The sequence below is a fragment of the Hibiscus syriacus genome, unplaced genomic scaffold, assembly GCF_006381635.1.
Source record: "Hibiscus syriacus cultivar Baekdansim isolate YM2019G1 unplaced genomic scaffold, ASM638163v2 tig00004072_pilon, whole genome shotgun sequence".
NCBI classification, from domain to species: domain Eukaryota; kingdom Viridiplantae; phylum Streptophyta; class Magnoliopsida; order Malvales; family Malvaceae; genus Hibiscus; species Hibiscus syriacus.
The window spans coordinates 921,106-993,194 of record NW_024061998.1 but is presented as its reverse complement, the minus strand read 5'-3'; the positions used below and the strand labels follow the sequence as shown (position 1 = coordinate 993,194).

At 32.8% G+C, this 72,089-nt stretch overlaps 3 protein-coding genes and 1 pseudogene across 3 annotated transcripts in view; 1 reads left to right on the top strand and 3 right to left on the bottom strand.

Moving 5' to 3' along the window:
* Nucleotides 1–267, bottom strand: part of LOC120188635 (auxin-repressed 12.5 kDa protein-like) — a 1,033-nt gene extending 766 nt beyond the window's left edge. The window contains exons 1-2 of the mRNA XM_039192045.1: nucleotides 111–267; nucleotides 1–18 (exon numbers count right to left, since the gene is read on the bottom strand). The exon at nucleotides 1–18 is cut by the window's left edge and continues 163 nt beyond it. Of these exons, the coding sequence (XP_039047976.1) occupies nucleotides 1–18; nucleotides 111–219 (127 nt within the window). The 5' untranslated portion in view covers nucleotides 220–267. The remainder of the gene's footprint in view (nucleotides 19–110) is intronic.
* Nucleotides 268–11,455: 11,188 nt separating this feature from the next.
* LOC120189237 (ethylene-responsive transcription factor 12-like) lies at nucleotides 11,456–12,252 on the top strand. Its single transcript, XM_039192555.1, has 2 exons — nucleotides 11,456–11,509; nucleotides 11,599–12,252. The coding sequence occupies exon 2, from the start codon at nucleotides 11,632–11,634 to the stop codon at nucleotides 12,118–12,120; it is 489 nt and encodes a 162-aa protein (XP_039048486.1). The 5' UTR covers nucleotides 11,456–11,509; nucleotides 11,599–11,631; the 3' UTR covers nucleotides 12,121–12,252.
* Nucleotides 12,253–30,192: 17,940 nt separating this feature from the next.
* On the bottom strand, nucleotides 30,193–31,200 carry LOC120189227 (ethylene-responsive transcription factor 4-like). The gene has a single exon (XM_039192548.1). It carries the CDS (start codon nucleotides 31,138–31,140, stop codon nucleotides 30,433–30,435), a length of 708 nt encoding a protein of 235 aa, XP_039048479.1. The 5' UTR covers nucleotides 31,141–31,200; the 3' UTR covers nucleotides 30,193–30,432.
* Nucleotides 31,201–50,087: 18,887 nt separating this feature from the next.
* Nucleotides 50,088–52,847, bottom strand: LOC120189919 (annotated as a pseudogene).
* Between the last annotated feature and the right edge of the window lie 19,242 nt (nucleotides 52,848–72,089).

The window sequence follows — 72,089 nt, the reverse complement described above, 5'->3', positions numbered from 1 at the left end:
CCATAGATGAACCTTCGTCTGACGAAGAAAGATACAGTTCCAAGAGCGTGACAAACTATGACTTCAAAATATCATCAAACGATCAAATGAAAAAGCTAATTTTTGTTAACCTTTGATTGACAAGGGCTGAGTGGTGGTGATCTTCCGGAGCCTGCCAAGGCCACGCTCCGGCTGAGGGCCGGCGACTACGTCATCCCACAGCTTCTCAAGCAGTACCATTTTTGTTTCTCCTTGAATAATATCTCTCCTCGTGATGCTTTTGGGTCTTCTTTGTTTGTCATTATATAGATGTAGCTGCAAAATATTCCTTTCCTATTCCTAGTACGATGAATCTGGCTTTTGCTACTTCCAATCTTTTGATATTTTAACAAAATTGAAAGAAATTTTTTTTTTGATTTATTGTGGAGCTTAAATTTAAATGCATTTATTTTTAAACGTGTTTAGTTTTTTTAGATTAAAATAAGGGTAAATTACCTATTTGGTCACTCACCTATTAGTTTATGTTTTCATCATTTTTTTTATTACCTAAGGATTACAAAGTAGTATCTGTTCTAAAAACTCTCAACCAGTTGATAATAAAAACTCAATCACTCCCTACTGCAATTATTGATGTTTGAACCCATGACTTCTAGGAACAACAATAATTTTTTTAACCACTAAGGTAAGTTGATTCATGCAATGAAAATTAGAGTTTTGAAAATATTAGTAGAAAATAAATAAAATTGAGTTATAGTAGTCATTTAATTTTTTTAAAGTATTTGTAACCCAATTATGAACCATTGTAACTCTAATTTTCCCTTTAAAATTTAATTTTAACTAATGAATATTGGCAATAGAAGAATGAAGAAGAGTGGAGATATCCAAATAGATGGATAAGGACGAGGAGAGGACTAAGTAAAGGAGGTGGGCCCGGCAAATCAATATAAATGGTGTTGGGGGTTTGAGTAACATGTGTGACACTTAGACACAATTGTTTGTCCGAGTCTTCATCAGATCATTCATCGTGGGGGGTACAACATAAATGTTAATCGTGTGTTTGGAATATGACACGTGGATTCCATACCCTTTGACCAAGTGATTTCCATTAATTTCCTATTAAATTATTTGCTTACATAACACATTAGACTGACGATAGTATAATAAATGGAGTGGAAAAGAAGAAATGTTGAAAAGATACTTTGGATTATTGGATAATATATAAGTGGAAAAGAATCACGGAAATCTTGAAAATGAAATTTAAGTAATATATTAGATTTTTATATACAATATTTCTTATCAAAATTTATTTGGTTTAGAAACTATATTTTTATATATAATATTTATTTCTTTACCAAAATTTTGAAAAAGGAACTTTTAAAAAATATATTAGATTTTTTTAAAAATCTTTAGATTTTTATATAGAATTTTTATTTATTAAAATTAATCATTAGTTCATTCTAATAAATATATATTTATCAAAAATTATTTCAATACTTTATGTTTTGATATATATTAATCAGGTTTTCAGTTTTTAGATAGTGACTTTTAATTTGATTTATTTAAAAGAATTAAAAAATTAAAAAAATTATTATTTTAATTTATAATCTTAAACTTTGAATAGAACATATCACACTAATACGATCTTATTTGCGAAATATTTTTTATCACCAATATATAAGATAATAATTCTTGTAATAAAATTTATTAAATGACCTAAATGATCATTATCTTTCTTAGAGATATTGAGTTTAAACGATTATATTTGTAATATATAAGTGCATTATCATCAATTAAAAAATATTTTAAATAGATGTTAATATAAAAATTCTTATAATAGTATATCTATCAATATTTAAAGAATAGCCTTTTAATCTTTGTTCAATTGGATCAGTACTCAATCAACAGAGACAGTAAATCAATAATATATATGTATGAATCAGAATTAAAATCCCTATTTTTCAGAACTAAAATTACACAAAAACCAAAACAAGACAATTGCAATAATAGCAACATGATAGAGAGATTTAAATGACCAAGACATTAGCTTTTACCTTGTAATTTTAGTGACCTATCATCATGCTCCCTGATAATCATAAAAAGGAAAACACATAGTGTATGTTGTCACAGACTTAGGGGTGTTTGTTTGCCTCTTAATGAAACCATTCAGCGTTGAATGTTGAACCGTTCAACATTTAGTGTGTCTGTTTCGCACCTCTGAATGATTTAGTGCTGACTGATTTAGCAAAACAGTGTTGAATGATTCAGTACAGAAGTACATTCTGAATGATTCAGAGTCATTATCAAACAACATGTCACATTCAGAGCTAATTCATTCAGAGCCTCTGAATCATTCAACATTTGAATCATTCAGCGTTTAATCATTCTGAAGTAAACAAACAGCCCCTTAGTATTAGTTTACTCGGTTATTAATTTGTGTGATATTTAAAAAAAGACACTTTCCAATCAAGTTAACTTTTTTTCTGGAAACACCAATCAAGTTAATTTTTAATGTTAATTATCTGTTCAGAAGATTAAGTCACAATTTTATATTTAACCACAGCATGATTGTAGGACATAACGGATACATATGATGGACCCTACAATTTTCAAAAGTAAAAATAAAATATTATTATTGAAAATATAACATTATGTTACAAAAGGAATTCATCCACACCATCCATTGGGTCGTAGGAATTGTCTTCAATGGTGTTTCTCAGACATATATTTACTTGTGAATCAATCCACCACCATGTCAACTAAGTAACAAAACCGATACAATTTATATAAAAAAAAATCTATTCAAATTGAATCATGTGATTCTGTTCTATTCGAATTTATATTATGTAGTTCAACTTTTAGATCAATTTAGACATCTCAACTTCATAACTATTAACTACGTTCAATTATGAAGTTGAACAGCCCTACCTGATCGTGAAATTAATTCAGTTTTAATTCAATTAACTATTAAAAAATGAATTAATCCAGTTTTAAGGAATTTGATCGGTTCGATAACTAACCACCGAATCAATCATTTGAACAGCTCTACCTGCTCCTGAAATTAAGCTCAACCAATTTAATCATATATTACACTTGAATTCCGTTCTCTGTGGATCCAGCTAGTCATATAAATTGATTGGGGCTTGACTTGTGTTTTGGTTTGATTATTAGCCACTTTACATAGGATTAGTATGAGATAATTATATGATAATATATATTTGAAAAAATTTTAATTGTTTGATAATGAATTTGTAAACACTTTTATATACGCCATATTCGAACTCAAAATCTCTACAGATAATAATCATTCCTTTAATAATTAAAGTCGCTTGATTTGTACGGCTAAAATTAAATTTTATTAAATTAGCTATAAAGTAAAATATCTTTATTAATAATTTAGAATAAGTTATTGACTGAAATTTTGCATTTGAGCTTATATCCTTTATATGTTGTCTTGTTATTTTTAGGAATTTGATTCTTTTTATTAATAAAATTTTATTTCAGCTAAAAGAAAATTTAGGATCGCAAGCAAGCGAAAATACTAGTGTAATAAGCAGCAACGAATAAATGGAGAATCTTTGTATACATAGACTTACCCTTAAAATTATGTAACACCCCAAAATTTCATTAAGATTGGTAAATAAAATTATTTTGAGGGCTAGTTAATAATTTTCATGTGTTGTGGGATTAAATTTGAAGTATGAGATGAAGAATTAATTCTTAGAATTTAGTTTGTATGAGATTAGTAACTAAATTAAAATAAAAGAATTACGCATCTCTAAGATGAAAATAAGGAAAGAGTGGAATATTTAATGAATTAATTATTCCCAAAAGTTATAAGATATTTTCACTTGGGTTGTTATAGACCATTAGATTGGATGAGATTTTCCATCTTCAATTTAAACCATTTAATCTAAATAAAATGTGTAGTTATTTTATTAAAAATATATATTTATATGTGTAAATAAAATATATGAAGAAGAGATGAAAAGAGTTATCATCATCTTCTTTCATAAGCCCAGATAAAGGTTTAAAAGCTCGGATAAAGTCGAAAAGCCAAATTTAGGATATTAAGGTGAGTACCCCTCAAATTTCAAATTGTTTCATGATTTTCATAATCTTGATGCCTTACTTGTCATACGTGGACACTCGATTTAAGGTTTGAGTAGTAATACCTAAGAGCCTTATTTTATTGATACATAGATTAAGTAGAACCATTATGAGCATACCTAGTTTACCTTATGATGTGTTTCATGAACATATAAGTGTTAATTTAACTGGTGTAAGTTTATGTTAAGTACCACTGCTAGATTTAAAAGTTAATTTCACTAGTGTAAGTCTATGTTAATTACCACCACTGAAATTATGTGACAAATTTGACTGGTGTAAGTCTATGATAAGATTAATATTGGAACTATATGTTAAATTTGAGTAGTGTAAGTTTGTGATGAGATTAACGTTGGAATTATGTTTAAATTTTACTGGTGTAATTTTTTGTGAGTTCAATATTGTAATTATATGTTAAATTTGACTAGTGTAGTATGTGATGAAATTAATGTTGGATATATGTTAAATTTGATTGGTGCAAGTTTGTTGTAAGTTAAATATTAGAATTATATGTTAAATTTGGTCGGTGTAAATTTGTGATGAGATTAATGTTGGAATTATGTGTTAAATTTGACTAGTGTAAGTTTGTTGTGAGTTCAATATAGGAATTATATGTTAAATTGACTGGTGTAAGTTTGTGATGAAATTAATACTAGAATTATGTGTTGAATTTGACTGGTGTACATTTGTGATGAGATTAATACTAAAATTATGTGTTAAATTTGACTGGTGTAAGTTTGTTGTGAGTTCAATATTGGAATCATATGTTAAATCGATTGGTGTAAGTATGTGTGAGATTAATGCTGGTATTATGTGTTAAATTTAACTGGTGTAAGTCTGTTGTGAGTTCAATATTGGAATTATATGTTAAATTTGATCGGTGTAAGTCTGTAATGAGATTGATGCCGAAATTATATGTTAAATTTGACTGGTGTAAGTTTGATGTGAGTTCAATATCATAATTATATGTTAAATTGACTAGTGTAAGCATGTAATGAGATTAATGCTGGAATTAAGTGTTAAATTTAACTGGTGTAAGTCTGTTGTGAGTTCAATATTAGAACTATATGTTAAATTGACTAGTGTAAGTATGTGATGTGATTAATGCTGTAATTATGTGTTAAATTTCACCAGTGTAAGTTTGTTGTGAGTTCAATATTAGAATTCTTTTTTTAAATTTAATTGCCGTAAGTTTGTGATGAGATTAATGTTAGAATTATGTATTACTCTCTCTGTTGTAAATATGTGTTATGACATTTGCTACGTAAATATGTGACATCTCTTAATTGGTTATTTGTCTAGAATAACACATGATAAATGAGTAAGAACACTCGTTTAAGAATAAAAGTGATTGGAGAGTCCTCTATGTTGAAAGACTGAAATTTCGTTAAGTTTTAAAGGGATTAATTAGCGAAAGTCCTAAGATACCTTAAAAGTGAGATAATTACAATATTAATGATATGATCAAAAAAATAAAAGGTTTTAAGTCGGAAATTACATGAAATAATCTTATAAAATAAAAAGAAACATAGAGGTAAAATAACCAAAATACCCTATGAATAGTAAATGTCTTTTGGACTTCATAAAGGATTAAAATACATATTCAATAATACATAAATGACTGTCATGTTGTATGACTTGGTCCATAATGATGGGAAGGCTTAAAGCAAGTCGACCTGATATTTATTACGATAATGTATGATGATAATGAGGCTTAAAGTAAGCTATCTTGATTATTTCTATTGATGGTTGATTATATTGAGATAAGTGAAATAACATCAATATATATATATATATATACTAGTGCACTCATCGGTACACCGTAATATATCAAAATCGGAACATATAAGCACACACATTGCTATTATATCATAATTGTAATGTGCACTCAAAGTGCAATCACATCAGAATATATACTAGTGCACCTTCAGGTAACACCCCTAGTATATTAATATCACTCCACCTCATGTACCCACGACTCTCAATGCAACATACAATGGGCTTTCAGATCATATTTCATTCATTTATAATTCAGCATTTTCAATCAATAGCATTTTCCAATATCATTCTCATAAAAAATCATAATTTAGGATAGTTCATACCCTAATCATTCATAAATTATTCATACGAACATTATATAAATAATTCGTATTTAAAACAGAAAACGTACTTTAAAATAATACGAGGTTAAATTATTCAATCAATTTAATCGAATAAATTAATGTAATCATTTTAACACTTTACTTATAAATCAAAATATAAGTCTCACTAAGCTTAGGTTTAATCCTTTGTTTTCTATTGTTTCAACTACATTATTTATCAAAATTTCATATTTTGGCAGTTTACACTACCTTAAAAAAAATATTATTTTGTATTAATATACAGAATGAAAAATTATTCTATTTGTACCACTAAAAAAATACTTGAATACAAATATAACCATATAAGGCACTCCTTCTATTTCCACTGTACAGTTTATAGCGAATTTTCAAAGTTAACTGACAGAAGTTATTTTGGGCAAAATCTGTTGCCTGTTTTCTGACCTATTACCGATTAAAAATTCATATCTTTTTTTATACATCTCGAAATCAGTTTTCGTTTGTTCTAAACAAAACTAGACTGATATACAAATCCAATGGTATAATATTTATCCTTTATTATTTTTGTATCCTTTGTTTTCTATTGTTTCAACTACATTATTTATCAAAATTTCATATTTTGGCAGTTTGCACTACCTTAAAAAAATATTATTTTGTATTAATATACAGACTGAAAAATTATTCTGTTTGCACCACTGAAAAAAGACTTGAATACAAATCTAACCATATAAGGCACTCCTTCTATTTCCAATGTACAGTTTATAGCGAATTTTCAAAGTTGACTGACATAAGCTGTTTTAGGCAAAATCTGTTGCCCTGTTTTCTGACTTATCACCGATTAAAAATTCATATCTTTTTTATATTTCTCGAAATCAGTTTTCGTTTGTTCTAAACAAAACTAGACTGATATACGAATCCAATGGTATAATATTTATCCTTCAATTATTTTTGTATAATTTTTGGTAATTTTCTAAACTTACTATATATAACATAATTTCTAGGTAGATTTCATCAACTTGCATCTTTATTTTATTCACTAATTCTATTAGCTTACCAATTGAACATATAGGCTTGAATCATACTTCACATACACTAGGAGTCACATTTTAACGTAACTCTGACACTGCCTCTTCAGAAACCAATGTTTGATAACATAAATACAAATTAAATGTACTCACCTTTGCCTCACCACCGAACTTTCTCTACAATATTCTTCTCAATCCCATACTTTTTCTTCCCTTTCAAACTACTTGGATCACTAGATTTACGGCGACATTATATAATAATATAAATTATTCAAAATATATGTTAGTATCAAACTAACATATTCTAAACGAAATTATAAAATTCAATAGAAATAAAATCAATGCTTGAATCGATATAAAACAAAATCATGCTTCCTTCATAATTTCAAACTTCTCAAAATGCTTATTCAATCCCATGAATAACTATTTCCACTATCAACCCTTCAATTTTTGCCAATTACACCATCAAGCCATAAATTATGAATTCTTTTTAGAATTCATATTAACTTTCTCATTTAATTCATAATGACCCTTCACCATTATGATCATTTTAAATTAATCGCATAAAATTTTCAGCACTTTACTAAAATATTCAAATCAATACTTAAACATTCAGAAGCTTACAATTTCATCCTAAACTTTCTTTGACTTTTCAATTTCAACCATACAACTTGATAAACTTGCAATTAAATCTCAACTTAATAATTAAACCCAAAAATCAGCATACTAGATATAATTTACAGCATTGCAATAATTACCCAAATGATATTTCCACATTTAATAACTTGAAATCAAGTCCCTATAATATTGAGACTTTTCGAATTCCACCCTCAAGCTTTACCAAACTTGAAATTTAATTCCAATCAACTTTCTAACTTAAAATTCCATCATTTCTAATATTAAAATTCAGCATTAACACTCCATCTATCACATTTATGCAATAATGTCCCACAATTCTCAAAACTTGTATATTAGCCCTTTTACTAACTCAAGCTTCTAAATGGATCCAAATTGATTTCCAAAATACATAGAACACTTCTAATATCTTTTCTAGACCATAGGAAATTTTTCAATATTTTTTCCCTTATGGACGAATATAACAAGTCTTTTAGGACTTGATTTTCATTTCATTTCAATCATGGATTCAACTTCTTTAGATTAAATTCATGTTATTCTAACCATAACAACATCAAATTACATCAAAATTCCAATATTTCCAAAAACTCTAATTAGGCCAAATAGTATACAAACATGTACACATCAAATTAATCATCATACATGTCTTAAAATTAATCTCCAACCTTAAAAACATAAAAATTCTTCTTCAATTATTCAAACTCCAAAAATCCTACATAACCCTAATCTCAATCTCAAAACACAAGCATCTTCACCATGAAATATTGGTACCAAATGATAGAGAATTTCATGTAGATTAATTCTATATCTAATATCTTAATAAAAAAAAAGTCAATTGTATAACTTCAAAAATAAAAATAAAAAAATTTCTTACCTTGAGCAAGGTGGTTCAGCCAAGAGAAGAACAACAAGCTGAAAATGGCTAATTTATTGATTATTCTAACATTAAATTAGCCTTTACACTTGTATTTAAATTATTATAATTGAATTTTTTATTCAATTATTAGAAATTCTAAAAATACCATTAATGAATCTTAAAAATTACCAATTGTCATTTTCGTTTCCTCCATTAAAATATTCTTTGGTCAAAGAAGAATCAATTTGGCTTTGCCTTTCTATTTTGACCATGCAATTTTCAAAAACTGCATTTTAATAACTAAAATTCCATTGTTCAGTCAAATCTGAAAATTTATACTGTTCCCAAATTTCTTTGATCTAAAATATGGATATAATATTTCCAATCATTTTCTAACATCCTGCAATTTTTTATAAAATTTCGGTTCGATCTAATTATCCGATTTCAATACCGAACTTTATCGCTTTATAGCTTTTAACACAAATCTCGTACCGAAAATATGATTCCCACGAAAATCCTTGTTTTAGGCCAAACTATTCGTTTACAGGCTAAATATATAATTTTTCAAGATTACATTTTTGTTCTCTAAACTTTTCAAAGTTTACACTTTAGTCTTATTGATGAACGTGTTATTGATGATGTAGATTACAGTGTTTCAAGTGATGCTGATGAGAATGAGTCAGAAAAGTTATCTCTTCTCCGATCCTCTCTTCCTTGATTAATTAGGGGTTGATGGTACTATGTCTATTGATGTTTTCCCTTGGTTGGTGAATTGATCGTCCTTAATGTGTCGGACAATAGATAGCCTTTATCATAACCCATAAATCATGACATATTTTTTCCAAATATGATCATATCACGTCTCAAAATAAGTTATCGATATAAATTTCTCGTAAGTCCCACACTGCTAACAAATTTGTGTGCTGCTGCACATAATCGAAGTTTGACTTTCTCCGTATTTTGTCAAGGTCCATAGTTAATACATGAAATACTACACAAACCTAAATTATCTCATCAAACGATCAATTGAATGTCACTAAACAATCACGTAAAATATAAGAAACGCGATCACATACCATAACTACAATATGAAATTCACTCAAACCACACACAAAAAATTACTATTCACAAACTAATAAATGAATTCGTAATTATTATTATATTAATATGAAATTTGTAAAACATGAACCTCTACTCTTGATCTTTACCCGCTTATTAATAAGATATCTTCAAGCTCATTTAAATAGCATTCAAGTCGATGAATCATTTGTTGATTGGAAAAAAGGTTACGTCAACACTAGAAAAAAAAATATAATTTAAATAATGACTTGTTTATATGTAAAAAAAATAAATTACTCACTGATAAGAGGGAATGAGATTGAGACTTGAATAAGTGAATGAAGAAAAGGATATAGATGGTCAAAATACCCAAATATGATGGGTTTCAATTTGATCCGAACAGTCTCAACATAAATTATTAATTTATCCTTTTATATATAATATATATTTAAAATTTTAGTTATTTTATAGAATTAAAATATATTTTTTTAATTATTAAAATATAAAAATTATAATAAAATATATTATTTTAATCATTTAAAATATAATAAATATATTATTTTATTTTAAAAAAATATTAATATATTTAAATAAAGTTGGGTCGTGGTTAGAGTTTTAATCTAAAAATCAGAGTAAATCAGGGTGATAGAAAAGCTAAAATTCTCCTTGACGAGACAGGATCCAATATAAACAATATATTTTTAGATAGAGGTCGAGTCAGCCAAAAAAATCAACCCACCCCACCTATGCCCATCCCTGAAAACAATATCATGCCAAGACTATCGATCTAAACTATATGTGTGTGACATGGTGCGAGATTCATCGGACATTAGAACCTTTCGGATGATATCCAAACTCTGTGCACGAATGAATACCTTTGTCTTTTTTTTTTTTTTTTTTTGAGTGATCATCCTCTAGAATATATAAACTGTTATCTAACCAGCTGAAATATACTCAACCACAATTATTCTATTAAGAGACTTTCCCAAATATGTTTTAACATACATCATATCATTTATCGTCTCCTATCAATGAGCCAATTTTTAAAATTTTATCATATGATGTTAAACTATTTACTAGAAGCCGATATAGCATTATTTTATGAAAATGTTATTTTTTTAATTAAATATGAAGATATTATATTTTTAAGGTAAATGTTAGGACTTAAATTCACATAAACTAAAATAATATGAACATATCTTTTTATTGAAGAATTAATGTAGGCCTCGGCCTTGGCCTTTCCCTTTGAACAAAAAAAACCCAATCCAATGTTCTTCTCATTTATTTTTGATTTTTTTATCATAAATCTTGGCTAATTAATGGAAAACTATAAATTGGTAAAATAAATGAATGAACATAAACTGAGTCCGCCCCTACCGACCCAACTCAACTCGGCGCTGTCTCCTGCAGTCAGACACCCCCTCGTTACCTTCCACGTGGGTAACTCTGCCTCTCCCTGCAAAAAGCCCAATAAGAATACGACAAGTAATCCTTACTACAATACTCCAGCCTTATAATAATCATCACCCACATGTTATTTGTTTTTAAATATCAAAAGCAGGCGCGGCTGAGCAGCGCCGTACAGAATCAGTAGGGCATACGTAAGCATCGCCCAGGAGTGTAGTCACATGACAGCGCACTCTACTCTCATGTCTAATCAGGCGGCGGCTCTCATTTTTTGCTCTGTGTCGCAAGTGTAAGATAACTAGTGGAATGAACGCCGTTGGATCAACTTAGGAAACAATCAGACGGTACAGAAAAGCTTGTCAACTTCTTTAAATATCCCAAGCTTCTTCTTTCAAACGCCGACGATTACGGGAGACTATCTTTTGTGGGGTCACTTCATTGAAAGCTTCTGTTTTTTTTTTCTCTGATGGCGTCGTCAAGAGAAGTACACTACAGGGGCGTTCGGAAGCGTCCATGGGGGAGATACGCGGCGGAGATACGTGATCCGTGGAAGAAGACGAGGGTTTGGCTGGGTACATTCGACACACCGGAGGAAGCCGCCGTTGCTTACGACAAAGCGGCTAGGTCTCTCCGTGGTTCCAAAGCTAAAACTAACTTTCCCTCGCCGCCGTCCTCCGCCGATCTTTCTCTCGATCTCAATCTTCCGACCAATCTCCATCGGCGTTGGGCTTCATCTTCGGCACACCACCATCACCGTTTATTTCTACAGTCTGGGGTTCATAGGGAAACAAACTTCCACGCTGACTCTTTATCATCGTCATCGGTTAATCCCAATGTCGTCTCCGTATCAACCGGTCCACCGGTGCCGGTAAATGTCTCCACGGCGTCGTTTCTAGGGATTTATCGACGTGGATTACCTATAGATTTGAATGAACCTCCTCCCTTGTGGCTTTGAAAAAAAACCTGGAAGACAGAACAAAGCCACAAGTTTCTTTTTCCATTTTGAATAGGTTTTTTTTAGGATTTAACTTTACGTATCTTTGCTAATGTTTTTCCGTTCATTTTCAGAGATTTTCTCATTAGAACATTTGTGTATATATGTGTTTTTAGTTCTGTATGAAACGCCCTTAATTCTCAGCTGTTTCTCTTTTTTCAGTTTTCATGCAATAAAGTTCAACGACAATGGATAAAATATACGTCGCCGATTTACTTACAGGGAACTTGATCGGACGGTGAAAAATTATTTCTAAACTGTTGCCTCCCCAGAACTATACAGATAAACATATCGACTGTTCTTGGAAATATTTTATAGGAAAGGAAAAAGAAATTCGGAATGTTGAGCACGCGCGGGTTGAGAGTGCGGGATAAGTCGTTAGAGGGAGATGAGTTTTTGTAAAAGAAAACAAAATTTACTCTTTTTTTAGTATTTTCTTATCATTTAATCTTTTAAATTTATATTTTAGTTAATCATCTTATCCATTTTATCTAATAATGATTTATATGGTCTTTCAAATATTACTTATTGACATTAAAAAATTGTAGTTCTTGTTAGTCATTTTATAGAAGAATTCAATTTTTTAACTGATTTTTAAGTTTTAGTTAGAATATAAACTTAATATTTTATTCTTAAAAATTATATTATAATATTTATTTGGTAAATTTTTAAATAATGTAGAAGGAAAAAAGGATATGCTCATATAAGGAGTCAAAAATTATTTTTTAATTACAGTGTTTGTTATAATAGTTATTGAAAAACGTCTAGACCACATGATAATCTCTAAAAATGACTGAACTATTCTAAAGAAGACGTCGTATATTTTAAACTTCTTTGTAAAAGATGTCAACTACATCTTTTATGTGTCTTTTCATATACACCAAATAATCCTAACAAATTTCTACCAACCTTGTAGCATTTACACTATTTTAACAAATACTTTTCCTATCATTAGTTATGAACCATTTTTCACAAACTATTATATCAACATATTTACTTTATTTTTTTTTTGTAAAAAAATAAAAGTAGATTAAAAAAATGTATTCTTCTACGGATATAAATTTCTCTAAAAGTGTTTCAAATCTTAGAAAATTAAAATCAATTTTCAAAACAAAAATCATAAAAATTGTGTATCATCCATCATATCAAGCTATCATTAAAAGAAATTTTATGCGACGAGCTTCTTTCTCATCGTTCAAATTAATAAATTTATGAATTGAAAAAAAAATATTAAAGAAGATTCTTTTTATAGTCAACAAAAGTAGAACGGCGATAATAATGATATAAAGGGAGTGACGATTATGATTATTAATAGGAAAAAAATTAATTATTTTATGATATATCGTATCATCAATTTAATGATAATTAATGTTTAAATGATTATTTTATAATAAATAAGTAATATAAATGATTAAGATATACTTCTTTTAAAAGAAATGGTACTTTGAAAATGACAAGTGTAATTTCTTGCATGAAAAAAAAAGCGAAAATCCATTTCTTAAGTAATGGTAGTTCAGAGATCTGTTTCAGGAAAAAGTAACAGTCTATTGCGTAGACCAACACGCCTATTCAACGCGTGTGCCTCTGTTTTTGTTTTTTTAACCCTCTCCTATGTCGGAAGATAAATAAAAGAATTTGTCACCGAATAATTATATGTATTAAAAATTATATAATAATATTTTATAAATTTTAAATAAAATAATTAACAACTATTGATTTAATAGATCAAAATAATGTCTGATTAAATTCTTTGTTTTTGGGGATTTAGATTATAAAGTTGTGGTATATTATTATTATTTTCATATTTTTTTACAATTTTATACTTATTTTATTTCTCGCTAGAAGTGATTTTAATTTTTATTTGAAAACACATTTTTATTGTTAAAAATATATATGATGTATGAAATGTTAAATAATATCAATTCAATGCTTTCGATGAATGGGAAGACACCCATATTATAGTATCGCAGGGGATACATTTTAATGTACTATGCTCTCTCTCATCTGGAAGGATAGGATAGAATTAAAGGTTAAATGTGATTGAGATAGTTTCTAAACTTATTTCTCGGTCTCGATCAAGAAATTTTGTAGTGACATTTAGTATTGATGTCAAATATAAGATAATTATAACTTGACAGACTCAATATATATGGTGCGTTTGATAAAAAAAAGTAAATTTTCAAATATCACATAGATCTATTAGATGTCATACCTATAGGTCATAATTTCTCGATTGTGCACAACTCTTTGATCCTTATATATAGGGATACGAGTCTTTATCCCCGAAAGAGTAATTTTTCAACAAGGTATGATACACAAATAGAAAGGGGTTTAGAAAAGATATAACAAAAAGATGGAGGACGAAAAATGTAGTAATATAATGGTTAAGATTTGAAGTAATAAAATAATTATGAATACTAATATATCATATGATTAACAAATTTTATATATTCGTGTTTTTTATCCTTCGTACTAAAAATAGTCTAAACCACAATTATTTCGTTTGATAATAAAATCCCCAACAATGCTTGGAGTTTCACTTTGACCATTGTTTTCCATCATTAGCAATTCGTTGTATCTACTAAGGTTCACTGCATACAAGTAAGACATCATTTTGTATTCAATGCCAATTTTCAATTTTACACTTCCTTTTTACAACTTACCTCTCCTACACTGCCAAAATAGAATTTAAACAATCATTTTACTCGTGCACGTCTATTGAATCAGACCCCACATTTTTCCTTCACTGTATAATTTCCATATTCAACTTTACTTTTTTCTATAAATTTAGAATATTATACATAGAGGTTCATGTACTTATGGTAATGGGGTTTTTATTGTTCTCCTCTTGTTGCTTCTGGTACTCTTAAAGATGTACTGGAAACATTTTTTTATATATAATATTTCTGTACACTCTTTTCCCTCTTTCGTTTGCTTATTTCTAAGTCTTTGCTTAGATATAAGTTACAGGGGAATTTCTAATTAGATCTTTAATTCTTATAAAAAATAATAAGTGAATGAATAAATAAAATAAAATAAAAACGATATGATTATTGTGTCATGTAATCATTGTATTACAAATAATTACATCAAAATTGATGTAACTTTGAAAGTAAACGTTGTCTCTCAAGATTAAATACAGTTTTTTCAAATACCTTACATCCGAAATAAAAAATAAATAAACTCGTTTGATATTGTTCTTTTCAAAAGATAAATTAAAATAAAAATTATGGATAATATTTTTTTAATTATTTGTATTATCCAAAAAGTTTTTGTAACGATTTCGTGATAGTTGTCTAAACTTGAAGATGGTCTATCGGAGGGTAGCCAAAACAATTTGATTCAGGCATCGACAGGACAAAAGCAAAGTACTTGAAGATTGCCCATAATGTAAGATCAGCCTTTCTTTTGTTTCTTCCCCCCCTTTTTCCCTTCTAAAGGCAGCAATATTAAAGGAAATTTTGGTGTCACCCAATCAAGAATTGGGGACCAAACGCATGTAAGACAACCTACGCCAATGTGTCAAACTCTAACCATTGGAGATAGACATCACTCGGTGGCGCAATTACACGGCCACTTATAGCCCATAGACTTATAATTGTGGGCTATAAAGTGAAAGATAAAAGATCACACCTCTTCAATTTGCTTTACGACATTTTGTGTCGTCCACCATTGAAATGTAAAATAATTGGATGTTGAATTTGATTAGGAGAAATAGGTACAACAATTTTAAACATGCTTCTTAGTTAATGTCCTAAACTAAGCATATTTAAGAAAAAAAATGATATTATTGATTTATTGATTGACTTTTGATATTGTGTAGTGATCAAATTAACTTAGATATATAATTCAAAGTAATAGACCAAGATTCAATTTATAAATCATAAAAAAGTAAACTCCATTAAGATCACTTAATTACTTAACTTCTAAAAGTTATAAAATGATTATCAAATTTTACAAAATGATCACTATTATATTATAATAAATGTAAAAATTTGATAAATTTAATAATCATTTTATAATAATTTGATCAAAGTTAATGATTATTTTGTAATAAATCCAAAGTTTTACTAAGAAATTTTTATCCTACTACCATGTGATTATTCACATCATCTCCAAATTTTAGGTGTGGGTGTAAGTAAATCCATAAGAATTATAGACAGTCCAACACGCAAACTTACTTTTTTTCCCCTTTTCTAATCCAACAAATTTAACCTAATTCCCAACCTCTGCAGTCCGTCTTTTCATAACTGATCCCCTACTCTAACAACATTCAGAGCCCCTGACCCATGTCTATAGCCACGCGTCGATCTCACGACGTTTACGCGTCTTGGCCCACTCCATTTCGAATCTGTCGGCAGCCACTCACGGCTTTCGTAAACGTCACCGCCCATAGTAAATTTTACTTTGGGTTTTGTACCGAGAGAATACCGTGATGCTGTCGACGACGACAGCAACGGCGGTTGCACCACACATCCGATTTTTTTTTATTTCATATCTCTTGTTTCGCATTGATTGTAAAACGGTAGAATATGCATGGTGTGTGAGATTTGATGTTCCATCATCCTTTATTATTTTCAATTTAGGTTAAAAGGATCTAAAATTATTTGGGACATCTATAATAACAAAAGAGTAAACTACACCAAATACCATTGAACTTTAGATTTATATTGTTTATACCACTAAACTTTTAATTTTATCAATTACAATATTAAAATTTGACTTCTGTTTCAATTATATCGCTAAGACTTAACAATGGGATTAAAATGACGTGGTATTGGTGAGGTGTTAACATCAACAGTTATCAGCCACATCATCATGTCATTAACGATTTAATAGTTCAATGATATAATTGACAAAAGTAAAAGTTTATTGATATAAATAATACAACATCTAAAGTTCGGTGGTATTTGATGTAGTTTGCCATTAAAAAAAAGTTATAATGATTTTTGAGACCTTCGGCCTTCGTCTTACGACGATGATAGTTTATGATCGTGGGGGGATTGATTAATTGAGACTTACATGATTTGTTTATAACAAATTTTAAATATATTATTCATTCTATTTAGAGGAAGAAAATAAAAAAATTCTAAAGAAAATAATGAGAGTATTTTTAATGAATCTAAAATTTATTATCTAAGAAAATATAAGAGAATAAAGATGAAAAACTTAATCGATTGATCAAATATATTTCATACTTACATTGTCTTTACTTTTAAATGTTATTATTTTTTCTCATTTTCATCTAATTTAATTTATAAAAAAATGACGGAGAAAAAATAAAAGAGATTCCAGAAGAACAAAAGAAATCCAAAGTAGTAAAAGCTAATTGGACGTGGATTTTCCACAACACCACTAAAAGCATAATAAAAAATGGGGTTGCAAATCAACGGGCACAATTTTCTATTTTTTTATAAAATATTCTTTTGTTTTTTTAAAGGTTGAAATGTAATTACAATATTTTTGACGTCATTATATCAACGTGAGGGAATTTCGGAATTTGGACGGTGGATAAATCCTGCCCACATATTATGTGGGCCCATCGCTGAAAATATGGACTTCCTGTCAAGTACTAATACATTTAATCTCTACTTACCTATCCATAGAGTTTACGCTTTATATTTAATTCATGAATGATGCGGAAATTTTAATCTACCTTTGATTTAAACTTTTTAAATTCGAATAAATATTATATCATTTTTCAATGATGACATAGTATTATTATATAATAACACGTCAGTATTTAATACAAATTGAAAATTAAACCAAACGTTCATATATGATTTTGAAAAATAATAGGGCTTGAGTGTCAAAAAAGAATAAAAGTAATAATTTATATATTAAATGTGTAGTTTATCCTTTATAAAATTGTATGTAAATCATTTATAATTATGAAATTGTAGAGTTACGTTTCTACCCCTCCTAACAAATTATAATCAATTCCGGCCTTTGAAATTTCATTGTGGGTTCCTCTTGCTCACAGCTCAGTTTTGACTTTGTGTTGCTCTTCGGACTAAACATGGAGAGCAGAGGGAAGACTGAAGAGTGTGGTCCAAAAATCACATGTCTTTTATATACGTACATATATGTCCTCATACCGATCTCTAATTTAGTGAAGTACTTGAAAATGTCAAACAAAAGTTTATACAATTCAACCTCATAAAAATAATCAAATCCGACAAAAGATTTGGAATATCTTGTTTGACATACAATTAATTTAATTGCCACGAGGGCCATCACAACCATAATTTTAAACTTAAAATTATCTCATGTCAGAAGCATAAATGGCTTATTAAAATTCTCGATATAGATTTGTTTTAATATAAATCATAAAAATGATATTTTTAAATTTATAGGTATAATGGATCATGAAACAGGTTGACCAATTGTGTAATTATCATTTAACACATTTTAAATTCAGATTATTCAATTGATATAAAATATTTAAAAGTATTTTTCGTTTTGTAAATATAACCAATAAACTACAACTAGACGACGGCGCATTGTGCTCGTCAGAATTGAGGAAAATACGTTCTAAAGTAACAATAATAAGCCGGCCGATTAATTTATTAGGTTTGCTACTTAACAATATTTTTATTTTTCTAAAAAAATAAATCTTTAAAAATTGATATTTAAACTTTATAGTATTAATTAAAATATCAGCCTAATTTTTATTATTAAAAAATGTAATTAATTAATATTATCAATTTTTATTTAAATTTAAGTATTATATATATATATATATATATATATATGGGTTTTAATATATTTGAAATGAATAAATAAGGTGTCACCTCAAGAGGCAACGACTGTCTAGACCCCGGAAGATTCAACCCGAACTGATTTACTTGAACATAGACCTAATGTAAACTTGAATATGATAATCTAAAATTAATCCGAAATTCAAAAAAATTGAATTGAAGTGAAACCGACCTGAATTATAGTTTAACTAAAATTAACTCGAATAGAAAGTAACTAGAACCGAAAACTACCCAAAATTAATTTACTCATATCCGATTCTAACAAACTTTGACTCAATTTTAACCTGAAAATTGAGTCTAAATGAAAAAATAATTTATTTAATTACTTATTATGATTATTATGCTCTATTTTGAATATTTGGGTAAATAGTAGAATGATATATTTTTTATTATCATTTTATATTGGCACTGAGGAAGTAGCCAACTAGGGTTTACAATTTTTTTAGTTTGGGGTTGAGAATTGGGTAGAGACAATGTATTTTTACTTTTTCGTAAAATAATATATAAATTAAATTAAAATAAGAAAATATATATTATGTATTTTTAAATATGATAAATGATAATTGGTTATAACAAAAGTAAAGTTAATACTACAATCAATCATAAAATTTATTATTATTTATAAAATTATTTTTATACTTTCAAATATTCTAATTTGATTTAATTCATTTAAACTAAAACTTTTAACCCGAATTTAGAATGTAACAATATATAATCACATAAATTTTTTAAATTACAATATATAAAGAGCATCATCGGTGATTAAAATGACAGAGTGAAGACAGTTGTCCTAAATAGAAACAACCCAAATTAACTCGAAAATCTAAATATTGATTTCAATTAAAATCAACACGAAATGACCCGAAAATCTAAAGGTTGATCCAAACCGAAACCATCCCGAATTGACTCGAAATGAAATCAACCTATATAATATTGACTCGACCTGAATACCAACCGATCCGATTTTAACCCGATCTAAAAATTAATCGATCCGATTTGGCCCAATCCAATACCTAACCCAAACTGAATTTTCATTGACCCAAATCTGATTTGACCTGAATCAAACTGAATCTAAACCGAATGTAATACTAACCCAAAATAACTCGATCCGAAACAACCCAACCCGAATGAACCGATGGTCACTTCTACAAATGTCCGTTTAAAAAGATAAGGCTGGAAAAAAAACAAGAATACAGCCCAGCCGCCCCCACAGCCCTTCCACCTAACACTTTCCTTTTTAAAAAATTTACATTTCGTGCCATTGCAGAATATATTATATATATTTCACACACTTTCCGGTGGAGCGCGGAACGTGGCGCATCACGAGGGATCTGACTTGGCTTTTTTAAATCACGGCGGTAGGGGGTCCAACCATAAACCAGACAGCTCTTTAAATTAAACACGCCGACACGCCGGCGTTACTGTCTGTCCCTTATCCAACACGTCACCTCTTCTTTTATTATTATTTTAAGGGTAAAGTCTATAGATAGACCCCAAAATTCTAGTATCCTTACATTTTGATCACTAAACTTTTACAAATTATAATACAGTCACCAAATTTTTAGTTCCTTCTCATTTCTATCTCTATCTCTACCGTTGTCTACCGTAAGATTTTACTGACTTGATAATTAACCTTCCATTAATCTTTTTTTCTGACGTGGCAATTAAGCCTTCTTCTTCTTTTAAAGAATCTGAACAAACCCCTTGAAAACAGAACTTTCAACCATCTAAAGCATTAAAATAAACAATAAAAACATTATTCGACTTATCCATCTTCTCAACTTAGTTTCAAATCTATACAAAATGGAAAAATCACTCTTAAGCGTTCATTTTTTATTGTCACTAATGGCATGGTTAAAACCTTCCTTGAAGCTATCGGTAGCCAATTGTAATTCCCACCGTGCAAACCTTTTCAGTTGAACAAAAGCAATTTTTCGGTCGACTTTACCTGCAACATCTACAAATACGTCGCTCCTGTAGCCTTTCCGGCGACCCTTGCACAGGAAAAACAGCAAATCACCAAAGATAAGAAGAATTATACACCGGCAAGGATTCCAACTATAATTCCAACCTTCGACTTCTCTGAAGAACCTGCAAGCGAAAATAAATTTTTGAGATAGCAGATCAAATAGTGGCAAGTATTTTTAAATGGGGTATCTTTGAAACCAATGAACACTATAAAAACAATGTAATTCACTTGAAATAGTTAATTCAATTACCTGAATCATTTCCGTTCGATCCACAACTCTGCGGGGAATTTCCACCACAATTTAACCTGTTTCCTGTAAAACTGAAATAAATGAAACTGTGTTTAGCTTCAATTCACTGCAGATAAATATTGTGAATGGTGTGAAAGGTGAATGTTGTTCGTATTAAAATCGTAAATGAAACGAACTAATCAAAGACACCCATACTTGTAAATCGGAATGTGGAATAAATCATCTGGAACTTGTCCGCTAAGATCATTTGAATCGAGCAGGCTGCAGAAACGTTTTAACCATGCCATCAATGAAATTAAAAAATGAACTCTTGAGAGTGATTTTTGGATTTTGTTAAGAATAGTGGTGGAAATATTTGATCAGTAAAGTATTTATGGGAGTTAAAACCCTTTAATGTTGTTGGGTTGGACACTTGGAGGTTTAGATTTCAAACTAAGTTGAAAAGAGGGATTTAGAGGTTTAGATTTGAAACTAAGTTGAATAGATGGATATGTCAAGTAATGTCTTTATTGTTTATTCTAATGCTTTAGATGGTTAAAAGTTCTGATGGGTTTGTTCACATTCTTTTATGCGAGGAGTAGGAGGAAGAGGGTTAACTATCACATTAGTAAAAAAAAAAAAGATTAATGGAGGGTTAACTGTCACATTAGTAAAATCTAATAGAAGATAACGGTAGGGACAAAAATAAAAGCGAACTAAAAGTTCGGTGATTATATTATAAGTTTAAAAAATTAGATGATCAAAATACAAGCGATTTAAAAGTTTGAGGATTATTTATATACTTTGCTCTTATTTAAAAAAAACTATGCATGAGCATGGCATGGCATGGCATGGCTGCCCATCACATAACATAAGCTCCAGATTACCACTCATCGTGTTTTATTTTTTTGAAAAAATTACATCAAAGACGCTAATTAATTCTTGAAAAGATTAAACTAAGTTGTAATTAATAATTAATTAAGTGACAATTACCAAGCAGTGGGTAATGGAATAAGACAGAAAGATGTTTAAAATATTGGGGGAACAGCAATAAAAATAAGATAATGAGAACACAAAGTTATTGGTTAATGATTTAATAAAAATATACGAGTAGAGCGAAATATTTGGGGGCAGGAGGTGGAGCCCAGCAAAAGCGGCAGCCGCGCATTTCACCTCACTTCCACTTCCAAAGCCGGCCTTCACGTGGACCCGGTTTTGTCTCATTTTTCTCTCATTCTTTTCGCGTTAAATGAAAATAATTTTTATTTTGTACAGAAAAAAAGGCGATTAGGATAATGATTAGAGACAAAAAAACGCCAAGATCGGACGGAGCATAACACGTGCGGTTTCGACACGAATCTCGATAAATAGCGCTCTGTCAACATGCGGAATATACCTTTCGGCCGACAAACTAAAAACCCCCTCTCCTTTTAATTCTGTGCATCTCACACGCCACTCGTTCCATCTTTCATGTACCCCATGGGTCCCGCTATCCATACTCTTTGAATCTGTGCCATCTGTCCTCCCGTCTAGGCAGGTAAATGAATCAAGATATGAGCAAATACAAACAACTAAGATAATATTTTTTTTTTTTGTTCATATTCGTTCATTAACAAATTTAGTTTATTCGTGTTCGTTCGTATTCGTTCGTTTAAATGATAAAAAAACACAATCAACCGAACATAAAATTAATTTGATTTATATCTGAGAAGATTTTTTTTCAAATAATTTTAGGTTTTATATTTTTAATTGAGTACTTTTCATTTGGGTTTAAAATTAATTGAGTTTAAAAATATTAATATATTTAAGGTTAAAGTTTATTAGAATTTTATGTTTCAAAGAGTCTGAAGAACATAAACGAATATAAATGAGTGAATATAAACAAACAAATTATCGAACGTCTATGAAAGTAAATAAACAAACGAACCTTTTGTTCGTATTCGTTCATTTAATTAAACGAATATAAAATATTATTCATGTTTATTCGTTTAATATATATATATATATAAAACATAAATAAACTTCTCACCAAATAATTCACGAATAATTCGTTAAATGTTCAGTTCGTTTATAGGTGTACTCCCGTCTTATTACTAATGTAGAATTCTGAACTTTATAATAGGTTTACTATTTGACTGATTACTTTTTTTATTTATATATTATCATTTATATTATCAGTTGATTAATTATTGATCGATTATAGTCAATTGTTATATTTTAGAAATTAAACAATTAATTTAAATTATTTTAATGATGTGACATATTTTTAAAAAATTTTTTAATTTAAACTTTAAATTTTAAATAAAATATTAATTTAATCATAAATTTTAAATAATATCTCATTGTTTGTATCATCATCCGTCACTACGAATCGTGCCAATCACCACCATCGTTGACCATTAGATGCTATTTTTCTTTAGTTATTTTAGGTTAAATTTAGTATAAATATTCTATATTATAGGTTTAAGGGTCACATATATTTCTTATAATAGATTAAATTTATTAATATTATTCTATCATATTTTCACATTAAATTTATTCTTAAAGTTATTTAATTGCTTTAATTTGAACTTTTAACTGTTTTGATTAATAGAACCATTAGTTTTTACTTACGTTGATGTCAACTATTTTCACGTCAAATGACTGAAATTATGATTTTTCTTTTTTCAGAGGATTCAAGTTGTGGTTTTTTATATTTACCACCACAAACCTACGTAATTTTGGAAATAAATTTATATCATCATTTTAATATTTTTTTTTCGCTTTATTTCTTTCTCTTTCCACTCGTGGTCTTCTCTTTCATGCATAGTTGTTCATCGGTGATCCAGCGTATGTCGTCATCGTCAATGGTCGATCAAGACTAATATTCACCAGTTGGCTCGCTTTGACCTCTTGATCATGGATTTAAAGTCCGTTTTCCCAAATCACGTCCAGAAAAACTTCTAGCTCCTTTGAAGTAAAACACTTCCATTTGCAGCGGCTTAGATCTCATTTGTACTTGGGGCGTTCTTACTATTTATCGGCGATTTTCTCGATATATCACCGGTGACTGGTAATATTACCGATCTAACACCGGTCAGACTATATTTTCCGATCTAATACCCTTAGCAGTAAAGAGCACCCCTTGCACCGCGCTATACGATGATTTGCTGCCACGTGAGGTATAGCGCAACCCCTGCACCGCCACCGCACTATACGGTGAGCTGGCGCCACGAGGGTATAGCGCGGCCCCTGAAGCTCGCTATACCTGTATATCTGACACGTGGGGTATAGCGCGGTGCAGGGGGCGCGCTATACCCCTATTTCACGTCCCCATCGTCCCTATAAATACCCCCATCCTCAATCACTTTTATCACACCAAATTTTCTCAAATTCTCTAAATTTCTCTCAAATACTCTCTTTTTAAGATATATTTTATAATATTTTTACTATTATGTTTTTACTTTTTTTAATATTTTACTAATATAATTCTTTTGTAGATATATAATGGAAGGCAATCTACTTCGCTCGGATGGAAATCATATATCTCTACACTTTGCTGATACGGTAACATTTTAACGTTTTAATTTCATTTAAATTATTAGTAATATTTAGTTGATTTATTTAATGCATGATTATTAGATTAATAATTAAATTTTGTAATTATTTATTTTTAGGAGAAAGACCGTGTATTAGATCCTTTTATTAGGAATCTTAAGTTAGTGATACCCAGCCGTGTCTTGCCGTATTTAGTAGAGATTGGATTCGGTTACATAGGTATATATCAGGGTCACTATAAGATAGAGCCAAACCTGATTTCTGCCTTAGTAGAGCGGTGGAGGCCGGAGACCCACACATTCCATCTTCCGTGCGGAGAGTGCACGATCACGCTTGAGGATGTTTCTATGCACTTGGGGCTTCCGGTGGATGGAGATGTGATATCGGGGATAGCTTCCGGTTCTTGGACTGCTTTGTGTCGGGATAGTCTAGGAAGTGTCCCGGAAAATTTTAACGGAGGTATGATACCGTTAAATTGGTTAGATGCCAATTTTCGAGAGTTGAGCGCAGACACCTCTGAGGATGAGGTTAAGATGTATGCACGGGCATACATACTGCAGCTGATAGGAGGGTTGCTGATGCCGGATAAAATCGCGCAACCTAGTTCACTGCTGTGGTTGCGACATCTTAGCGACTTTCGTCTCGCCGGATCATTCTGTTGGGGCTCGACAATTTTGGCTTTGTTGTACAGGGAGATGTGTGGAGCCACTGACTACAGGCGTAATGGTATCGGCGGATGTCTCATGCTGCTGCAGTCTTGGGCATGGTATCGATTGCCCTTTTATGTCCCGTTGTGAAGAACCCATTCGTATTTCCACTACTTCTGAGGTAATAATAAAATTGATTTTGTATATTAATAATTTTATACAGCATATAACAAATTTTTTTCCTTGAATAGGTGGTCTACTGATAGAAAAAATCATCAGGAGCAACCTGATGATTTAGAAAAGATAAGGGTGCTAATCGATCAAAAGGCTGGCACACATGTATGAATTTTAATGTTTAAAAATCGATTTTAGATTATAGTTATATAATTAGATTATTATTTTGATAAAAATTATATATTATTTGTTTTAGTTTGAATGGGTGCCATATTCTACTGATGATGTGAGGGCGGTGATCCCACCTGAGTTGAGGGGTCCATTAGATGTTTGGACGGCGATGGTCCCTCTAATATGTTATGCAACCGTCGAGTGGCACTCCACTGATCGCGTGCTCCGGTAGTTTGGTTGTTTTCAACCAATTCTGGAAGCACCTCGTAATATGGACGAGTTGCATAGCTTAGATAGACACGGCAAGACAGATACATATTAGCTGGTGAGGCATCTCGGGTGAGTCGTGTTGTGGGAGGATCGACATAGGCGTCTTCCACGTAGAGAGCCCATTTTTACTGACTTCTTGATGTATGCTGAGGATTATTATGAGTGGTTCAACAGTAACGGGAAACCTTTTCTACTTCCCGAGGATGCACGAATGCAGACATTTCCATGACGTCGACAGAAACGTTCACCGACACAGCACCATCGTCCCCCGACTCGTGGACGGTGAGCAAGTGTTTTCGGTTCATCCTCAGCTGCACAAGCAGGACCTTCCCAGCAGCCACCGTAGCCATATATGATGCCGCAACCATATATGATGCCGCCATCGCCTTTCCATTACCAGATGCCGCTGCCGCCTTCACTCGGTTTTATGACCCCGCCACCGTCACAGATGACCCCTCATGGAGGCTATTATGGGTCTATGTTTACAGACCTGACTTGGGGTTCATATGCTGGATATTTGGCGGGTTCAACATCATCACCCATGGCCGCAACACAGACACTGCCTCCTGTACAGTTTTCCCAGTTTTCGCAGGCCGGTGGGATTATCAGTCATACACCTCCAGGGTCCTTATTCTACGGAGGTACTTCATCGTTATATGCTCCTCATGTACCTGCGGAAGATGACGACGGCGGCGGCGACGACGACGATGACGGTGATGATGATGATGATGACAGCGAGGAGTCAGAACCAGTGATACGAAGAAATCCTCCTCGAGATCGACAGCCACCGCCCTGCGGAACACATTCGCGTCGCAGGCATCGATAGATTTTGTTTTTTATTATATTTGTATTTACTTTATTTTATTAAATTGTTATTTTTTTTATTTCTCATTTAATACTTACTTTATTTTGTTAAATTTGTTGGATTTTTTTAATGTATTTCAGTTCGTTTTTTTTATTACCATTTAATATCAGTTATTGTAATTTGGTTATCATTTACCATTTAATACTTATTGTTATTAGTTTGTTAAAATTTAATGATTGTGTTTGTTTTTTTAATCTTCATCGGTGATTATCAAATGATATTAACTTGAAGTAAATGCAAATTAACGTAGAAGAATTATTATTTGACAATAAAATACATCATTTCCTCATCAATTGTTACTTGATGACAACAGAAGTGGACATGTTTTTCTAGTGTGTCCTGGGTTTCTACAATGCCCACATCTTTTGTCTTGTCTAGATCTTTCTCTAATATCCATATCGTAATGAATTCGATTGGATTTTGGACGACCGCACTCCCTCATTAAACTCGGATTTGGTACAATCGGAAGCCAATCTTGAACCTCATCAGGGTCTTTGTCATTACCTATGGGGGGAAACTCAAATTCGTATACCTTAAAAACTTCAGATAGTAGGTATACGGGATCCATAAAATGGTTATAGTCTTGACTTGTATGCGAGCAAACTGCTATCACATGAGAGCATGGATACTTCAGAGCTTGAAAAAACCCGCATTCGCACGTTCTGTCCCTTAGATTTACTCTTAACGACACAACTTCAATCCCTTGAAGAGGTCGCGACAATTCTGTGACACGAAACATTTCATGCCTTCTAGAGAAGCTTGTTACAGACATTCCATTTGATGCATCAATTTTTTTCTATAGATCTGCAACTAATTTAGGGTGATAGATATGACCGCCTTGCATCCAGGTTTGAGCTTGTTCCCCGAGCTTCGCAAAAAGCGCCCCCAAAGTAAATATGTAGTCTTTACTAAAGCCGCTACTGGTAAGTGACGTGCACCCTTTAAGGTTGAATTGATTGCCTCTGCCAAGTTGGTCGTCATGTGTCCATATCGATATCCACCATCATATGCGTTCGTCCACATTTCTTTATCAATGAGGCTGATGTAATCATATCCTTCCTCGTTATTCCCCCGCAACTCTTGAAACATTGATTCAAATGTTCGAGGAAGTAGTTCGTAACCTGATCAAAAAATGTATAACTTACTAACTTGCTGTCTTTGCAAAATTAAAACGATCGAAAGAAAACAAACTTGCTAAGTTTCACTTACCCATGCGCACAATTAATTGACGCTCATCATTCTTCTTGTACATTCCATGGTAGTTCGCGACAATGTGTCGAAGGCAATACCTATGTTGGACAAAGGGTGGTTGCCACATTGGACCCAAAGACTCCATTGATGCTTTGATCTCAGCTCTGCGATCTGAAATGACACAGATGTTTTCCCTCGTGATAACATGTGCCCGTAAATTTCGGAGGAAAAAAGCCCAAGAAGCTGTATCTTCTCATTCGACAAGAGCAAAAACAACTGGAAGAATGTTGCGAATGCCATCTTGGACAACTGCCAATAATAAAACTTACTTGTATTTTCCATACAAGAAAGTCTCGTCGATCTGGACCACATTTAGGTCGAAGAACCTACTACTTGCACGCCTTCCCCTTGAATTGGAAGACATATCGACATTGAGATCGAAAAAGCTCGTAGTCGAATGCCTCCCCCTAGAGCTTGAAGCCATCGCGTCAAATGGAAACTGCACAGATGGTTGCGTCGATGGCATCTCCATATTAAGGTCAAAGGGATTTGCAGATGAATGCCTTCCCCTTGAACTGGACGCGATGTTGCCATACGGATTGTTCGTGAACCTACCTCGGTACATATCGTAAGGAGTTGCGGATGAATGTCTCCCCATTATGACATTAAAATCATTACACATTACTGTCGTCGGGCTGTCAACTTGATCAACTTGTTCAGTCAGCCCATAGTGGGAGCTTAATGATTGACCCCGAACAGCACGCACTTGAACAAAATGTGCATACATCTCAATAGCGGCGTCTGAATAATTACTTTGAGCTTCAACCATAATTTCAACATCATCGTTGTTTGAAAATTCAAACGCTGTATAAGTTAATGGCAACAATGATGTTGGAAATCTATACTGCAACGACGATACTCTTCTACTACTTCCAACATGAATCTTCATCGAAATCTTCGTTATCAGCTCCTCAAGAGTTATGTTTATCTTAAATGATATTTTAACACACTCATTTGATACGAAAACAACGATGGTTTCATCTTCTCGAATTCTACCATCATAATAAACAATAACTGAAAGTCGCGCCATTATTTGAGTTTAAAAGTGAGGCACAATTAAATCTGTAAAAAAATAAATGAAACAAACCTGATTTAATAAATTATATATGAACGAACATATAACACAATAAAACTTTTACGCATCAACGTAAATAAATTAAATAATATAATTTAATATTATTACCTGCACCGCAAAACTATTTCGACGTATGCTCCCGCTTTCCAATTTTACAAACATAAAAATTAATTGAAAATAATTAGTATAATATTTTTTTCAAATAATCATAATAAACAATAAATATAATAAAAAATTATAACAAATTTACCTTATAACGAAAAATCGCACGAACTTCTAAATAAAATATGAGAAGATTGCCAGAATTATTAACTCGTTGGCGGAATTATTGTATTAATTTATAAGTTGAGAAGAGAGATGTGAGAAATTAACCGGCGGAGAATGATATTTATAGCGAGGAAAGTTATACAAAACGCGGTACCTGATCCCTGCTATATAAAATTATGTCAGAGTAAAGGTATGTCGCGGTACCTGCCCCGCGCTATATAAAATTATGTCGGGAGTAAAGGTATAGCGCGGTACTTGATCCGCGCTATACCCCTACGTGACGTATAACGCACTGTATGGGTCGCGCTATACCCACATGGCGCCAGCTCACCGTATAGCGCGGTGTAGATATCATCGTATAACGCGATGCATGGGCACGTTTTACTGCTAAGGATGTTAGATCAAAAAATATTATCTGACTGATATTAGATCGATAATATTATCGATCACCTGTGATATATCGGGAAAATCGCCCTATTTATCAGCCCCTGGTTTTGTATAATTGAGACAAATCTGGTGTTGGGAATATTAGTTAATATATATATATATATTTCAACTGTCCTAAAATTACAATTTACATTACCCATTTTGGGTTCAACCATTTTTTTCTTATTAAGTTACACAACAAATTAAGAAAAAGTTGATACCAAATCAATTCATCCACCAACATAAAAAATTAAAAATTATCTAAATTAAGATTATTCCTGCAAACCAGAATATAATAAATAAGCATTGCAGGAATTATTTTTCCAGATTCCGGCCACCGTAATATTTTTAGTAAACAAAACTGAAGGAAACTTTTTTGGTGCTCAATTCATTGGAAATTTTTAAAAAATACAGTAACTACTAATGAAACAACGGAGAAGACGAAGTTTCTCTGCTGCAAAAAGGGTAGTTCTTCAGCTAAACTATACACATAAACTGATAGATCACATCAAATATGCCGAAAATTTCTCTTTTTTGGGTATTTTCTCTAATTTACCTTCGATACAACTGAAGGAACATAAAAAAAATTCTAGCTTGTTTCCGGTTGGACGATCGGCGAGTACGGAAAAAATCAGGCGATTTCCGGAAGAGCGGGCTGGTTGAGATCGATATTCAGAAGGGGACCCCATTTGACGTCGTGGCGGTTCAAATCGACGACGGAAGATGAATCAGAATCGATTTGAACGCCGTCGTTAAACGTCGACACGTGGAAATCATGATGATCGAGTTTCAGGCGTTGAAACTGGTGACCGTTCGGCCGAACGAAAGGATCATAGTAGAAGACTTTGCGACCGGGGAAATAAGGCACTACCGAAGCTTGCTGGAAAGGAAACCGAACGGCCGCCGTTGCGTAGCCGGTAACCGTCTCACCTTGTACGAGGTTGAGATCCAACGGCGAAGAATCGATCACGAGAGCCGGCTCACGGCTGGATGATTCGACCGTGCTACTCTGGCTAGGGCTACGGTTGTTGTTGTTTATGTTATTGCCGTAACTTTTACTGTCATTCCCTTTAATTAGATTTTCACAAGGGACGGGAAAATTAGTCTTAGCCTTGGCGCCGCGAAATTCCCGGGCGGCGGCGTCGTAGGCTCTGGCCGCTTCCTCAGCCGTATCAAAAGTTCCTAGCCAAATACGACTCTTCATCCCCGGATCTCTGATCTCGGCGGCGTAACGCCCCCATGGACGCTTCCTTACACCTCTAAAATGAACCTCATTATTATTTTTCCCGCAACCGTTGCCTCCTCCCTTGACGACCGCCGTTTTTTCCTTCGGTGCCATTTCTAAAGGAAAAACGATTTTTTTGTTTAGATAATGGAGATTTTGTGTGGTGTTGACAAAGAACAGATGGCGAAGTTATTCTTAATTTATAGGAAGGGGAGAGTGGAATCGGCGAGGAAATAGAAACGGAATCAGTCAACGAGGGATTTGACTGAAGAGGGGCGGCTTCGTAGAATAGAATCGAGTGGGTGGCGGTTTGGTAAATTAACGAATCTAGATTACGTGGCACGTGTCTTCGAACACATCATCTACGGCTGTTGTATAACACTGTTCATTGCTTGAGGTGGGTTTGGTGGCTTCCATCTCACTCTACTTTCCATTGCGTCGTTTCACATCCCTTTTATAAAAGGTATAATAACAAAATTAACCTCAAAATTTCCACAAATGGTTATTTTAATCATATTTCTTAGAGCATTTAGTCTCTAGTATTTTAATTTTTTTTTTATCAAAATAGCTTATTGTGCCACATCATGTGTTTAATTGATAATGTGGTACGTGTTACATTATCACTTTGATTATGTAATACATATTATGTCATCAGTAAAACATTTATGGAAATATTATGAAATCAATTAAACATGTATAAAAATATCACGTTATTATAATTGTTTTGAGTAACACAATGCATACCTCACCATCAATTAAATAAATATAATATATTATGTTAATAATATGTATCGATCATTTATATAAATGTTGAGGGTTAATTTTGTTGCAAGGCCTTTATAAAAGTGGGGAATAGAGCGCGTGTGGTAATGATGTGAAGTGGGAAAGTGGGAGTTTTCAAAAGAAGCTATCGTCATATTCTGCTATCTCGCCGCGTGACATTGGTTTAGCGATACGATAAATGGGGGGCTAGTGGCCGGACAGGCCTCCTTTTGAACCGCTCGCTTGAAGCAAACATGTGTTTTGAAATTATCCAAAAAAAAAAAACATGTGTTTTGTTAATGGATCCAATCAAGTGCCGCCATGTCCCATTTGTTCCTTAACGCGTGTTGATTGGAACGTGAAAAGGTTTTATCACTCGAACAACTGCTGCCCACATGATTTGCTTCTGACGTTTGCTCGTGTAGTATCGTTTTTCTCCCGACAGCTCCTTTCCTCATTCTCGTTTGTTTTTACGTGAATCACACGCTCTCTTCTTTCACAATTACTCCAATGGTTATATTTTTTCCATTTCATGTGTTTGAGAAAATAGAAGAAATAAAAAGTGGGCTTTAAAAACGAAAAAGGGTTCGAATGTTGCCTTGACCGTTTGAAGCTTTATCGTTTGAGAGCTTTTTCGAGGAGCCTATCGGAGTTAGGAGGTCGTCGGATCGAGGAAAGTAAAAAGGGTTTTGATTTTGGGAATTTTAGCTTCGGTTCATGACACTTTGGGTCGATCTAAGCACGGTTTAGGGTGGTGACCATTGCAAATCGCGGGGCCATCACAGGCGCATGGTGGCCAATCTTTCTTTTTTGGTTTTGATATGCAGCGTCGCTTGATGAAATAAGAGGGGGAGCTCGTGAGAAGAAGAAACAAATCGGGTAAAAAAAAAACTAGGGCTTAGGTTTTCAAAGCTGATAGAAAAGACAAAAGATGGGCTAAATATTTGAAATAAAAGGGATAATTCCCATTTAGTCCCCCGTAGTTTTTTAAAACCTCTAATTTAGCCCCTTTAATTCCATTTAATCCCTAATTCCTTTTAAATTCAGCCCTTAATTTCGTTTCCCTTTTAATATAATCATTTTATTTATTTATTTATTTATTATTATTTATTATTTTTATTATTTTATTTCTTATTGTTTTTATACGATATTATATTTTTTTTCTATTTGTTTATCTTATTTTTATTTTATTATATATATATATATATTTTATTTGTTCTTTTTATATTTTACTTTTTAGGGTTTTTTGTTATTATTTTATTTATTATATATATATATTTCTTTTTTATTAATTTTTTACTTTGTTTGTTTATTTATTTATTTATTTATTTTTATTTCCTTTATGTTTTTTTATATTATTGTTTTTGTTTATTTATTGATTATATATAGTTCATTACTATTTTTTCCTTTTATTTATTTTCTTTAGCTTATCTTTATTTTTATTTATTTTTATTCTTTATCTTTTTTTTATTTTTATTATATTTTTATCTTCATATTATTTTTTTATTTCATTTATTTTATTTTCTCTAACTTATTTATTATCATCATATCTCTCGACTTTTTAAGGATACACTTTTAAAGCTATCAGAGGTAAGTAATTCGGGTCTATTTTTACCTTTTTAATTAAGCTTACAATTTTCTTAATTAAAGAAACTGAAAATTATGTTGTACCGAAAGGGCTATTCAATGGTGTTAATCATTTCTTGATTGTAACCGACTCCCGAATCCAACACATCTTTGGTAAGACGCAGATTAAGTAAGAAATAAGGTATCCGACCGATCAATTTTATTCTTAAAATAAATTATCGATGGCGACTCCAATTCGTTTAATCCACGTCGAAACCTAATTTCGGGCTCAACCAAAAGACGGCCGCGACAACACCAAAAGTAAGATAATTTAGACACTTATTTTTTGTATTAAGCCTATTATTTTAATAAACTTTAAATCAAATTCTAATCTTATCTAGAGAGGAGAACAAAGATTCTAGGGAATTGAGGGATGGTCTTACTAAGTCTATGACTCGTAAAATAAAAGAAAATAAGAGAACAAATATGAGAAACTTTATCAACCTACTAAATGTGTTTACTTAATAATAAATTTATATCTAAATTAATTCCATTGAAAATAATAATTATTTTTCCTTTGAATATTAAAAAGGGGTAAACTTCGCATTTAGTGTATAAATTATCAATTTTGATTTGTTTTAGTGCATACATTTTTAAATTTTTCAAAATCATTCCGAAAGATTAGTTTTTGTTTCATTTTAATATCTTATCAAAAAAACATAACGAGTTTAATACCTTAACTATTAATTTTAGCACATCAACTCTCAATTTTTTTCATCAAAACTTAACATTAGGTTTTGAACAGGATATTAAAATGAAATAAAAACTAATTTTTTTAACAATGAGGTACTAAAATATAATAAAAAATAAACTTTAAATATAATTAAAAAATTAAATATAATTAAAAAATTAAATATTAAAACAAATTAAAACAAATTAAAATTAATAGTTTAAAATACTAAACACTTAATTTAAGATAAAAAAAAAACCGAGGGAAAGATAATATCGGGTAACGAAAGAAAATGAACACGCGTTGAATTGATAAACTAGTTAATACTGCTATTATTATTAGAGAAAATCGTCTCAGTGACCAAAAAAAAGTTATAATATACGATTTTAACCAACTTTTTTTGGATTTGCCAAAATGACCAACAAATTCGCAACGCGAAATAAAAATCGCAACGCGATCCCCAGAATCGCAAATCAGTTTCCAAAATCGCAACGCGATTCTTGAAAATCGCGATGCGATAGTACAAATTCGCATTGCGATTTTACATAATCGCAACGCGAACACATAAATCGCAACGCGTATCCGTAAATCGCAACGTGTATCCGTAAATCGCAACGCGTATGGGTAAATCGCAATGCGTATCCGTATATCGCAACGCGTATCCGTAAATCGCAACGCGTATCCGTAAACCGCAACGTGTATCCGTAAATCGCAACGCGTATCCGTAAATCGCAATGCGTATCCGTAAATCGCAACGCGTATCCGTAAATCGCAACGATAATCCGTAAATCGCAACGCGTATCCGTAAATCGCAACGATAATCCGTAAATCGCAACGAGAATCTGTAAATCGCAACGATAATCCGTAAATCGCAACGAGAATCTGTAAATCACAACACTGAAATTTTGGGTATATAACACTGAAATCATAAACTAAATCCCTAAATCGCAACTCATTCCATCTCCATCTATCACTCTCTCCGGCGACATCCGTTCCTATATCCAACGACATCCTTCCCAATCCGGCAACAAGTTTTAGTTTCGCAGCTCGTCTGTTTAGTAAATTAATTTACAACCATGAAATCATCTAATGTTGATCATGTTTGGATAGATTTGTGTTTTGGAGGGTCATGGGATAATGTTCATGGTGTTTTACAATATATGCCTTTACCCATGAATCTTCAACTAAAATTGTCTTTACAAAAGTTAACTTATGAAACTCTAATGCTACGTGTTTCAAATAAATTGAATTTAGAGCCCCTAAGTGGATTTAGGCTATCTTATCAGAGAAATGGTAAAGTTTATTTGTTAACCGACAATGAAGATGTTGAACGATTCATTGCTTACATTAGTGTTTCACAAGATGATGTTACATTGTATGTTGTTGAACCTAGAAGTAGTATTGTTGGGTCAGTAGCGGGTAGTAATCAACTAAGTTTTTCTCAAAACCCACAACCTTTCTCTAATCCAAATCCCAATCAACTTTCAGCACCAAATTCCGGTTTTCGTATTGACCAGTTAGACGATGATGAGCCAACAGAAAAAATTGTGAGTACTAGTCAGTATTCGAAATTTGGTCTTGGTCAATATCCGGACTTTGATATTGGTCAATACACGGATTTTGATGATGTTTCAGAAGAAGAAACAGACCATGCGTGTAATGATATTGATATTGGTCAATACCCGAATTTTGATGATGAAACAGCCGTTGCCGAAGAATGTAATGTTGATGATAATGAGGAGGAAGTTACGACTGTGAATGAACATGTTGAACATCCATTCTGTAATTCATATAATCCTGAAGAAGAAAAAGAAGAAGAAAAAGTCCCCGAAGAAAAGAAAATGCCACGGGCGTATAACTGGAATATGCCAGAATTACTTCAGATACCGGAAGAAGAGTTGATAAAGAAAGCAGTTGATTGTTACACAAAAGTTATTCGTATCAAGAAAGATGATTGTTTTGATACAAAGGAAGACTTGAAGATAGCTTTATATACGAAATGTGTGGAAGATGGCTATCAACTAAAAGTTAACAAATCAAGCAAAGATCGTTTCGAAACAAGGTGTATGATTGACAAAAACTGTACGTGGCGTATGATTGCAAAGAGAATAAAAGATTGCAAAATGTTTCAAGTTAGGACTTTTATTGATAAACATACATGTTCAAGAACCCAAGTTTTTCCTCACCATAGACAGGCAAACAAAAAGGTGTTGGGTGGTTTTCTGGCTGAGTTAATGTTTTTGAATGGCAGGGTATATCGGGGACATGAAATTATGACTGACATGAATGCTCGGTTCAAGATTAGTATATCATATTCTCAAGCTTGGAGAGCCAAATGTTATGCCTTGGAATTGTTGAGGGGGTCGCCAGAAGCATCGTTTGCCCAACTGCCAGCTTATTGTCACAATTTAAAGCTGAAAAATCCTGGGTCGGTAACTCATATCAAAACAGATAGAGATGGACGCTTTGAGTTGCTGTTTATCGCCATTGGTGCTACGGTTAGTAAATCAATATAATTTTGTTGACTCATTTTTGTTAGTTACATGCATTTCACATTTAAATGATTATATTTCTTGTGTATATTATTTTGTAGATTCGTTCGTTTATTACTTGCATGCGCCCAGTTATTATAGTTGACGGAGCACATTTGAAAGGTCAATACCTTGGAGTAAACTTATTAGCAGTAGCCATGGATGCTAACAATGGGATATTGCCAATAGCTTACGGGGTTGGCAAATCTGAAACCTCTGATTCATGGACATGGTTTATGGGGCATCTTAGGGATTGCATAGGTCCTATTAGCAATCTGACAATCATATCCGATAGGGCAAACTCAATTGACAACGCTGTTAGAAGGTGTTTCCCAGATGCTTTTCATGGACTTTGTGGTGTTCATTTGTATAGAAATCTAAAATCAAGGTCTGCTGGTATAAAAAAGCACAAATGGACATACTGGAAGGCTGTAAAAGCTTATCGGGAAGTGGATTTCAATAAGCATATAAATTGTTTAAGACGTGTTTTGCCTCAGTGTGCTCAAACACTAGAAGATGTCGGGTTTGAAAGATGGTCAAGAGTACATCAACTTGGAGCAAGATATGGTTTCATGACGTCTAATAGTGCAGAATCAATCAACGCTCTAAGTCGTCATTCCCGGAAATTACCCATTACTATGTTAATGGAGTTTTTTCGAGCCTCTATTCAACAGTGGTACTACAAGAAAAGAAACCATGCAGGTATTATTTCTTTGAATTCGTAACTTATCATATTTATATATTTTACTAAGTATTGTTTATTTAAATTTACAGGAACATTGGAACATCGTGTTACACCATGGACTGAAAAAAAGATAACGAAACGTGTTGTGAAGTCAACGTCATGGAGAGTTGAACCATGTTCAAACACTTTGTTTCAAGTACTGGATAATAACTTAAATGGGCTAGTCGATCTAAATGCAAAGACGTGTAGTTGTATGAAATGGCAAACATCTGGTTATCCGTGTGGCCATGTTATAAAAGTTGCTCTTCATTTAAACCAAGATGATTCAAGCGCATACGCTATGGATTGCTACACTACAGAAGTTTATCGACAGACTTATGCCGAGATTGTCTACCCTATTCCACATCCTTCTGAGTGGGACATACCAGATGACTTACAAACAGTTTTGCCACCAGCCATGGACAGAAGGCTACCTGGCCGACCAAAAAGTCACGATCGTATACCGTCTAAGGGTGAAGAGAAGAAGAGATCGACATGTAGTCGGTGCAAGGAAAGTGGTCATACAAGGTTGACATGTGGATCACCAGTGCCATCAAAATCATCTTTTCCTCTACCAAAATATGGATCCTCATCAAAATCCAAAGCTCATATGGTGTCAAGCAAAAGGCAATCATCTTTAAAATCCCAATCACGATTGGCTTCACCTTTTGAGACTGTTAACTTAGATGATTTTTAAATGCAAACGTTGTATTATGTGGATTTTATGTGTGAACTTTTAACATTTTCAGTTGAATTAATGACTCAGGCCAACCATTTTGACTTAACCAACTCTTGTTATTCAGTTGTTATCACTATTAGGCATGCATTTGACTATCGCAACACGGAAAATACAATCGCAACGCGAAATGAAAATCCCAACATGAAAATCGCAATGCGGAAATGAAAATCGCAACGAGAGAATCGCAATGCGAAATGAAAATCGCAATGCGAAATGAAAATCGCAACGAGAGAATCACAATGCGAAATGAAAATCGCAATGCGAAATGAAAATCGCAACGACAGAATCGCAATGCGAAATTAAAATCGCAATGCGAAATGAAAATCGCAACGAAAGAATCGCAATGCGAAATGAAAATCGCAACGAAAGAATCGCAATGCGAAATGAAAATCGCAACGAGATAATCGCAATGCGAAATTATAAACGCATTGCGATTTTCATTTCCGCATTGCGATTTTCATTTCGCATTGCGATTCTCTCGTTGCGATTTTCATTTCGCATTGCGATTTTCATTTCGCATTGCGATAGTCATTTTTGCCTTCAACATAATGCAGATTGAAATCAACAAAATCAACCATTACATTTCAATCAATTAAACAAGCACAAATAAGAATTATGTTCGCATCAATTACACAAATCAACTTTTACAAATCATCTTTTACAAATCAATTAAACAATCAAAAATAAGCAATAATTCTTATTTCCGATCATCTACTATTGAATCAACTTTTACAAATCAATTAAACAATCAAAAAACAATCAATTAAACTATTGAATCAACTTTTGCAGCTCGACATCATTTTCACGCAGTTCACTTCTGAGATTAACCTTCAGAAACCAAACATTTGTTCAAACAACACTTTCTACACATCTAAAACCTACAAACAACAAATTATTGAATTCTAGTTACTTAACCAAACATTTTCAAACCAAAAGTATATAAACTTACCAATTGTTTATGGACATTTTTATAACGCGGATGCAGGTAGGCAGCGTCTCGTATATATCGATTTAGCCATATAATGCCAAAACCACAAGCCTACTGCAGCTTTATCTCTATCGGTGGGAGGTAGATACTTGATGCTTCCCGTCGTCAAACGCTCCAACGCCAAGCATACGAGAGGACCACAATCTCCTCTGGCTCCGCTCGTTTGTTGTGGCGCGGTCTCGTCTCTAATAACTGTAATATTGAGCTTCTTTGGCTTCTTGTTTCCAGAACGAGTCCAATAATTGATCGCATCCAAGAATTTAGCCAAATGAGAGCTCCATCCCTTAATAACATCTCTTAAATCAGCCAATGATATGTAATTTATCATGCTGTCATACACTATTGTCTTAAGGGATGGGAGCTGAAGCTCGACGAGAATCCAATGTTTACGTTCCAAAACAGGGATAAACACCTGCAATCATAAGTAATAATTAATTCATTTGCGCACTTATTTCATAAAACCTTTAAACTCAATCTAAAATAAATACTAACCTTATCGACCTCCCACCATGCAGGATAAAGTTTAGCTTGTCCATTGCCCAAATCAAATGATTCATCTCGTGCATTCTTCAAGTGAACGGCGTGAAAAGACGTCGGCATTATTGTATATCGTATATTTTTATTTTTTTTAAGTTTTCTTATTATTAGAAGACGTGTCACCCACGCATCGATATGCTGTTTTACAAAAAAAGACATATATTAGTGACTTACATAAATTTAAAAAAAATTAATCAAATTGAAATATAAGAAAAATATAAGACTTACCCCCCCATCGAAATAGCCATTGTCTTCGACCCCTAATAATACGCCCCACCAAGGCCGTTCAAGTAACAAAAAGATATCATCGGTGAGCTTGCATATGTCAGTGAAACACCCCTTGCTCCGCTCATGTAGATAAAAATCAACTGCGGTCTTAGCCCAAAGGGTGTTATCCAAAATTGTGTCCGGTAGTTGTTCCCTCTCCTCTTCAGATACCGGTATGGTACTGGCCGGTAACTCATACGAGAGCCAACTTGAATCCATCATGTCCGGCACGTCAGAGGGTTTCTCAAGAAGCCTACATATGACGCCATGTGAATCGGGCTCTTGAATGGTGGGAGGGACCTCTTCAATGATGACAGTGGCCTCTTGAACGGTGGGAGGGGACTCTCGAGGAATGATATGGGGGGCCTCTTCAACGATAGGAGTGGACTCTTGAGGGATGACAGGCGAGTCGGGCTTCTTCTTGCGGTGTCTTCGCACTATTGGGGTGTACGGAGACTTAATAGCACGTGCACGCTGTCTGATGCGTGAACTCCGTCGTGCAAGCATAACCCGACGTAAAGCATCCACTCTATCGGGCCGCTAAATAATTAAATACAAAAATCAGTAAATAAACAGACATGATATTTAAACAGTGAAAACAAAGACAAATATGTTTCAAACTTGCATTGTATTCACCCAAGTCATTATTCTATCATAGTTCACAAAATGCATCAGATAACAAAGAAAAATATGTTTCAAACTAATACCCTGAAGTTAGTATTTGTCTTTGTTTTGTCTATTGGTTGAAGTAATGCAATTCATTCAAGTTTCAATTTGCAGAAGAAGAAATAGTTTACTTTCGCAACACGAAACTTAAAATCGCAACGCGAAACCAAAATCGCAACGCGAAATGAAAATCGCAACGACAGAATCGCAATGCGAAATGAAAATCGCAACGAAAGAATCGCAACGCGAAATGAAATCTAAGTGAAATGGTTAATCTATTATTGAAATGACCAGTAAACTTATCATCAGTTTCAATATGAAAAACCTACAATAATGCAAACATTTCAAAATAAAAATAATTAAAAAAACTAACCCTCGGAGGTTGATTTTCCATTTCTGAATATTGTGAGGGATTTCTGACCGTGAATGGTTGTGAGGGATTTCGCCGGAGATGGGGACGGAAATCTTCGGAGATGGGGACGGATTTCTTCGCCGTAGAGAGTGAGAGATGGAGATGGGACTGAGTTGTGATTTTAGGTTTTAGGTTATGAGTTGCGATTACGGGATTTTGTCTTAATATTCTTTTTGTAATTTGAAAATAAAATACGCGTAGCGATTATAATGGCGCTTTAAATATCGCGTTGCGATTTACGGTATTAAGTCTACTATTAATAACTTGTTTATATATATTATATGAAAGTATTTGTGTTAACTTACATTATTTATTGTGGCATATGGTATTAAGTCTTCCCAATCCAACAGAGTTTTCCTCTTCCAGGAAATAGCCCTGGGAATATCATTTGACGTTTTTTATTGCATATGTACGCATGCTGGGGAAAGCCTCGAATATCCAAATCTACAAACAATATAATAACAAAATTAGTAATTGTTAAATAATTAATTATAATTTTAGAAACATTATATAGAAATTCTTACCTTAAAGGCCCAAACAAAGCCTGACAAAGTGTATTTGGACCCATCGCCCCGCAAACTTTTGCGGTCATCAAAGGCAGACGACAACTTAGTCCAGGTAGCTTTCCATATATACGAACCCCACGGAAACAGATTCCATGCATTCAGGTCCTCTACCAATATTATTAGCTCCCGATGAATAGGTTGTCTGGCCTCTCTGCCTAAAAAGCCGGCATACACAAGTAGTAGAAGGCATACTCGGACAACATCGACGTCTTCCATCCGAGTGAAACCAGCTTTCTTATTAAATAATTTCTTCAGGTCGTCAACATGTAGGTTCGGCTTCTCCATTGACTCATCCGGAAAAACCCGGGATAACCATGATGGGCGGGCGATATGACGAGTGTACCGACCTACATCATCGTGTCCGAATCGTAGACCAGTGATTAAGCAGAACTCCTTCCGCCCAAAGCAAGTATACGCTGGTGGAAAATGAAACCATATCTCTTCCTCACCACGTTGTATACTGTCGGGTAGATTTGATGTCATGGTCTGAAGCCACAAATGGGTCAAATTAGCATCTCCACCCGGATGCTGTACTCTCAGCCATGGCCCGAAGCAGGTTTCCTCAAACAATTGTCTTTGAGCAGGTGAAAGCTTCTTTGCAATTGTAGTGGCCAGGCTGACTTTATTTCTCAAGGTCAATTGAGCCGAAAAAAATTTCTACAAAAACAATAAACATACCAAGTTAGATATACCAAAAACTACACTGTGAAGATATACCAAAAACAATAAACATAAAAAGTAGTAGTTTATTCTTGAAACTAAAATTTGCAACACTGTTTTGTCTTTTGGTTGAAATGAAAATCGCAACGAGAGAATCGCAACGCGAGATGACAATCGCAACGCGAAATGAAAATCGCAACGAGAGAATCGCAACGCGAAATGAAAATCGCAATGCGATTTTGGTTTCGCGTTGCGATTCTCTCGTTGCGATTTTCATTTCGCGTTGCGATTCTCTCGTTGCGACAGTCATTCTCTCGTTGCGATTTTCATTTATCTCGTTGCGACTCTTCTGCAAATTGAAACTTGAATGGATTGCATTACTTCAACCAAAAGACAGAACAAAGACAAAGACAAATACTAACTTGAAAATCGCAACGAGAGAATAGCAACGCGAAATGAAAATCGCAACGACAGAATCGTAACGCGAAATGAAATCTAAGTGAAATGGTTAATCTATTATTGAAATGACCAGTAAACTTATCATCAGTTTCAATATGAAAAACCTACAATAATGCAAACATTTCAAAATAAAAATAATTAAAAAAAACTAACCCTCGGAGGTTGATTTTCCATTTCTGAATATTGTGAGGGATTTCTGACCGTGAATGGTTGTGAGGGATTTCGCCGGAGATGGGGACGGAAATCTTCGGAGATGGGGACGGATTTCTTCGCCGTAGAGAGTGAGAGATGGAGATGGGACTGAGTTGTGATTTTAGGTTTTAGGTTATGAGTTGCGATTACGGGATTTTGTCTTAATATTCTTTTTGTAATTTGAAAATAAAATACGCGTAGCGATTATAATGGCGCTTTAAATATCGCGTTGCGATTTACGGATACGCGTTGCGATTTTATGTATTATCGTTGCGATTTACGGATACGCGTTGCGATATACGGATACGCATTGCGATTTACCCATACGCGTTGCGATTTACCCATACGCGTTGCGATTTACGGATACACGTTGCGATTTACGGATACACGTTGCGATTTACGGATACGCGTTGCGATTTATGTGTTCGCGTTGCGATTTTCATATTCGCGTTGCGATTATGGAAAATCGCAATGCGAATTTGTACTATCGCATCGCGATTTTCAAGAATCGCGTCGCGATTTTCAAGAATCGCGTTGCGATTTTGGAAACTGATTTGTGATTCTGGAAACTGATTTGCGATTCTGGGGATCGCGTTGCGATTTTTATTTCGCGTTGCGATTTTGTTGGTCATTTTGGCAAATCCAAAAAAAGTTGGTTAAAATCGTATATTATAACTTTTTTTTGGTCACTGAGGCGATTTTCTCTTATTATTATTACTATTAACAAATGATAAAAAATTGGAATTGAAAAAAAAGAAGCAAATGCATGAATCACGTTGACTCAATAGAACAGCTGGCCCCTTTTACTTTACGTCTATTTCAAGTTCCAGCCATCACCATAAGGGTAAACTACGTAAAGAATCACTTAATATCTAGGATTAAGTGGTAAATGAGACGAGACAGATCGTGAGTTTCTCGAAATCGATTCGATCAAGGTTCGATAAATATTCGGATCGAATAGACTCGACTCGACTAGAGTTCTTAGCGAGCTGAAACGAGCTACTCGATATTTGACTCGAAAAACTCGTGACCAGCTCGAATACATTATTAATAATATTAATATTGATGTATTGATTTTTTTTAAATATAATAATATTTAATGTATTTAAGGTTCATGTTTGAGTTTGAAGCTTTAATCGAGTTAAGTTTAAGATTTTTTTTTTCATTTCGATCCTTTTCGAACTGCTCATGAACTTTAGTTCAGGATTTCGATTTCGAGTCGAGCTTGAAAATTTTAAGCACGCGAGTTTTCGAATCGAGTCGAGCTTCATTTCAGAGTTTTCGAGTCGTGCTAAGTAATACTCGAACTCGACTTGGCTCGTTTACACCCCTATCTAGGATGTTGTATTTTGGTCACTAAAATTTTAAAACGTACAACACAATCACTAAACTTTTAATTCACTTTTATTATAATCACCATCGTCAACTAATGTTAATAGATACTGCGTGGCACATTAAAGTCATATTTTCAATAGAAATTCTAAGGGTGCGCTTGGTTCACGAAATGAAAGATTTCTAGTGGGAATGTAAGAATACCAGAGAATAAAATTAATGGGATGTTGTATTTTGTGTTTGGTTGGTTTAGCATGAATGTAAGATTACCATGTTTGGTTAATGGAATAAAAGATTATTGAATGTATATTTGGCCAAATTGTCCTTATTATATATTTGGTTTTTAACAAGTTGAAAAATATTTTATATATTTTCTTTAAAAAATTTAAATTCATAAAATTTATATAATTTTTTTTTACAAAATTGAAAATATAAAAAGGTTTAATGAAAGAGTAAAATTTTATTTTAACCCTTGAACTTTATATAAAAATTTAATTATAGATTTTTTTGTAAATCTAAAATAGTTTAAGGATAAATTTGTAATTTAACATTCGTAAAATTTTTATTATTTAATGACAGAAGAATGATATTTTTGAAAAAAAATTAAGGGCATTTTAATCCAAAACACTGGTAATCCAACAATACCTAAAGGAATGAAAGTAATGACATCCCCGGTAATATACTCAAAAAAAATCCACTGTTGGTAATCTTATATTATCGGGAATGAGATTACCTGTCAATCTAACGAAGAAATGTGGATTCTATTACCATGGAAATCTCATGTTTCCGAACCAATCAGGCCCTAAAGTTTAAAACTAAAAAATATCATCATGACTTAACTCGACACAATATTAACTACAACTCACTCAATTTTATAATGATCGTACAATATATGAAACTTGGAATAATACCGCAAGGAAATGCTTGACTTATCATAAACGTTCAGAAATCCTTAATAGGATATTGGAAAAAGGAGCATAAACATAAAATATTATAAAATTCAGAATTCATCATATATTGGTTAGCTCGTTCTTTATGTGATATAAGTATGCATTAGTAACCATTCACAAGTTGGAGACGAGCACGGTAGTTTTGATTTTTTTTTTAATAATAATGAAGTTTTGATCATTGATTAACTAATTTAAATTAAGTATTATAAGTATTTAATATTTCATAATTTTTTAATTTAATTTATTTCATTCATAATTTTTTAATTTAATTTATTTCATTCATAATTTTAATATTTAAATATTTAGAGCCGAAGTATGTAATGGAAGATTGTAACCCGAGTGGGGGCATTGAGGTGATGGGACATGAGTTTGGCTCCTTGAGTCGGTTCCCACACGGCATTGTAATCGCTTGTCAGTTCCAAGCAAAGATTCAAATAGTTAGATGTTACTTAAACGTCTCATCTTGTTAAATTAACTTATTGTTATTATCCTCTTATCTCATTCAATAAAATATAGATTAATTAATATTTTAATTCTTAAAATTTTATCACTTTTATAGTCGCTTTTTTTTCAATTTAATCTACGGATTTTTCAAGTGCGAAATGCATTGTCACACTTAATTTTTTGAAACAAAAAACATTGTGTCTCTCTAGGAACTTAACATAAAATATATGTTAAATTAGAAAAAAATCAATTAAAACCTAAAATATATTTTTTATATTTTTAATATTTTTATTAAAGTTTGAAAATATTTTATATTTTTCCTAATATTTTATATTTAAGATTTTCTATTTTTATTTTCTTTAATTTAATATAACTTTTATAAATAGAAAATCTGAATGAAATAATGTACTTCATGTTTATAAAGTTCAGTGGCAAATTAATTATTTTTTAAAATAACAATATGATAATGAAATATAACTTCAAAAATCAAAATAATATTTAATCTTAAATAGAATAATAATAAATTTTCTCCTCTCAATAATTCAATTTAAACAGTTTTATTTTTTTTTAATTTTAGAGAACAAAATTATAACTTTATAATTACATTTCAACACAAAATTTCTGTTAATTTACAAGACAAAAAAAAACTGTCTGTTTCCAAGTTTTTTTTTCCAAATAAAACATGTCCGTGTCCTTGTGTATCTCATTTTTGTGAAATTTCGAAAGTCAACAAAAGGGTGTAAATGAAAGGGGCCATTGCTCAATACAAAAGTCAAAGGTACAATTTGTATGTATTAGGCCAATTAATTTTAAAATTTTCTAATTGGACTCCAAGCACAATAAGCAACACAACAACTGCTTGACATACATGAATTTCTATTGATTTTCAGACAGTATGATTGTCAAAACCCAATGCCAGCTTCTAGTTTTGGTTTGACAAAGAAGTTTCAAAAGCATTCGAGGTGTTAGTTGTTACAATGCATTTTTTTGTTCATATTCATGCACTTCTGAAACTGATGAGTTATTAAAAAAATGTTGAATGAGGTATCAATGATTAAGGGAAGTGTTGTTTTTTTAGAGGTTCTAAGTTTGATCAGTTGCATCTGTAGGGTGTATATATGTTGTCAATGATTAAGAATTTTTTTAAATATATATTACTTTATAATCATCTCAGACTACTGAAAAAACATGCGAAGACATAAAATATGATTTTATGAAGATTTAAATTGTGATTGCATTCACATTTTTGGTTGTGTTGCATTTATCACGATTATAAATATAATATATTATATTATGATCAGTACGAGTAACTTGATCACACAACAACATTTGAGAACGACGTCATTACCGTTATATAATGGCCGCTACTTCAATAACCAACCCCTGTTTAAGTGCATGTGGTTTTCTTTAAGATGCAAGTTCAGTCAAAATTCGAGCATTTCATACACCAACTCAACGCTGAATTCCAAGTTTTCAAAACCTCACCATGTTATGCGGTTGTTTCTGGGAACATGTATTGGGGTTTGTATAGTCGGTTATATCACCAAGTGTTCAAAATCAGCAGCTATAATTACTAAGAATTGCAACATGTAAAAGATTTATATTGTTTTTAAGGAATAATACCAAAATTAGCCACCATTATTTATTTAAAAGAGAAAATAACATCAGTGATCGAAAATGTATTATAATATACGATTTTAATCAATTTTTTTTTTATTTGCAAAAATAACCAACGAATTCGCAACGCGATTTCAAATTTCGCAACACAGTTTCCAAATTCGCAACACGAATTTCCCAAATTCGCAATTCGAATTCGGATTTCACAACTCAATTAATGATATAGGTAAACAAGGTAGAAAAAAATCCGCCACTCGAATTCGCCAATCTCGCAAATCGAATTCGCAAATTTTGCAACTCAATTACCGATATAGGTAAGCACGGTAAAAAAAATCCGTTCGCAACATGAATTTCTCAAATTCGCAACTCAGTTTTCAAATTCACATTTCGAATTCGGATTTTGCAACAAATTACCGATCTAGGTAAACACGGTAGAAAAAATCCACAACTTAAATTCGCCAATTTCACCATTTTTTCTACCGTGTTTACCTATATCGGTAATTGAGTTGCAAAATACGAATTCGACTTGCGAATTTGAAAACTGAGTTGCGAATTTGGAAATTGTGTTGCGAAATTGGAGTTCGTGTTGCGAATTTGAAATCGCGTTGCGATTATTTTTGCAAATGCAAAAAAAGTTGATTAAAATCGTATATTATTAGACATTTTCGATCACTAAAGTTATTTTCTCTATTTAAAACGATCATTTTGGTCTTTATTATTATAATTTGGGACAAAAAATCACTTCGTGGATGAAAAATCATTATTTAATGAACTATTAACAGTTTAAAATAAAGAATTTTCACCCTAAACTAAAATATTAAGAGTAAAAAATGCTCTAGAAAAAAGAATAAATATCAAAATGACTATTCAAACAAATATTAGAAATCTTTTTGCTCTAAAATAAAGTATTATGGTTAAAATATTATAAAAAAGAATAAGACCAAATACGACAAATTTGATAAACATTGGGGTGGGGTAATTTTGATATTATACTTTTTTTTTAATTACTTAAACCTGTAATTTTATTTAAAATTTGAATTTATTTTTTTGCTTATAAATTATTCAAATATCATTGAATCAGAATCAGAATATACATATAAATTAAATTTTATTATTCATCTGATAATTCAATTCATAAACATCTGAATTATAAATGTTAAATAATATATTGAATATTCAAATATGTACACATCCGATTCTTTATTTATTAAAGGTTGGTTGATCAAGATTTTAATCCCTAAAAATCAAACATATTTTCCATTTTAAATCCAAATGTCTAAATTAACATACACATAAATAATACAAATTCATATTATAAATATATGATAATATTAAACTGTATCTACAATCTAAATTAAATAATAATTTTGATATCTAATCTATAAATTATTTAAAATTTAAACAAACAGATAAAATGTTTATACATCTCTATTGCACGAATCAAACGACCTCAATAATTAAAAGAATGATTGTTATTCTTATAGTTTGCCTGTAGGGATATTTGAATGTTTTTTTTTATTAAACTAAGGTGATTATAAAGTAGTATATGTTCTAAATGCTCTCAACCATTTGACAATAATGACCACTCAATAACTTTGCCGCCTCCGCTGGTGCTCGAACTCGTGACCTCTAGGAACAACAAAGATTCTTTTAACCACCGAGGCAAGTTGATTCATGCGATATGTTTGAAAGTCTATTATCAAATAATTAAAATCTTTTAAATAGATACTACCTTATAATCATACCATAATATAATAAAAATAATTGAAATCTCTTAATTCAATAACTCTATTCCAAAGATCTAGCGAGGGAGTTCATAAATCATGAATATAATCCCGTAAATAACTTAGTTTTAATATAAATTTAAAATTTTTATCCAACAAATTCAAAATACTAACTTTAATCTAAATTTTTTAATAGCCCAAAATTTAAAAGAACCTAACTCAAAATAATTTGAACACATACTTAAGCTTTAAGACGAAAGAATCCCAACATATAAATACGATAAGGGAACACAATTAATTGGTATAATTCTGAATAGAATTTCTCTACCTTTTGGTACCTTTTTCAGTGCCCCACTAATTATTTTCTAAAACGTGAATCAATTTATGAACGCATCGTTAATAGAAATTTTAAATCTTACAAAAAAGTTGCGAGGGTGAAATTTATATTGCAAATATAATGAATGAGATATTGCAGGTGATGACGATGATATAGTGGCACAACGACGGTTTTAGATTTTAACTGATAAGGGTTCTTTTTTTTTTCCTTTCTATTTTGTAGATCCAACGCTGGAGATCTCTCATGTAGTTTTCAGTTGTAAAAAGGTTTTTCTTAAAAAAACATATCGATAATATTGATGAAAAAATTTTAATAGACCGATCCATAATTCCACGTGTTATAAAAATAATTTATGAGACACCAAGAAGAGGAAGAGGAATTATGTTCGTATAATATCACACGGTATTTGCATAATGTTATCGCAGTCCTAACTATTATAAATCAAAAGAATTTAGTAAGTTGTTATATATATTATTAAATTATTTATTTTTTCGATTTGAAGTGAGCCGATTACAGATGTAGGCGGTTAATTTTTTAAAATTATATTTAATTTAACCAAAAAAATGTGAAATTGTCAGCTTAAGAGAAATTAACCTAGTGGCCTTGCGGAGAACCACCGTGCCGAAAGCCGTTCGATATAGTGGGGATTGGTGGAGGTCAAAGAATGTGGGAGGTGTAAGTGGTTTTTGAGAGGGGGAAAGAGTTTTTCTTTAAATAATCATTGATATCCAATTCATTGGTTGGTTATTTTGGATTGAATACAATATAAAATGTCTGAACCCAAATGATACGGTGTCAAACTCGAATGGCCCGAATCGAAAAAATTGAGAGTTGGAACATGAAGGTGCTGAAGAATTCTCACAAATAATCCCCACAAGAGCATGAACCATCTTTAAAATGGTGGTATCTGTTGACGTCTCTTAAAATGATTTCCCTGGAGACAATCTCACTAATGAATTTGAATGCAGTATGGCAATCAACGCACACTCTAAGATTCTTCTTCACTCTAATAGGAGCTCCTGCCATGGTCACGATCAACCCGAAGGCTACCGCAAGTTTTTTGCTATGGTGGTATTGAAGCTTTTCATTTTCACTATGATCTACATCATGAAGATCGAACTCCACCTTCGAAACATAGCCGGCTTTGCTCAACCGCTTGCTTAGCTCCTCGAGCTTTGCATAGATTTCTTCACTCCGAACATGGCTTCGGTCTCCCGCTATGAAAGTGTGTATCTTGTCTTTAACCTCGATCCAACTAATCCCGGGCTCTTTCTTACATTAGTCTTTCATGAGTTTTCTCATCTTTGCTACATTGTCCCACATTCCAACTGATGCATATATGAAACTGCAGCACGTTGGCCAGTTTCGACATTCTTGTGGATTCTAGCAGCACCGAGAAGTGCTCCCCAAACCGAGCCATCTGCTTGAAAAGGCATTGTATTCACTAATTCCATTGCCTCCTCGAATCTCCCGGCTCGACCAAGTATGTCAATCATGCAAGCATAATGCTCTTGCATAGGTTCAAATCCAAACAACTCCTTCATTGAACTGAAGTATTTTTGGGCTTCAGTAACCAAACCTGCATGACTACAAGCACAAAGGACACTGACCAAAGTTATGTGATTCGGAGAAACACCAGATTTAAGCATTTGATCAAACGCCCGTAGGGCTTCTTTCCCGTGGCCATGCTGAGCTAATCCTCCTATATTGCAGACCATGACACGATTCCTCTCTCGGGAATATTAGAGAACACGCATTCGGAGCCATCTATGCTTCCACATTTGGCATACATGTTGACAAGAGAATTTCCAGCAAAGATATCATATGTAAATCCATGCTTCAAGACGTGTACATGCATTTGTTTCCATTGTTCGTATGCCGATAAATTTGCGCATGCATTTAGGAGTGAAGCACAAACATATGGATCCGGCTCTATCCCTCGACCTAGCATTTCTAAATACAGCTTAAGAGATTCTTCACCGTGACCGAATTGAGAATAAGCTGAGATCATAGATGTGAAACCCACCAAATCTACCATCAAGCACTCTCTGAATATTTTTGTTGCATCTTCTAGAAGAGTGCATTTTCCATATGCATCGATAAGGCTGTTTACAACGTACTGGTCGGACTCAAATCCCGTTTTCACAGAGAGTGCATGAACTTGTTTGCAAACACTTCTCGCCTGCACACTGGCAATAGATTTGAGGACTGTCGATAAAGTTGTCTGATTGAACCCAACTCCTTCCTTATGCACCAAAGGAAACAGAGATACAGCTTCCTCGTCTTCCCCGTTTTGTGAATGTGCAGACATAGCAGCATTCCATGCAATTAAGTCCTTGTTCGGCATCGAATTAAAAACCATTCTTGCATCATTCATCAAACCACTCTTGGAATACATATCTACAAGTCCACAAAAGAATCTGATCCTATATTCATCTTTATCAAATTGCAGTGCAACTGTCTACCCAATTCCTTGAGACCAATGCCAGCACAAGCTTTTAGAGCACTTGACATGGTAAACAAATTCGGATGCGTTCCTGACAATCTCATTTGCCTGAAAAGGTCTAAAGTACAATCATGGTTATCATGAAGAACACAACCAGCGATGACAGCATTCCAAGAAACGATATCAGGTTTCGCGATCTCCTGAAAAATGGCAATAGGATCCTCGAGATTTACTGTCTTTGCATACATGTCCACAAGTGCATTCTTCGAGAAAGGATACGAATCATAACCGAGTTTTATCAAGAACCCGTGTATTTTACTCCCTTCACCACTATCCTCCAAGCCAGTGCAGGCATTTATCATGCTAGACAAACTAAATTCATTGGGCCTTATCCCACTCGAAACCATTTCGCCAAACAATTCCACTGCTTCACCAAAGTAATTACCCTGCGCATAACAAGAAAACAACGCATTCCACGAGACTACACTCCTTTGAGGTATATCCTCAAATAACTTCCTCGAGTCATCGAATCTCGAACATTTTGCATAAAAGACAACCAAACTGTTACCCACATATTCATCGGACTCGAACCCGGTAACCACCGCAACGCCATGAACCTGTCTCCCCAACTCCAAATCCTTTGTAAAAGTACAAGCTTTAACAACACTCGGAAAAGTGAACTCATTGCACTTAAGACCCAACAAACGCATCCCGTAAAAGGCCAAAATGACTTCTTTAGCAAACCCATTCTGGGCATACCCAGAAATCAAAGCAGACCAAGAAACCAAGTCTGGTGCAGGACTTTCATCAACCAGTTTCCGAGCATAGCCAAACAGTTTACATTTCGCATACAAATTGGTCAGAAAGTTGCTAATTTTAGGATCCTTGATCGACCCAAATTTGAGTAGATGGGCATGGATTTGCATGCCCGGAGATAGGGTCCTGGTGGCATTGCATTTTGATAGAAGATTATAGTAGGGAACAGAGAAGGGTGTGGAGCTGGGGTGTTGGGTTAATCTTGAAAAAGGGCAAGATTTTCTGTGGTGGGTTGAGATTTGAACACACTGAGAAGAGGCAGTGAACGATTTAAAAACTGGGTTTGGTCCTAGGAATTGAGGTTTATGGAACCGGAGGGAATTGAGGCCATGGATTTTCATCATCTATTTCTTCATTAACCTGCTTTCGACTTGAAAATCGCTATAAATCATGTTCCCTTCCTTCTACGCCGTCGTTTTGTAACGGCTATGACTAGTTAATGATCAATAAAACCAAAAACCATGTCTACTACCTTTACCAAAAATTTCATATTCATCCACCATTTTTGCATTTATAGTCCACATTCTTCTAAATCTACCCTTTTACTTTAATCAATTCCTTTTCTTAAAATTTGAGATAAATACTATTTAACCTATAAATTTAATATTTTCTAATTTGATTCCTTGAACACTTTTTAACATCTGTATTCAAAAAAAATTTCTTATTTTTTTTTAAAAATTTAGGTATCAATTTAAAATAGAAGTCAAAGTTTGAAAATCTCTACAATCAATTTTAAAATATTTAGGGATTAATCTAGAAAAAAAAATGTCAAGTTTAAAAACTAGATAGTATTTTTCCTTTTTTTAACCGTTGACCTACAATAAAATAAAAATGGTGAAATCTTTTAAAAGATTATAGATAATAAATGTTGACTTCTATAACACTTTGGTTAAAATGATGAAGATGAGTGAATTTGACAAAACGATCCGGACCATATGCTTTCTATTTGTGGTTTTTATTGATTTCACTTTGCTTGAGTGTGTATTATTTGAAGGTTATTTAGTTAAATTTGAAAATTTTATAAGTTAAAAAGCAACAATTCTATAATATAAAATGTAAATGTTTTTTTAAAATTAATGAATATAATTTTAAAATATTAAGAAAAGTTTAAAAAAATTAAGAAATCAATTCATTAGATCTTTAAGAAAACCACTACCATCAATGTCCCGCCAGTATTCGTGTAAATACATTTCTTCAATATATGCAATGTACGTTTATTCTTTTTAGACAACTTATGTATAACTTCTTTACATTTTTTAACCTATTTTTTGAAAATTCTGATCGACTTTTTCCACATCAACAGAAGATGCTTTTCGTAAAAATATTTTCTGAAAAACTTTTTTCATATCATGTATATTTATCCTGAGTATCATAATAAGGTACTAATTCAAAAAATAATCTTAAACGAAAATTATGTTTAGTTCTATTTTTCGGTGATATGTGGGTAAAAAAACCCTCTCAACGAGAATTTTATGAGTTCCTTCGTAGAATTTAAATTACGGTGATTGAAATTTGAGTGAATTTTTTTTAATTGTTGTTTTAAAAATAATGATTCGGTCATTGAAATCATCAATTTATAATATATCGGACATTCGTTATTATCCCATAATGGTGATGTGATGTATTACACAAATTGATGTTGTATTGTTTGGAGAAATTATTTAATAGATCTGGTTCACCGTGTCATCTATAGTCTAAGTGAATCACATCCATTAAATTTAAAATAACTTTCAAATAATTATCCACTCCTTAATTAAACGTAGGAAAGATGTGAAGATTTACATTGAAAAAAAATGAAATGAAAAAATATTATTGGTTAAGACCACTGATGACATGATGAGCCGTGTCCATCTAATAATTTCTCGATTGTTTGACCATAAGGCGGTTTGGGTGTAATCCCTTATGTAACTTTCTCCACCACACTCACTCAATTAATCATGAATATTGCACTGCCTTCTTATTAAGATCTCATATGGCTTTATAACTTTTAAGCATGCAGTTATAGAAGGGATTACACCCAAACGGCCTAACTGTTTACTAGTTTATGGTTACAACAGCTTTTATTACATTCACCCTACACTTTCTCGTGGTTTTTCTCAGCGCTCATAAGCACGTTTACACACTGTCGGACAACGGTGTGGCAGCGTCCATCACAAAACATGAGTTTTGTTGGAGCAACATCACAAAACAGCCTACAGATTGCAGTTTTGGCAATGCTTTGCCCAAACTTGACTGTAAGTGTTATTAATGTATTAGAGATTTTGTTATGAATGGATCAGTAAATTCTGAAATTTAAAGTTATTATAAATAATTCATACTACTATTTTATTAAATAAAAACACATTAAATGTTGTTTACCAAATAATATATTATTATGTAATTTAACAACTTTTTTCTAGAACATTTATTAACAATTATTTTAATTATTAAAATCTAAAAAATGATCGAACACTTAAAAAAATATATTTATACATATTATTGTTTCTATTTTAAATAACGCCCACAAATCATATCTCTGAATATCTCTTGTTAGGCTTCTTATTATTCATTGTCTTTCTTCAAATCATCACTCTCTCATCTCCTTCACAAAACTATCAACTACACTCTTTTCCCAAATCAAAAAAGATGAACATCTATAACACAATTATATTTCTTCCATCAACAATTGATACGCTAAGCGTAGAACATCGCTCGACTGAAAAGAATCAGTCAAAATGTACCGTGCACCAAGAGAAAAATAAATGATCTTATCTCCTAACTTATTCATAGAATCCCATGATGTGTCTGTTTTTATTACCAAGTCGCAACAATCTATGCATGTCCCGACGCACTACTAAATTAATCACAACTTGAAGAGCGAGCTACAAAATCTACAACACAGTTCAGTCTTCCAGCGGACCCAACAATAATGGCAACAACAACATCAACAATGGTAGAAGTTATTCCAAAAACACTCTTCAAAAGTTGTTCATCTCTCAATGCCGGGGAAATGAACAACGATGGGGAGGGGAAGAAATAGCCTCCAACATCAAAGAGAGACATTAACTAGAGTCGGTTGCTAGAATCTCGTTTCTAGAGAGATTTTCAGAAGATGGGCGATCAGTCATTAGATTCAGATCCTGATCTAACGGTTCAAAAAAGAGATTGTTCTCTTTTTCAGGTGTGTAACGGATCTAATGACTTTCTATTTATTTTTTTCACACGCACCAGAAGACGATAAATAGGGCTCTCAATCTCCTGCAACGATGGTCCACGCCAGCAACGAATCAACAGCAACATGGGATTTTAAAAGATCAGGTTAAAAACTCCGACTAAAGGAAAAGGGGTTTTTAAAAAGAAAATTTCATATCTATCCATTTTCCGGAGAGATAAAGTGAAACCGATGCTAAATCCTCATAAAGAAGAAACTCTGAGGTGCTCGAGAAATGACAATTCAATTAAATATGCTTAACCAATGAGGTTATGGTTGAGACAATCGTGGTGCTAACAGGGGCAAGAAAGGAGGCTCGACACCTAGCTTGAAGGACATCTTTTTGTCTTTAGACAAAATCTAATTATATTTTAAGTTAAAATTTTAATTAAAAAATTTCAAAAAAAGCAACCAAGTCTAATTGTAAATTGCATCATTCCACTTTCTGAAAATTGAGAATTTAGGGACTGTTTGTTTACTTCAGAATAATTAAACGCTGAATGATTCAAATGTTGAATGATTCAAAAACTCTGTATGAATTAACTCTGAATGTGACATGCTATTTGATAATGGCTCTGAATCATTCAAAATGTACTTCTGTGCTGAATCAGTCAGCACTGAATCATTCAGAGGTACGAAACAAACGCGATTCAGCATTCAACGCTGAATTGTTCCATTAAGAGACAAACAAACAACCCCTTAATGTATCTAATTTATTTCATCATAATTAACCTTCGTATTATATAAAAATTGACATGTTAGTTTAATTGTTGAAAAACATGAAAGGCATTACTGAATTTGTTACATTAAATTCCAGAAGTAGCAAGTTTTGTTAATTACATGCCTATAAATGGTTGAGCAGCTAGTTTCCATATTAGAACTTTTAATAAAATGTTTGATAGCGTTGCCTTTTCTTATAAATGGAGAGGGGTATGGTTCGAATCCCTGTTAAACTCAATACCACTTAACCACTACGAGTCTAAATCACAAGACTATCGGCTAATTTTGTATAAATTATACCAGTGACCACCCAACTATAGTTCCTTTTCATTTCGATCACTATTTTTGAATTCTTGTCAATCAGACCTGTCATAACCATTTTTTTTAAACAATTAAATAACATTTTAAAAAACGATTATGGCTTTAATTTGGAAAAATCGGGAAATTTGGATTAATTTGAATAAAATAGAAAAGGGAGTCGCCATCGACCTTTGGGTTAGGTAGGTCGAATACCTAAAAACGTCTTTTAAAACAATTTTAAGAAAAATCATTTTTTAGACAAAATTCGGTATGCGTTACCAAAGATTCGATTAAATGGATTCGGGAGTCGGTTACGTGTGGGGAAGGAATACCACCCCACAACGCCCAAAAACTGGTACTGTGTCGCTTACACCTTGTTGTAAATGGTGGAATTTATGAGTCGAATATAAAGTTAAAATGTGATCCGTTTATTGAACATGGATTAATTCACTTTGAACTAATTAATTATAGAAAATTCTTTAACCCGAAAAGAAATCTCGGAATTAGTAATCCTCCATCGGGAAAGCTAACTCGACTATTTCTTATCAGTAAAAGAATATTCCATCAACATTGATTAAGAAAAATTGAATCGAAATAAATTAACTATCGACCTCTACATAAATTAAATTGCCATATAAAAACACATTGAATCATAAGAGATTTAGTCAGTAAAATAAATTAAATTTATTTCAAGTCTTATTTCGTTTGAACGTTGTATCGGATTGTACCACTTCGGTCAAGTGATACTCTCCACACCCATTCTACAAATACATTCTTGAAATATTCGGATAACATTAATACTTAAGGAAATGGAAATAAATATGATTAAAAAATGCACAATAAAATATTTACAACAAATAGAGTTAGGCATATTTATTTACATTTGATACAAATGACTACATAACACGAAATATGTACATACAGATTGAAATAAATACAAATGAATGTTACAACCCAAAATATAATGGTTAAAAAGTAAGTATTTAATAATTACAATGACTAACATGGTAATAACAAATTAAAGGGCTAAAACAGCATAATAGAAATTAAAGACTAAAATGGCAAAAACAGAAACGTAGGGACTAAAATAGTAATTAAACCGAATGCAACCTAGTGACTAAAATAAATAGATTTACAAATCTTAGAGTCAAATTCGAACATCAGCCAAAATATACAACATACAAAATCAGTGACTAAAACGAAACTCATACAAACATTGTGGCCAAAGTAAAATATGAGTATAATAATAACATGTAATAATAGGACTAAAATATAAATAAGGAAATTTAATGATCAAAATAGATAAAACAGAAACTTACATGGCTAAAATAACAAAACAGAAAGTTAAAGGACTGAAATAGCATAAACATGAATTTATAGGACTAAAATAATAAAAACAGAAACATAAAGAACTGAAAAGCTAAAACAGAAAGGTAGAGGACTAAAATGGAAAAACAGAAACTTAAAGGGCCAAATAGAAATTAAACCAAATATTAACAGTGACTAAAATGGAAGAATTAAAAATATCATGACCATATTCAAGCAATCACAGAAACATGTAAGATAAGTGACTAAAATAAATTTATTACAAATATGGTGACCAAATTCTAATAACGCAAATAATATAAAATACATGGAATCAGTGATTAAATTGAAATATTTTTAATTTATTAAAACCATTATCAAATATAGACAAAAATGCCATAAAGCATGGATAGTGACTAATATGTAACAGTGAAAAGATAAAGGCTCATAGTCAAATAAAATGAAACTTCATTCAATGGCTAAATCGTGAGATTACAAAGATCAAGGACCTACAGAGTAGTTTACCCATATCCCGAAAACACAGAATTCCTCCCCTGTTAAACGTCGCCGTTTCGTTTTGGAAATATAAGCCCAAAACCGGCTTATCTTAGCTTCCCCTCTCTCATTTGGTTTTAATTCATAAAACAGAGGGAGAGAGAGAGTTTCAGAACTCTCTCAACTCCCACATAAGAGAAAAGGAATAACGCCGTCGCCGGTGGCGCTCACGGCGGCGATGACGGCGGCGCACGGCGGCCGGAGATGTCCAACAACCCTCAAAAGAAACATCTCAACCCCTACTACTCAAAACCCCACTCCACTTTGCCTAAACACTACCCCAGTCTCCTAAATCTACCGATTTACCTCTCGAAACAACAAGACACGGTGACCTTTGAACTCCTTGCATGCCTTCGCCGAACCTCCCTCCTCGGTAAGCTTTTCTCTTCTCCTTTTTTTCTCTGTTTTCTTTATATATTTTTTTTGTTCTGAAAACTCCCGAATGGTCTCTCTCTTTTTTTTGTTATCACAGCCTCTCCCCTCTGTTCTCTTTGCTTCATTCCTTTTATCTTGCTTTGCATGTTGATTTTTTTGTTTGGTGAGATGATGATGTCTAGAATAGCCCCTGGCTTTCTCTGATTTTGTAAGATATAAATCCCGAATATTTAGGGATTTATTGGTATTTTAATTTGGGGTTTGGTTTTTTGGTTGATTTGGTCCACTGTTGATGATGTTTTATTTTCTGTTTGATTGGTTCTGCTGTAGATGACTGTGGTGACGTGGGGACGGCGGCTGGACCATCGGAGTGGACCGGAACAGTAACGGCGGCGTGGCATTCTTTCCTCTGTTGGGGCGGCTGATGATGATTTAGGGTTTTGAAACCCTAATTTTGTTGGGTTATCATATGATGGGCTCGGGTTAAGCCTAGTTTGGGCCTTGTTGTATTGGGCTTTGGCCTGCAAAAATATGTAAAATGTAATTAATAAACATAATAATAATAAATAATAATAATAATAATAATAATAAATATAAATAATAATAAAAAAGACCCGGACAAAAACGGGTGTCTACAGCTGCCCCTCTTTGCACATTCTTGTGTTAACAAGAACAGGGCAAAGACGACAAGACATCACGTTTTTGTCTGGTTCTCTCCCTTTTAAACTTAGAAATTGGATAATGTTGGTTGTTGGGGACGACACTGCTCATACATGATGAAGAGTTCTGGTCGTCTAAAAGTGACAAGGTTCCTACATGATGAGGAAATCTGATCAAGGGATGACACTGCTCATACATGATGAAGAGTTCTGGTCATCTTTAGGAGGAGTGATAACACGATTCCTACGTGATGAGGATGGCTGGTTATCTAGGATGACACGGCTCCTACGTGATGTGGAGATCTGGTCTGGGGAATGACACGGCTCATACGTGATGAAGAGTTCTGGTCGTCTAAAAGTGACAAGGTTCCTACATGATGAGGAAATCTGATCAAGGGATGACACTGCTCATACATGATGAAGAGTTCTGGTCATCTTTAGGAGGAGTGATAACACGATTCCTACGTGATGAGGATGGCTGGTTATCTAGGATGACACGGCTCCTACGTGATGAGGAGATCTGGTCTGGGGAATGACACGGCTCATACGTGATGAAGAGTTCTGGCCATCTAAAGGTGATAACACGGTTCCTACGTGATGAGGACGGCTGGTTATCTATGGTTGACACGGCTCCTACGTGATGAGGAGATATGGTCTGGGGATGACACGGTTCCTACATGATGAGGACGGCTGGCCATCTTTAGGAGTTATGGTTTCAAGAGAAACCAAATTAAAGATTTGTTTCAAGAAAAATAAACTCAAAGATGATATTTTTAAAAGCAACTGTCTCAAAAGAGACAAAATTCGTTTTAAGGGAAACGACTCAAAGATGACGTTTAAAGGGAAACTGTCTCAAATGAGACAAAATTCGTTTAAAGGGAATTGATCTCAAAGATCAGTGTTTCGAGGGAAACAAACTTAAAGATGTTTTTGTTTCAAGAAAAACATACTCAAAGACTTTGTTTGTTTTGTTTCAAGGGAAACAGATTCAAAGATGGTAAAATTTGTTTCCAAAGAAACAAACTCAAAGATTTTTCTCAAAGAAACTGTCTACAGAGAAACAAAATTTTGTTTCCAAAGAAAGAGATTCAATGATTTTTTTTAAGACATTGTCATAAGAGACAAAACTTTGTTTTTTCAGAAAATTGTATCTTAGTGAGACAAAATTTTGTTTCCAAAGAAAGAGATTCAAATTTTTCTTCAAAAGAAACTGTTTTAAGGGATAAAACCTTGTTTCCAGAGAAACAAACTCAAAGATGATCTTGTTTTAAGAGAAAATGTTTCAAGAGACAAAATTCGTTTGAAGGGAAACGACTCAAAGATGTCATTGAAAGGAAACTGTCTCATGCGAGACAAAATTTGTTTTAATAGAAACGATATCAAAGGTGGGTATTTTCAAAAGAAGTTGTCTCGAGCGACAAAATTTTGTTTCAAAGGAAACAAACTCAAAAGAAATTGTCTTTAAGAGATAAAATTTTGTTTCAAAAGAAACAGACTCAAAGATGGATCACATCTTAAGTGAGACCAAATTTGTTTCAAATGAAACAATCTCAAAAGTTAGTTTTTTCATTAGAATCTGTCTCAATAGATAACATTTGTTTTTAAAGAAATAGACTCAAAGATGATTTTGTTAAGAGAAACAAACTCAAAGATTTTCAAAATGAACATATTCAAAGATTTACTTCAAGAGAAACTGTCTCAAGAGATACAAAATTCATTTTAAGAGAAACAGATTCAAAGATTTTTTTCCAAAAGAAATTATCTTAAGAGAGACAAAATTTTGTTTCCAAAGAAACAAACTCAAAGATTTTTGTTTCAAAAAAAACAATCTCAAAGATTTTTTCACGACATTGTCTCAAGAGAGACAACACTTTGTTTCAGACTCAAAGATTTTTCACGAAATTGTCTCAAGAGAGACAAAACTTTGTTTCAAAATAAATAGACTCAAAGATTTTTTTCAAAAGAAACAACTCAAAGATTTTTATTCAAAAGGAACAAACTCTAAGATTTTTATTCAAAAGGAACAAACTCTAAGATTTTTATTCAAAAGGAACAAACTCAAAGATTTTTTTCAAGAGAAACTGTCTCAAGAGAGACAAAATTCGTTTTAAGAGAAAAAGATTCAAAGATTGTCGATATTGTTTATATGGAAATAATCTCAAAGGTGTTTTCAAAAGTGTTTATTTTGTTTCAAATGAAACAATTTCAGGATTTGTTAAAAGGGGAAACTGTCTCGTGCGAGACAAATCAGCTTTGAAAATCTCAAGTGATATTAATTTTTCTTTAAGTACAACAACCTTGAAATTTGTATTATGAGAGAAAATGATGTCTCAAGCGAGACGAAATTTGCTTTAAGATATAGTCTCAAATGAGACAAAATTTGTTTTTAGAGAAATTGTCTCAAGCGAGACAAAGTTTGTTTTTGAGAAAACGATCTCAAGTGAGATCAACTTTGTTTAATGTGAAACAAATTCGAAATTTGGATCTCAAAGGGAAAAGGTCTCAAGCGAGACGAAATTTGTTTTGAAAGAAACAACAATCTAAGGTGAGATTAATTTTGTTTTTAGTGAATCAAATTCAAAATTTGTATCTCAAAGGAAAAATGTCTCAAGCGAGACGCAATTTGTTTTAAAATTCTCAAAATTTGTGGAAAAATGTCTCAAGCGAGACATAATTTGTTTTGAAGAGAAAGTTGTCTCAAGCGAGACAAAATAATATTTGTTTTTAAGAAAACTATCTCTAGTGAGACAACACTTTATTTATTATATTATTTTTTTAAAGAAAATAATCTCAATAGCTCAAAGTTTGTCTATTGATTCCTGCATGTTGAGGAAACGTCTTCAGAAGATCTGATTGTTGACTTCAGGAAGCCAAATATGTGGATTGCATTGTTCTTTCAAGTTGAAAACATCTGGTTATTTCCGAGCTCTTATTTCCTGAAAAGATCAGAATGATGCATTTTTGACTAACTATCTTGGATGTTATGATAGATGTCAATATGAAATTTATTTGATATTTTTTTTTTTGAATTTTTCCTCAAGTGAGGAGAAAAATGTCTTTAATACACATGATGATAAATGTTTGATACAAATTTTACGTATCATGTATGTATATGTATGTATGTATGTATGTATGTATGTGTATACTTTTCTCGATCTAGAAGGAGAATGATCGCGAGAGCAGTCTTCACTCTATCATTGATTCAACTTGTCCGTATTTCCACCAATGTGTACTCTTACAAACCTTGACCTGAGACCATTTGTTTATTCCATCAAATTTTGCCCTAAAATTTAGCTTCTCTTGCCCCAGCTTCGATCTTAAGCTTCAGATAGATATTTTTTGAATTCCAAGATACGCCTCCAGAGAGATTATCTTGTTTGAAAATGTTTTTCTTCTTTTATTTTCAAAAGTCTGAAAATATCAATAGTTTTGAAAAATGTTTAATCAAAAGTTTTGAAAATATTGCTCCTTTCAAGGTTTCACAATTGACAAATCATAAAACAAGAGTTCATTGGATATCAAAGAATTAATTACTCTTTTAATCCTTCAATAAATTATAGCTATTTGACAAGTGTCAAGATCAATGCTATCTTTGAGATATGGTTAAGTAAGGAAGGATAAAAAAGTCTCAAGTGGTTATTTTTGGTCAAAAGTATAATGTTCTCATTTATTTGATGTTCTCTGATCTGATGGAGTAGCTTCTGTACTCATTTATTGGAAGTGTTCTCGGACTCCCAGCTCTTATGTTCTTATTCAGGTTGTGTGATGCCTCATCAAGGGATTTGAGCAATCGCCTCCTATGTAATAATCTTCATATTCGAGCCGCCCTTTCAGGTTTTCAACTCGAATCCTCCTTTGGTTTCAAGACGTTACTCAGAATTTTACGTCTTGAACCCCCCTTTGTTATTTTTCTCTATCATGCATTAAAGATTTTAGAAAATCTTTATAAGTAAAATATTAATCCTGATAGGCGGGATGAAATATGAGGATAGTCTCTTCCGCTTAGAAATCCATGTATGATTAGAAGGGACTTGTAAGGCACGTAATGTAGGTCATGGTTCAGGGTTATGAAAGAAAGGGATTAAAGGCCCAAACATGTGTTTTAAGGGTATTTGAACCAAGGATCAATTAACTCTGATGCCTTCGATCTTGTTTTGCTCAATTTGAATCTACTCGCATGTCTTTCTCTTGATGTTCTATGATCTTCTGGTGAACTAATTCTGGATCAATCTCATAGTTTGAAACTTGATGTGCCATTTGAGTCGAGAGACTCTTTGTATGTGCTCTTTGTCCACTTTCTCTTTTTTTCTTTGATTTTTGCTTTAATATGATCTTTGCACTGTGTATTTGGTTCACCTTTTGGTATCTTATCTGGATCAATGATCTTCACTCATACGAGCATTTTTCCTCCAACTTGCCCCCCAATATGGAGGGTGATCCTTGATTAGGGTTGAATCAGAAGAAAATATCATTCAGGCTCAAATGGGGACACAAGGGATATATTTTCTCCTTTTGTGAAGGGATAAAGAAAGAAAGCCGTTCATCATCTCATACACAGAAGTCCTTGCAGAAGAGGTGTCCCCAGGGGATAAAGTTTCAGGATTAATTTTTATTTAAATGAAAATAGTAATTAATGCATGATAGAATTATTTTGAATGAATTCTATTTTTTCTCTTCGTTTCTTGCTCTCAACATGTCTCAATTGCTCATGCTCGTCTTCAGAAAAATTGATGCGAGATGCCCCACACTGTGTCTTCTTTGTAGGAAGGTTTATGTTCAAGTGAACATCTTGTACTCAATGTCTGTAAGTTTTATTGGTAGAAAACGTTGGTTTTACGTCTAAGAAGACGATGGTGACTTTATTGGCTCAAAGAAAGGTATGACTTTTGTGTCTCAAAAAATAAATACAGTGTTTCAAGGTGGAAAGAATATTTCAAGGTCTCAAAGAGAGGGAATGTTTCAAGGTCGAAAAGAATATTTCAAGGTCTCAAAGAGATAGAATGTAAAAAATTGGTTATTTGGTAGTGACCAGGAATTATTTCGGGTAAAAAAAATCGAGAGATTTTATTTTGGGTTTTAGACAGGATAAAAAAGGGTCTAATCTTGCCATATGTCAAAAATCTATAATTCTTGAAGAATTAAAAGGATATGTAATTCATTCGATATTCAAAGAACTAAAGATTAAAATTTGTTCAATTATTTAACCTTAGAAGGTAGCATCATTTCAGTCATCAAAGATTAAAAATATTTAAGCAAATATTGAAGAAAGAACAAAAATGAGTTCAAACAAAACAATCTCTATGGATGCAAGTGGTTGATGCAATGACTTCTCTGGCTTAGTATTAGGATACCCCTGAATAAAACATATTATGGATTTTGTGCTTTAGTGTCTTGCAGTTCTCGGTGGTATGCCCCGAGCTCCCAACATGATAGCTGCATATGGCGTTAATATCATGGCCTTCAGGATATGGGGTCTCTCTTGGTTTGGATTGAACTGGAGTCACAAGGTTCCTCTCAACTAGCATTGGGAGCAATTCCTCATATGTCATTGGGATTGGATCGATGCGACAGAATGCCTTATGAGGTTTGGTCCCCAGATTAGCTAGATAAGATCCTTCAATGTTAATATCCTCTCTTTCCTCATTGTCGGAATGACTAGTGCCTCCTATCTGGCCATTCTTGACTGCTCTTTCGATCATTTCTCCACACATGACAATGTCAGAAAAAACTCTTAGTGGCAACCCCTATCATGTAGTCGATATATGGAGACTTCAATGTATCGATGAATAGAGTGATGAACTCTCTTTCAGTCATTGGTGGATGCACTTGAGATGCGACATCCCTCCATCGTTGAGTATATTGTCGGAAACTCTCAAAATTCTTCATCTTCATATTCTGAAACATTGTTCTATCGGGGGCCATATCAATCATGTGCTTGTGTTGGCCCAGAAAAGCACTAGCCAAATCCCTCCAGGAGCGGACTTGAGTATGACTCAGTTGATTATACCACCTAGAAGCGGGTCCAATCAAACTATCTTGAAAGCAGTGGATCAACATCGGATCATTGTTGGTGTATCCAGTCATCCTTCGGATAAACATCGTGAGATGTGCATTGGGGCAACTGGTTCCACTATACTTTTCAAACTCGGGCATCTTGAATTTGGGCGGAAGTACCAGGTCAGGAACTAGTACTAGTTCTGTTGCATCCATCCCGCTGTGAGAGCTCTGTCCTCTCATTCCCTGGAATGTTTCTCTACACCATTGTTTCAAATTCTCCGGGATCTCGTTATTTGTTCTTTTCGTCACTTCGTGACTAGGAATCCTGTTGGGTGATATAATTGGTTATGAACTAGCCTGTGCTTTCACACATTTAACTGTTTCACGGGTCAATGAAATCTTTTCTTTGCCTTTTTCTTGGTTGAGCTCAGCCATCTTTGCTACCATTTGATCAACTAGGTCTTTTTGGTTTTGTAAGATACGATCCACGGTGGTCTTTTGCATCTGCTCCATTTTAACCTCCCACTCTGCTTGCAACTTTTGCAAACTCTCGTTCAGCTCTTTCTTCAATTCCTCAAATTTTGCATCCATTTTCAATACTGTGTGAATGCAGTTGCACAGTTAGAAGCGCTTCCTCAAAGTTTCCCACAAGGTATGATTAATGCACGTAACAATGCTTAAATGAATGTTGAATAAAATGCAATGATACAAATGCGGATGCAAAAATATTGATCCCAACGATAAATACCGTAGAACAATTTCCACCAGAGATAAAAAATTTCACATTACAAGACAGTCCACTTTACAAACATGTCTTCGCTTAGATGGTGAGCCTGGAATGGATCACTGCTTCATCTCGGATCTTCGTCCTCAATAATGATGCCCCTCAAGCGCTCTGTAATCTGACTCCGTTAATGCCTCGGTGGTAGTGAGGTCGGTGTGTCGCTCTTTGATAGCTAGCAATGAAATGATTGTAGATAAGACTCCACTGCTAGATTACTCCTTGAATCAGTGGATCATCATCTCATTATTGAATGATGCACGATCTTCGAGCTCACTGCTTCGTCTCGGATCTTTGTACTTGGAACCGATGCCCCTCAATGCTCTGTAAACTAACTCCATCAATACCTCGGCTATGCTGAAGTTTGTGCTTCACTCCCTGATGGTTAACGATGGAATAATTGTGGATGAGAATCTACTGCTGGATTATTCCTTAGATCAGTGGATTATCATATCAGTCTCGAATGATGCACGATATTCGAGAAAATCTCATTCTTGTACTCTGGACTTCTTTTTAGCTCTCGATGCATGTCTGTATATGCGATCACTTGATTGAAAACTTTTATCTCTTCTTGTGATAATTTTCTCTCGAATATCCCCTTACGGATCAACACTTTTGCATTATGATGATGCAATGCAATGCAATGCAAATGACAAAATGACACAAACAAAAGAGAAGAAATAAGTTAGTATACACAAACAAAAGAGAAAAATAAGTTAGTACATGTAAAATAATTGATACAAATAAAAATGTAATTCAGAGATGGATAACACCTACCCCGTCATGATATCTACCCAAACATGCTTTCAATTAAATAACAATCCTACCCGGACATGCTAGCTACCCAAAATGATCTATTTTCAAGAAATTGGTCCTAACCGCATGGTATCTAGTTCGCATGCTTTATTCGGAAAAAAAAATATATTCTACAAATTTAAATGGTTAAGGTTTAGAATCGTTCCTCCTTCGTGTACACCTATTTTGGGTACCTACTGACGGACAAAGGTTCGGTATGACTATACCTAGGGTGATCGTTCTATGATTCACTATATGCTTGGTTTCGGCTCTAACGGAAAAAAGGGACTCGAATTGTCCTTGATGTCGGTGCCCCCTTGGGCTGCCAGACCCTCGATCCTCACCCATTACAGGTTTCAAACGGAACGGGTTCAATTCGAGGGGATTCACTGTCTTATACCCGTACGAGGAATAAATCCCTACGAAGGTATAAGGTATGTATCCCATGGGTTATTTGCTAAAACTTATACGAAGAATAAATTCTTACGAGAGTAAAGCATTCACCCCGACTAATTTGGATCGAAGCTCGTGTCTAGAGCTTATGTTATGCAAATGCACGTGATGTGTGTGAGGAGGAATGTACCTACCTTTGACTCAAAACAGAAAAGAAAAAAGAAGAAAAAAAAACGACAAAAACTTGGACCGATCTGAAAGAAAAAAAATCAAATGTTAGTATGACAAATAAAAAATGAAGCAATTAAAAACTTCAATAGACGGATCATAAATTAACTAAACACTCGAAATCATAATTTCCACCAAGACGACAAAGTATAAGCGACCAACAGCTTGACTCTCTAAAAAAAAGATCCCCAGCGGAGTCGCCAAGCTGTCATAACCATTTTTTTTAAACAATTAAATAACATTTTAAAAAACGATTATGGCTTTAATTTGGAAAAATCGGGAAATTTGGATTAATTTGAATAAAATAGAAAAGGGAGTCGCCATCGACCTTTGGGTTAGGTAGGTCGAATACCTAAAAACGTCTTTTAAAACAATTTTAAGAAAAATCATTTTTTAGACAAAATTCGGTATGCGTTACCAAAGATTCGATTAAATGGATTCGGGAGTCGGTTACGTGTGGGGAAGGAATACCACCCCACAACGCCCAAAAACTGGTACTGTGTCGCTTACACCTTGTTGTAAATGGTGGAATTTATGAGTCGAATATAAAGTTAAAATGTGATCCGTTTATTGAACATGGATTAATTCACTTTGAACTAATTAATTATAGAAAATTCTTTAACCCGAAAAGAAATCTCGGAATTAGTAATCCTCCATCGGGAAAGCTAACTCGACTATTTCTTATCAGTAAAAGAATATTCCATCAACATTGATTAAGAAAAATTGAATCGAAATAAATTAACTATCGACCTCTACATAAATTAAATTGCCATATAAAAACACATTGAATCATAAGAGATTTAGTCAGTAAAATAAATTAAATTTATTTCAAGTCTTATTTCGTTTGAACGTTGTATCGGATTGTACCACTTCGGTCAAGTGATACTCTCCACACCCATTCTACAAATACATTCTTGAAATATTCGGATAACATTAATACTTAAGGAAATGGAAATAAATATGATTAAAAAAATGCACAATAAAATATTTACAACAAATAGAGTTAGGCATATTTATTTACATTTGATACAAATGACTACATAACACGAAATATGTACATACAGATTGAAATAAATACAAATGAATGTTACAACCCAAAATATAATGGTTAAAAAGTAAGTATTTAATAATTACAATGACTAACATGGTAATAACAAATTAAAGGGCTAAAACAGCATAATAGAAAATTAAAAGACTAAAATGGCAAAAACAGAAATGTAGGGACTAAAATAGTAATTAAACCGAATGCAACCTAGTGACTAAAATAAACAGATTTACAAATCTTAGAGTCAAATTCGAACATCAGCCAAAATATACAACATACAAAATCAGTGACTAAAACGAAACTCATACAAACATTGTGGCCAAAGTAAAATATGAGTATAATAATAACATGTAATAATAGGACTAAAATATAAATAAGGAAATTTAATGATCAAAATAGATAAAACAGAAACTTACATGGCTAAAATAACAAAACAGAAAGTTAAAGGACTGAAATAGCATAAACATGAATTTATAGGACTAAAATAATAAAAACAGAAACATAAAGAACTGAAAAGCTAAAACAGAAAGGTAGAGGACTAAAATGGAAAAACAGAAACTTAAAGGGCCAAATAGAAATTAAACCAAATATTAACAGTGACTAAAATGGAAGAATTAAAAATATCATGACCATATTCAAGCAATCACAGAAACATGTAAGATAAGTGACTAAAATAAATTTATTACAAATATGGTGACCAAATTCTAATAACGCAAATAATATAAAATACATGGAATCAATGATTAAATTGAAATATTTTTAATTTATTAAAACCATTATCAAATATAGACAAAAATGCCATAAAACATGGATAGTGACTAATATGTAACAGTGAAAAGATAAAGGCTCATAGTCAAATAAAATGAAACTTCATTCAATGGCTAAATCGTGAGATTACAAAGATCAAGGACCTACAGAGTAGTTTACCCATATCCCGAAAACACAGAATTCCTCCCCTGTTAAACGTCGCCGTTTCGTTTTGGAAATATAAGCCCAAAACCGGCTTATCTTAGCTTCCCCTCTCTCATTTGGTTTTAATTCATAAAACAGAGGGAGAGAAAGAGTTTCAGAACTCTCTCAACTCCCACATAAGAGAAAAGGAATAACGCCGTCGCCGGTGGCGCTCACGGCGGCGACGACGGCGGCGCACGGCGGCCGGAGATGCCCAACAACCCTCAAAGAAACATCTCAACCCCTACTACTCAAAACCCCACTCCACTTTGCCTAAACACTACCCCAGTCTCCTAAATCTACCGATTTACCTCTCGAAACAACAAGACACGGTGACCTTTGAACTCCTTGCATGCCTTCGCCGAACCCCTCCTCGGTAAGCTTTTCTCTTCTCCTTTTTTTCTCTGTTTTCTTTATATATTTTTTTTGTTCTGAAAACTCCCGAATGGTCTCTCTTTTTTTTTGTTATCACAGCCTCTCCCCTCTGTTCTCTTTGCTTCCTTCCTTTTATCTTGCTTTGCATGTTGATTTTTTCGTTTGGTGAGATGATGATGTCTAGAATAGCCCCTGGCTTTCTCTGATTTTGTAAGATATAAATCCCGAATATTTAGGGATTTATTGGTATTTTAATTTGGGGTTTGGTTTTTTTGGTTGATTTGGTCCACTGTTGATGATGTTTTATTTTCTGTTTGATTGGTTCTGCTGTAGATGACTGTGGTGACGTGGGGACGACGGCTGGACCATCGGAGTGGACCGGAACAGTAACGGCGGCGTGGCATTCTTTCCTCTGTTGGGGCGGCTGATGATGATTTAGGGTTTTGAAACCCTAATTTTGTTGGGTTATCATATGATGGGCTCGGGTTAAGCCTAGGTTGGGCCTTGTTGTATTGGGCTTTGGCCTGCAAAAATATGTAAAATGTAATTAATAAACATAATAATAATAATAAATAATAATAATAATAATAATAATAATAATAATAATAATAAATATAAATAATAATAAAAAAGACCCGGACAAAAACGGGTGTCTACAAGACCACCCAACTATTTAAATACATTCAATCAGACCACTAGCCATTAACATTTAACGGAAGTGTTTATTTGACAGTTAATAAAAATTACTATAATTTACATTTAGTCTTTATTACTTACAGAATCTATGAAAGTGATCATAATTTTAAATTAATTCAATATATTTAATCTTTCAATTATATGATAACACGTGTTACAATATCATTAAAGGGCTTTTATTCATTTGATTTATATTTAGTTTAAGTATTTTTCCTCCGATCAATGGTGACATGTGCCATCATCTGATGGAAGGAAAACAAATTGAAATAACATTGTGTTGCGTTTGGGGAAATCAAACCTCTGCCTCCACCTCAACAACTGCTCCAAGACTATTTTCTGGTATAATGATTACATCACCTAATGTTTATCTTATAATATAATAAAGGCTAGAACAATAAAAATAGAAGCAACACTAAAACGACTCAGGTCGGGGCAGGTCGAATATAAACAATATATTTAAAATATATTATTTTCTAGGTGGTTCGAATATAAATATATTATTTTAAAATATATATTCAAATCGGATCGAGTTTAAGTAAAAATATATTATTTTAACCATTTAAAATATAATAAATAATTATAAGTATATTATTTTAACTATTTTAAAATATTAATTTATTCGAATCAAGTCAGGGTGGGTCAAATATAAACAATATATTTTAAAATATATTATTTTCTAGGTGGGTCAAATATAAAAAGTATATTATTTTGACCATTTAAAATATAATAAAATAGAAACAACACTAAATGACTTGATTCGAATAAATTAATATTTTAAAATATATCGTTTATATTCAACCCGCCCCACCTAGAAAATATATTGAATTAATTTAAAATTTTGACCACGTTGATAGTTTCTGTAAGTATAAGGACTAAATGTAAATTATACCAATTTTATTAACTACCACATCAGCACTTAGGTTAATTGTTAACTGCTAGTGATCTAATTGAATGCATTTAAATAGTTAGGTGATCTGATTGACAAGAATTCAAAAATAATAGTCGAGATGAGAAAGGACTATAGTTAAGTAGTCACCGATATTTACTTCTCAATTTTTATGAAGTACAAAGCACAAATTTTGGACAAATTGAAACACATGGACTAGTTTCTCACTTTTTGTGAATAAGGATAAAATCCATACCGAAACAAAGAGTATATTCTAGTAGATATCATAGCTTTACAAATTAATAGAATTTAATTCCTCACGTTTTTCTTTGGCAAAACTAGTAGTT

What these genes read in the sequence shown, in the direction of transcription:
- LOC120189227 (XM_039192548.1), bottom strand. Translation starts at nt 31,140, where the DNA reads ATGGCACCGAAGGAAAAAACGGCGGTCGTCAAGGGAGGAGGCAACGGT.
- LOC120189237 (XM_039192555.1), top strand. Translation starts at nt 11,632, where the DNA reads ATGGCGTCGTCAAGAGAAGTACACTACAGGGGCGTTCGGAAGCGTCCA.